Source organism: Chenopodium album, chromosome 8, assembly GCF_948465745.1.
Source record: "Chenopodium album chromosome 8, dcCheAlbu1.1, whole genome shotgun sequence".
Lineage (NCBI taxonomy): Eukaryota > Viridiplantae > Streptophyta > Magnoliopsida > Caryophyllales > Amaranthaceae > Chenopodium > Chenopodium album.
The window spans coordinates 90,765-157,756 of NC_137841.1; the positions used below are offsets into that span (position 1 = coordinate 90,765).

Here is a 66,992-nt window from a genome sequence, read left to right on the forward strand (position 1 = left end):
TATATTTGACGCCAAAATTCAAATATTATTTTGGCTCCAAATAATGATTTTACTAAAATACCCTTTTTATAAAATAATTCTTGATTAATTAATTAGAAAATACGTATGAAAATATGGGGTATTACAATTTCTAGGGTTTTTAATGTTATTTATATAGTGAGTATTGTTTTATCGAGGTTTTAGGGTTGCTTATGCGAAGTATTATATTGGGTTGAGATTTGATTATATTTGGGTATTAGTTTAATTTCCCTACAAGACACTACCACAAAATGAGGAATAAAGAACGCCTAATACACAATGGTTAATTATCGAATTGTTGTATTATTTGGGAACCTGTTGATGTGTCTATTTTAAATAGTATTTTACCCCCGTCCCTTGATCATAATTAGTAGTATTTTTGGCTCTTTAGAGCCACTTTTATTACTAATTGGTGTTTTCTAGTGTTTTCGTAGATTTGGTTGACTTTTGCAGGGATTTATACTTTTGGAGTATTTTTCCGAGATATTTTGGAGCAATCACGAACATTGGAGAAGCACGACCAGAGTTTATAGCCCAGGGCCGGTTAGAGCCATCAAACCGGTGATTAAGGGCTTGGTATGTGTGATACCGGGGCATTTGGACCGAGTATTCAAGACCCAAAGAGGAAACCCAGATTGGCCCGAAGAATTGGAGCTCAATCGTAGTCCAAATAGTGGCCCAAGAGAGCCGCCCGGCCGAAAAGGCTAGCGCCCGGAGGCGCGCCCGGCCGGGCGGGAGAAGCAAAGGTCGGCGCCCGACCAAAGATGCTGGCGCCCGGAGGCGCGCCTGGCCGGGCGAGGGAAGCAAAGGCTGGCGCCCGAAGGCGCGCCCGATCGGGCGGTGCCTCGCCCGATCGGGCGCGTGTTATTGTTAGGAGACGATTAGCATCGTTTAAGTTTGTTTTAGTTTAGGATTCTTAAGGAGTATAAATACTTCTCCGTAAAACGAATTTAGGACTTCTTTACCTTCTTTTTACTCTTTCTTAATTTTTCTGAGACTTTCTCTCTCTAACTCTTTTCTCTCTCCTCTTAAACTCTTAGTATTATTTTCTCTCTATATAACTCTTGGTTTAATTTCAGTAATTTATTCTCTTTCTTTGATCATGTCTCCTCTAATTGTCTTGATTAGTTTAGTTTTAATTATGTGTGAGTAGTTTTATTTCTAGGGTTTATGGGGATCTAATAAATAATATGAAGGGGTAAATTGTTGTTGTTAATTATCAATGCTAGATTAATTTCCTATTGATTGAAATAATGCTCTGTGACTAGATTTGCGCAGATCTTTTATGCATGAGTTTAACAATATTGATTCGAGATTCGAAAGATGAGAATTAATGTTTAGGTCTAGTTTCAATAGGCAGATTAATTTATAAATGGTTAAGTCGAGATTCGAGAGATGAGATTTAATACTGGTAAATTAATTGTGTGATTGTAATACGTAGCGAAAGCCCTTTACAATCTGGTTAATTGATGCATTGATGATTGACTATTATTGATTATTGGTATTGCATGATAATTTCTTATTGAATTGTTGTAACGTTTTACAATTGCGGCTTGTAAAAGTATAGCAATATTAAATTGATGAATCGAGCAGATGTTTATTTGATATTAAAGGCTATTTTCAATAAGAACTTAGATCTAGTAAATTGCGAGAGCCTGTTAGATCTATGGTGATTAGTAAATTGCGAGAGCCTGTTAATCGTGTTATTTATGCAATGTCAATGGTTGATTACTATGTTTTACCATGGAGTATTATTTATTCGTGAACCTATACCCTAGATCCTTTCATATATTGTTTTCTCCCTATTCTCAATCTTAGTAGTTTAGTTTATTACTCAAATATAAATATTGGTTACTTAGATAATTTACATTATAATAATTAATTAGGAGTAAAAAGACTTGTTTCCCTGTGGAGATCGACCCTACTTCCCTATCTACTTTAGTTAGAGGATTTAGGTATTTACTTTTGATTAGGGGATACGACTTTACCCTGTCACATGTGCCATTGTTGAGATATTATCTATTAGTTTGTGAATGATTATTTGATCGATATGTGAGATCAAAAGGTTGAACATTATTATTTTGTTCTTGGTTTGAGGATCGACGTTATATACCTTAGTCCTTGGCATGTGGTAAGAGGATGATAATCATGAGTTAAGAATGAGGTACAATCTTTATTATTTGTTTTTCAATGGTCCCCTCTAGTGGGAATTGACCCGTATGTGGTCTGGTTTAAGGTGTTTTCTGGTTTTTGAGAGTATTCAAGTTTTTGTTCGAATTACTCATGTCCAAGGCTAAGTATAAAACAAGAAGTGTGGCACATTTATGGGATGTATATATATGAATTAATTGAGTAAATGGTCGTATTATTATTCGAGGTTGAGTTGACAAAGGTTATTTCCAGAGTACAATGTGAAATGTAGTTTTGAACTACATTGTTTAATTGAAGTAATAGTGTTAATTATTATATTATTTTTGTATAATGATATGTGATGATTACTCAGTTTTTTGCTGACGTGTGTGTGTTTATTTGTTTGTTCTGCCATGTCTTTTTCTTATGGTGGCCCTGCGATGATATATTTTGGAATTTGTCCTTAATGGTGAGTAGTCAAGATTGTTTAAGCAGGTTAATCAACTAATCGTAGCTAAAGGAGCTCGGGTGTTTTGAACTTTCGATTAGCATGTTATAAAGATTTTGTAAAGCTGTATAAATAGCTCACTTATTTTTATTGGGTTTTAATTATTGGAATTTTTGTAAGCCTTAGCACTTGACAGTTTGTTAAGTGTCGCAGTAATACCTCCGATTTTCAATTTATTAGGTGTATGCTTCGGCAATTTTATTTAAAGATTGTTTATTTCCTTTAATTCTGATTTATTATTAATTTGTGAAACGGGGTGTTAAGACTGCCCCCAGCGTCGCCACCATAGAACAACCAACATACCCACCCCACTTAGAAGTCAGAATCCCCCCATCCGAATCTCAAATCAAACACTCCTATCCTCCCTCGAACAACCACCGTACCGTCCCCTATCTAATTCCCCATTTACAAAACCCCCAAACTGACATTAATGCTTCACCGCTTGCCTCACCAAACATCATAATCACCCCAGCCGCAACCACCGACGAAACCCCTCCCCTTGCTCTTCTTCCCCTCACTCTCTCTCATCCTCGCCAAAAACTCCGACGCCATCCCAAACCCCACCTAATTTGACCAATTTAAAACCACAAAAAGGCAGAAAAAAAAAATTACACAGGTAAGAGAAAGTGAAAGAAAAGAAAAAATTATGGAAAAGAGGAAGAAGGGTAGTGGTTTTGGTTTGCTCATCATCTTCTTCTTCTCTAGGATCCTTTTCCTTTGAGGAGGAGGTAAAATTTCCCAAAAATTACAAAGGAAATAGGTTATTAATTAATTTCCAAGGCTTTGATTTGATTGATTGGTCAAGCCGATGGGGCTTGGGCGGGGACGGAGGCTAAGAGTTATCGAAGAAGGGGAAGATGGATGGGAAAGAGGGCGGGGAATTGAAAAGGTAAAGAGAATTTCATTTTCATTTATTTTTAAAATTTTTAATAATATAAAAATAAAATAGCCCATTAAAAATTTGACACGTGGAAAATAGCCTAATATAACCGGTTACGAACTTTTTGAAAATAGGTTAGAGATTGTTAAAAGAAGATTCATGTAAAAGGTGGGAGTATTTTGGAATAAATAAAAGGTGGAATTGTTTTGAAAAGATGGGTTAAAGGTGAGATTACTTATTTCCATTTTTCCTTTAATATTTAGTATAGCCTAAATGGTTAAATAATAAGTTTTTTCTAAAAGGCTAAGTCAACTGTTCAAACCTTCTCATCCATATATTTGTTCAATATAGTTGAAACTTGAAACATGGAGTATTATTGATTGTGAGGGTGACATGGCATATTGAGGAGTTGAATGGGTGACGTGATATACTGAGAAGTTGAGTGAGTGACGTGATATAATGAGGAGTTGAGTAGATGACATGACGTATTGACAGAGTCTACGTGACGCATAGATGTTCTTAGAAACGCTTTTTAATCTATATTAGTACAGTTTTTTTTTTTGAGGAATATATTAGTATAGATTAGTATAAATGTAACCATTAATGAAATAAATATTTGTAATAACTAAAAAAAACACATGAAATCATTAGTTGAAAAGAATATTCATAATGATAGCAATATTAATATATTATACTACTACAAGATGATGATTGTAAGAATCATATGGAAAAAGGGTCACAAAGGAAGCTTTACGATGAAAACATAAAGCAAGTTAGTTACTATAAGACGATAATTGTAAGAATCATATGGAAAAAGGGTCACAAAGTAGGCTTTACGATGAAAACATAAAACCAGTTTTGAATTATAAAGCAAGTTAGTTCCTTCCACGCTTATAATTTTGCTTTAGATTCTTGTATTTATATTGCTATTAAATCATCATTAGAGATATCTATATTATATTTATTAGCTCGAGTCCATTAGAAAATAAATAAGAAGTCATACTACTTTGCTATCTAATACTTTTATTTATTTATGCTTCTTAAATATAGTTAATGTATGGCACGTGAATTTATTTATTTTTAGGATAATTTAACAAGAATAATCCAACCTTTGCCCATTCTCTCAAAATAATCTCACCTTTAGATTATTCCTGAATAATCCAACCTTTGCTATCCAAGTTCTCCTAACAAGCCTATGTGACCGGTTACCTGAAGATCAGGTAAGTTTTTTGTTTTTTTTTTCCCTGTTTTCCCCTTTATTCTCTTCTCCTCCTATCTCCTTACTGACATCAATGGATGGAACTCATGGCAGCCCCAACCATATCATTGGCTTCCCTCTCTCTCCTCCTCCTGCCTCTCTTCAATGCCTTTCTACCTTCAAACACAACCACCCATCTTCTTCCCTCAACCTCCTATCCAACTTTTCCTCCGACCACCTTAAGATACTGCAACCCACCCCCATTGTTGCCCTATTTGGCCTGAAACTAAAGGATGTATGTCTTCGTCAAGTGTAATTACTAGATATATAATGGATCAAATTATGGAGATAATTAAGTTCGTTCTTTTGGGTCGTCATTATCTATTGCTAGACGTGATCGATGATCTTTGGGCTAGTCAAATAGTCCAAATCCCAATAGAATGGATCCTATAAGTTAGAGGTGATCAACATTGGCTCGACCCGCTAGCCCGACCCGAAATAGGGCGGGTTTGGGCAAACATAAAAATGCATTTTTAGTTAAAAAGCCCGAACCCGGCCCGAAAAGCCCGTTTTTCCCGATAAGCCCGCTACTTTTTTTTACGGTTTTGGGCACGAGAAATTGTGTTAAGGCCCGGCCCGACTCGATTTTTGATCACTGATGTGTCTAATTTATATAGTATTTTACCTCCGTCCCTTGGTCATAATTAGTAGTGTTTTTGGCTCTTTAGAGCCACTTTTATTACTAATTGGTGTTTTCTAGTGTTTTTGTAGTTTTGCTTGAGTTTTGTAGGAAATTGCACTTTTGGAGCATTTTCCCGGGTTTTCATGGAGCAAATACGGACATTAGAAGAGCACGACCGTCTTTGAAGCCCAAGGCCGGTTAGAGTCATCAAGTCGGTGATTAAGGGCTCGGTATATGTGAAACCAGGGCATTTGGACCAATTATTCAAGACCCGAAGAGGAGATCCGGATTGGGCTAAAGAATCAAAGCCCAATCGAAGTCCAAGCCTCGAGGTGGAATCGGGCCCGATCGGACGGGCGCGCAACGAGTGCTGCTAGCAAGCCCGATCGGGCGCAGCTACTTAGAAGAGGGTGCGAAGAAAAAGGCGAGCCCGATCGGGCGGCCCGCCCGATCGGGCGCGTGTTTCTGGAGCACCCGATTTGCCGAATTCTTAGTTTCTAATTAGGAATGTTTTAGAGTTTGTTTAAGTACGTTTTAGTACTTGATTTTTGTTTACCTCTTTTTCTTAGACTTTATCTCTCTACTTAGATTTTTCTCTCTCTAGATTCCTCTCAACTTTTACTCTTGTTCTTGACTCAACTTTGTAGTTCCATTGATTTTGGTAACGATTTCTTCTCTACTAATTTCAGCAATTTTATTCCTTTATTCTCTTATGACTTATTTAATTGCTTTATTTAGTTTAGATTTAATTATGTTTGAGTAGTTTTATTTCTAGGGTTTGTGGGGATCCGTAAATAAAAAAGGGTGCTAGATTATTGAACAAAAGAAAGAAGCCCATTATTGGGCCTCATGGAGTGGCAGGCCATGTGGGATTAAAGAGAGAGTATTGTGGACTTGGTTTGGACTCTAATCATACATATGATGTATAAATAGAGGCCTTGCCTAGGGTTTGAGATAACACACTTAACCAGTCAATTGAGAATTGATAGTGAGCAACCAAACCCTAGCCTCACATAATCTCTCTCCTTATTCCCTTCCTCCCATTTGTACAACTGTACGGCCCCTAGTGCAAGTGGCGCACGGTGGTGGTGTGGTGGTTTTCGTGGTCAGTTTTCTCCTCCCCTCTCCGTAGAATGTGGTTCGAAGTGTTCGTGCCCAACTACCTAGCAGTAGTGGAGGTTCAATCATATCCCGTGGACTAAGTAGAGGAGCAACGCTTGGGGCTCTATTATCTCCCTAATTGTCAGTCAATCGCTTGTGGAAATCACGCGTCAAAAGTATGTATTATGTGATTCTTTATGTGTTATGCTTGTAGATCCTATTTAGGTGCAAACGAATATGATTCGTAAAATTCCGCATTAAAGTACCTAAAACCCTACAGAAACCACCTCAAAACCTCAATTAATTGCAATACTTATGATAGTAATGAAACACAAACCCCTACAATTTGAAAAATTTATATGAATTGAAAGTGAAAAATCCTAAATTGATTTCTAATTTTCTGGTTTTGTTTTAGAATTCTTTGTTGATTTTTTTTTATTGATTGATGTGATGAATGTTGGATTAAACTATTAGATTTTCTTTCTTATTTGAACAAAGTGGGTGATTGTTTGTGTTAATTGAGAAGTTGATGTTAGTGATTTGATGTTGGTGTGTGGTGCTAAGAAACGTGTTTGTGGATTGGTGGTGCAAGGATGCGGGGCGTAGGATTTGCCAATTTGGTGAGGTGGTGTGGTTGAGGTACTTGTGGCTTTGGTTTTTGTGGGGGTGGGTCATGGTTGTGGTTAGGTTCAGTGGCGGATCCAGGAATTCTAACTAGGGGTAGCATAGAATAATAAGGAAAAAAAATGAAAATTAAAAAAAGTTCTATGTTATATACTAGCATTATCATTAGCATTTAAATTTTAAAAATTCATTTTTGTTGACGAATTTTCATTTAGCGAATATGGAATAAATTATATTCTACTTATGAATATAATCAAATTAAAAAGTATTTCATAGGTTTAATAGTATATTTTTGTATGTATTCCTCTGAATTTACTATTCAAAAGTAAATATAAAACTATAAAATTATTTTATTTAATATAAATTATTGATTTACTCAAATGAAACTAAATAGTAAATACATTAATTACTTACCAAATAAATATGTGCATTGAAAAGTGCAACAAAAATGGGAAGAAATTTTATCAAAGAAGGAGTTTTAAGAATAGTATTTTATTTTTTTTGACAAGAAAAATAATATTGTATTATTATTATATTTGGTATTATGTACGGTGATTAAAATAATTTAAGTATAAGTATATATATTTTATAATTTAAAATCTTAAGATTCTAATAATATGTAAGTTTTTATAACTTAAATGAGAGTTTTTACAAAAATTATATTATGTACAAACATTTTTTTTTGTTGAAAGAAATATTATGTACATATATAACTATAGTTAATTTGTTTCAAAAAAGAAAAAAAAAACAATCTAAGAGACCTGTTTTATAAAAACAGGTCTCTTTTCTTTTAACAAGGAAATCATAAAAAGAAAAGGTTAGAACCTTGTGCTACCCTTGTGCCTTCATAGATCCGCCACTGGTTAGGGTGGTTTTTTTTTTTTCCTTTCCTGTGTGGGTGTTATGGATGGTGTTAATGGTGCAAGAAAGCAATTTGTTTGGTTTTGTTTTGTTTTGTTTTGGTTTTTTTTTTTTTTTTTTTTTTTTAATTTTTTTTTTAATTTTTAATTTTTAAATAGAATTAAAAGATTAAAATCTAAAATAAAAAATTTATCCAATAATGAAGTGACACGTTGATTGGCAACCGATTGTATGGGTAGGGTGACTTGCTAGGATTGTTATGAGAAAATGGGTAGCAAAGGCTGGATTATTCAAGAACAATCCAAAGGTAAGATTGTTTTGGGAGAATGGAGGAAAAGTTGGATTATTCTTGTTAAATTTTCCTTATTTTTATACAACTTATTTTCTTCAACCAAATCTATAATAAAAGCATTTAAGATTATTATAATACAAGAAAACTATAATTTGAAGTAATGAATATTTAACGTATGAACCCGGAGCATCGTCCGGGCTAAACACTAGTTAAACTTCCTCCGTTTTTAAATACTTGCTACTTTTTTTTCTCGGTCGTTTATAAATACTTGCTCCATTTCCTTAATATTTAATTCATTTCTCTCACCTAGTAAACCCAACCTAAATCATGCTTTATTAATTTCATATTCTCTCCTCCAATTTTCTCCACTATTTTTACATTTTACATTTTTTTTTATTCTTCCACCTACCCCACTGCCTCCATATTTTACTATTTTCTTCTATTTCTCCTAATACTCCGCGCATGGAGAAATTGAGCAAGAATTTAAAAACAGAGGGAGTAGTTAAAATGTGTATTGGCAAACATAATGTGCTTCGTATATGTAATTATATTAATAGATGCATTTACAAAAGTGATTAATTTTTACCAAATTATAAATACGTACATTTAATAATAAAATGGAGAGAGTGAGAGATAGCTCAAGTAGTTAAGAGCCTCCCGGTTCCAAGAGATCTTGAGATCAATTCTCACCCCGTCATTGGCTCTCTCTAATCACCAAAAAAAAAAAAAAGAAAAAAAAAAAGAAAAAAGAATGGAGGGTATAAATTTTACTTGCTAAGTTGCTTTCACGATTTCCTTAAGGTGTTGTACATACAAGATTTGCTACTTGCATGTATATTGGTTGTATATTTCCACATACAATTTAGTTAAGTACAAAAACATTAATCCATATGACCCTAAAATATACTTCATAGGAGTAAATCGATAAGCATGTACTCCTTTCTTTACCTGCATTGCATGACATCAAATTTACAAATTTACAAGTACCTGTAAATACAAGAGAACACACACACACACCCCTATGCCCAGTCTTCTGGCAATGGTAATCCAGCCTTTACTGCCGCTTACAATGGTTGTGAATTCTTGTAATACTGTTGCAACAAAAGCAGTATCAAACTTCCAGCACAAGCTGACTAAAATTGTTTAATTAAAAGCAGTGAGGACTAAGGAGAGTATGACCCTTTTCTCTTCACCTGATTGATATTTACTAAACTTAGATAATCTTTTTGCTGAAATTAATTTGTCTTTTGTAAAAAAAAAAAAGCAGTATCAAACTACCAGCACAAGGCGACTACAATTGTTTTATTAAAAGCTGTGAGGAACTGAGGACTAAGGAGAGTATGACCCTTTTCTCTTCACCAGATATTTACAAAAGCTTGGATAATCTTTTTGCTGAAATTAATTTGTCTTTTGTAAAATTAAATCTTTTTTTAGTGAACTAAGTATTTTTACCGATTCACCATGTATTTGTTTTTAAAGTTATTGAGAGGTAGAAACTATGCAAAATGATTCACCATGTATTTGTTTTTTGAAGTTATTGAGAGGCAGAAACTATGCAAAATTAGATGGTGCACATGAAAAAAAGAAAACTTGTGTTCTTTGGAATTGACATATATATTCTTTTACTTTATTTTCTACGTATTTGCTAATATAACACACGATGTTCCTTAATATTGTAGGAAAATTGCTTCATAACCTACACCTTAAACCCCAAAGTACATACTTTCCAACAAAGCTTAAAGTCTAGGCCTATTTGTCCTTAGTCTCCTTTTGTATATGGGTGACACCCTCTTTGTAACACCCTAGAAATTCCTTTCTTTTAAAATACCTGTTTTGCCATGTGTAAAACTTTAAATAGAAATATCTAAGACATTACCGCCACCGTGAAAACGGCTAAAGCAACGATCAAAGACACACAAGGGAAGACTATCTTTAAAAACATTCAAAACAAGTCAACTTTAAAAGTCAACCAAACGAAAGTAAAGTCAAAAACCAAAGTCAAACGAAGTAAAATAAAACCATCCTACAACTTGGAACCATTGTAGGCCCTTATTAAAACCAAACCAACTTCAAACTTTTGTGTTAGTCTCAAAAATAATAATATCATAAAATAATCAAAGCATTAACACATCATAAACTAATAAAATAAATGGGTATTACAATCTACCCTCCTTAAAACAAGTTTCGTCCCCAAAACTTAAAATAGAAAATTTTAGGGTATTACACCCTTGGTGTCTTTAAAATAACTCTCAAACAATTATTATAAAAAAAAAATCCAATATGTTTTTTTTTCTTTTTTTTCTGTTAAATTATGATTACGTTGAGAGTGATTTTGCCATTTAGGGCTTAGGCTTGGTACATGGGTATTCTGATACTTCATTTTGGGACAACTCATGGATATTTTTCACTACATAGCCAAGTTGAACACTTGAACTCCGCCTTTGAGTGTCACTTTGTGGCATATACTGTCGGTCTCAAGCCCGGATAAAGGAGGAGAGTTGCGGTAGGTTTGTGGCGCCCAGTGTAAAACATACATAGTCACATCATATGGACATGAATCGAAATTTAGATATCGTGGGGGAGTTCCCTACTCAGTGACACGCTGCACTTCATAGGCAAGGGTTGCTAGATCGTCACCCTGAACTCCTAAAGCGACACGCCATCTTGAAGCGTGGGGGTAGTGTCAAGTATACAAGGGTTCCCGCATGGCAGACGAATGCGGATAAGGGTAAAGAAGCTAGTCCATGGAAATAGTAAGGGTATTAGGATGCATTTTGGGACTTGGAATGTTGGCTCTTTGACCGCGAGGTTGGTTGAATTAGTAAAGGTTATGAAAAGGAGGAGAATTGACATAATGGGTTGGACACAAGGCAAAGGAAGGGTTTATAAAATTTGGTGCTTGGGTAAAGATAAGGGTAGGAATGGAGTAGGTATCCTCATTAATCAGAAATATATTGATGATGTGGTTAAGGTGTCTAAAAGGAGTGATAAAATTATGAGTGATAAACTTATGATTAGAGTTGGCAATGGATCCCGACCTGAACTGAATCCGTGGATCCATATTCGATTTTGGATATGGATCTTTAAATTTTGGACCCGACGGATCCGAGTTGGATTCGACCCGGATCCTATAGAGAAAAACGGATCTGGGTACGGGTCCAACAACAAGACTCGTACCTAGATCCGTTTACCCACTTTTTATACATAGAGTACTAAATATCTAAAATTTGAAATTGCAGATCTTAATATTTCGCTAGCCCAATGGTTCGAAGAGCCTAAACCTAAGTCAAACTAAACATATATTTATGTCTACCACAAACTGTCAAACCCTAACTATTTTCATTCACCAATCATTCTCATTTTTCTTTCTTCCTCTTTCCTCCCATGAAGGATAATCTCTACCTTTCACTTCTTTCTATGTTATCCCTTAAAATACACTCTTGAGTCTTATCAATTAATCTCCTTCATCAAAGCGCTTGATCTGAAATCTGTAATGAAGCATACTCGATATGAATTCTCTATTCATGCGCGTACTCGAGTTGAATTCTTTTTTCATTGAGTTTTTTTGAATTATCTTTTGATTATGTTTCTAATTTGATAGATTGAGATTTATTATTGGGATTGTTAATAAAGTTTTGAGTTTTATTTGTTCATGTAAGATTTGATTCTAGTAATGTGTACCAAACTAACAATTTAGAAAGCTTTAATTTTTTTTTTTTGTAGAATTGTTGTTGTATCCATTAGTTTTCATTGAATGATACAAAATAGTTGAAAGTATAAATTTGTTTTCGCTTAAATTATTGATCAAATTAATATATAAAAGTGATGGAAATAAAAGTGAACCATCAATTTTGATACTTAGATGATCTATAGAGTTGTGAATTTTATTTTTTACAATTTTTATTGACCTGTTATATACCCGTTTTGGACCCGAATGGATCATCATTTTTTATACCCGATGGTTCCAAGTCCACTTATAAAAATAGATCCGGATATGGGTCCATTAGGACCCAATCTACATCCGACCCATTGCCATCCCTACTTGTGATAGGTGATGATGTCATAACTATAATAAGTGCTTATGCACCACAAGTAGGATGGGAAGCCTCTATTAGACAAGTATTAGACAAGAACTTTGGGATGACTTCGAAGAATTGGTACAACAAAGGGTGAGAAAATGGTCATTAGGGGGATCTTAATAGACATGTGGGCACTATGAGGGATGACTTTGAAAGTATTCATGGAGGATTTGGTTATGGAGATATGAATGAAGAGAAAAATGATATTTTGGATTTTGCATTGGCATATGACTTTGAGTATCAATAACACATGGTTTGAAAAAAGGATCTCCCACCTAGTGACTTATAGGAGTGGGGGCAATGCAAGACAAATTGATTTCTTTATGGTAAGGAACGCTTGGGGGAAGAGTTACGTTGATTGTAAGATGATCCCCGGGGAGAGTACAGACTTGTAGTGCTTGATTTTCTTAGTTTAAAAAAGCGCCCAGGCCAAAACGCCTCGGTTTTCCAAGGCGCAAAGCTCAAGGCGCAACGCCATGTTTCAAAGCATGAGAAAAGCGGGATCTGGATTAATATTTGAAAAATAAACGTATTTTTGTTTCAAATTGAAGCTTACCAAGTGTTTAGAGTGATAATTCGAACAAAAGCCCCTTAATATTGAATGAAATCACTTCAATTTGACCCCCGATTTAAAAACACTAATTTCTAAAAAACCCTAATTTCCAAGTTGCTTTACAATTGAATAAATTTAGGGTTTGCTATGGCAGACATCACAGAAGATGACTTCCCGGCGGTTTCCGGCAGCATGTATACCGGCGGCCGGCGCTAGGTAAGTTTTCTTTGATCTGATTTTTTTTTTCTTTTTCTATTATCTCTTCGATCTCTGTTCTTCTCTACCTACTGACTATAACGTAAAAGAGATTATATTTTTGCGTCCTTCTAACTTTGTAAATCACGTGACCATCTTCCTTTTTTTTTTTTAAATATAAAAAAAGTAACATAAAATAATTTTCACATTAATTTAATTTTTTTGATTAATTTTAATGCAAAAAAAGAAGTAAAATAAAAATAAATAAAAAAATAAAAAATTTGCGCCTCGGGTGCGCTTTCGCTTTGCGGCTTACGCCTAGCCTCTAGGAACCCTTTTGTGCCTCGGTGCGCCTCGCGCTTTTTAAAACTAAGTTGATTTTCGAGGTCGTAGATATGCTAGGAGCCTAGGACGCAGAGACCACAAGTGGAGCCTAAGATCAAGTGGTGGAAACTTCAAGGGGAGAACCAACAAAAATTTGTAAGAAAGATGGGAGGATGTATGAATTTGTCTGGTAGCACTGATTTGAATGTAGATGCGATGTGGAGTAAAATGGAGCATAGCATAGAGGAAGTGGCAAAAGAAATTCTAGGAAAATCCAAAGGAAGCATGCCACCGAGTAAGGACACACATCTTGGTGAAATGAAGAAGTGAAAAAGGCGATCAAGAACAAACGAGATTGCTGTAAGATGTAAGAGAAATGCAGAAGTGATGAAAATTATGAGAAGTATAGAGCGAGAACAAAACTAAACCGAGACCTTTATGCAAGTTTGGATACAAAGGAAGGAGACAAAGGCATCTATAGGCTTGCTCGTATTAGAGATCGGAAGACGCGAAATATTGAAAAGGTCAAATGTGTGAAGGATATTGAGGAAAGAGTTCTTGTTGGAGACAAGGAGATTAAGGATAAATAGAGGTCTTTTTGATAGTCTATTCAATGGTGATCAAATTCAAGATATTGGTGATACAAGCGTAGTTTTAAAAGGCGCACCAAGGCGCAAATGGTCCTTACAGCCTGCAAGGCGAAGGCGCGCACCTTTTGTATGCAAGGCGCATGTATTTATATATTTGTTTCAAATTATTTTTTACTTGATTGTACTTAATACCAATTAAAAAGATTCATAATAAAGTAAATAATGAAATATGTAAAGCTTAGGTAATCTGAATTTGAAAAAATGTCCATCATTCTTCAATTATAAACTTAAATCTTAGTTATTTTCCTTGAGTTGCAAAGGCACTTTGAGGCGCACGAGGCGCGCGCCTAGGTGACTGAGCCTCGCCTAGCTAAAGCCCATTTCCCCTCGGCGAGCCCGAGGCGCACTTTTTAAAACCAAGGATACAAGTGTCCCTCATGATATGGTTAATCGCCAGTTTATGAGGATTCAAAAGGGAGAAGTCAAAATGGCATTAAAAAGATAGGATTGAAGAAAACGGTTGGACCAGATGACATTACTATTGAGGTTTGGAGATGCTAGGGAGAAAGAGGAATTGAGTGGTTGACAACTTTTTTCAACAAGATTGGGGGACGTAATAAGATGCCTTTTTACGGGAGGAAAAGTACTTTGATACCTTTGTATAAAAACAAAGGTGATTCTAAGATTGTGCTAACTATCCAGGGATTAAACTAATGAGTTATACTATGAAACTTTGGAGCAAGTGATAGAGCAAAGGTTAAGAAGAAGTGTGAAGATCTCAGAAAATCAATTCAATTTGGATTGGAGATCAACTATGGAAGCACATCTAATGAGACAACTAATGGAGATCTATCGGGATAAGAAAAAGGATTTACATCTGGTTTTTATTGATTTGGAAAAGGCTTATGATAAAGTACCAAAGGAGATTTTTGGGTAGGTTTTGACAAGGAAAGGCGTTTCGCGGATATATATTGACATCACTAAGGATATGTATGAAGGAGCTAGCACAAGTGTGCGGACCGCTGTTGGGAAGACGAAAGAGTTCCCAATTACAATTGGAGTTCATTAAGGTTTGCACTTAGTCCTTTTTCTTTTCTTTTATTTCTGAAGTCATGGACGAATTGACGAGTTTAATTCAAGATGATATACCATGGTGCGTGATGTTTGCCGATGATATTGTGTTGATTAATGAGACGAAAGAAGGCGTGGGAAGTAAGTTGGAATTGTGGAGACGCACTATGGAGTCCGTGGCTTGAAAGTGAGTAAAAGTAAGATGAAGTATTTAGAATGTAAGTTTAGCGGTGTGGGAAACAATGAGGCAGGATGATCACCTTGGATGGGAAGATTGTTCAAAGTTGTAAGGTCTTCCTGGAATCAATGAAAGGATGGAGATGTAGCTCATAGGATCAAAACGAGTTGGTTGAAGTGGAAGAGTGCGACGGGCTTTTTATGTGATCTATGCATACCCCGTAGATTAAAGGGGAAATTCTACTGAATGACAATAAGGCCTGCTTTGTTATATGGTAAAAAATGTCGGACCGTAAAGCACTACCACGTGCATAAGATGAATGTGGCGAAGTTGTGTATGTTGTGATAGATGTGTGGTCATATAAGAAGGATTGGTTGAGGATTGAGATAACAAGGAAGAAAGTAGGGGTTAATTCGATTGAGTACAAGATAAGGAAGAATCGCTTAAGATGGTTTGTCCATGTAAGAACGAGACCAAGTGACACTCTGGCAAGGAGGCTTGAAGAATTGTAAAATGTTGGGATCGCGAGAGGTAGGGGAAGACATAAGAAAACTAGGAAGAGGGTGATTGAGAGTGACATGAGTGCTTTGGGGATTATGGGGAATATGGTGTTGGATAGGGCGGTGTGTGAAGGGAGAAAATTCACGTTAACGACGTGTCGTGATTATATATACTTTCTAAATTTACTTTTGTATTTAATTTTATTTTTAGCCCACCAATGTTTTATAAATACTATATTGATTTCTTTTGCTAAAGTTTTCTCAAACCTTTATGTTTTCTACTTCAATTTTAACCACTTTTTAAAAACTTTCTTGAATTTATTCTTGGTTCACTTTTAAAATTCCCTTAATTTTTCTTAAATGCTCTTTCGTTTACTTACTTAACTCACCTTTGTTTTTTTTTTCAAACTCTTTAAATGATGATTTTGTTATTTCCTTTTCTTTGTATCATACGATTCCTTATAATGATCCATGTTAGCCGACCGCAAGTTATTTTGGGACTAAGGTTTTGTTGTTGTAGTTGTTGTTGTAGCCAAGTTGAACACTTGGACATGTATGATGTACCCGTGCGAATTTGAGTATCTGGATTTGAGAAGCATAGCTATTGAGTCATTATGGGGCACTGGTATGGTTTATATTCAAATGTTAAAATAGAGGGTCAATTCCATATATAGAAGTTTGCAAGTGAAGTAGAAAAAATGTAGAAAGCATTGCAAGTAAAATGGGATGGAGGGAGTAGTAAAAAACGAAAAAAACTTGAGAATAAACTAAAAAGTCTATCAAATTGATCGAGTCTCAATGAGTCCATGAGAAAATCCATAAATGACTAGCCTATCTATTTCACTCAGATCTGTAGCCCTTGATTGAAAGGTGAGTTTGGTCATCTAGTATGAACTGAATTATTCTGTGTCAAATTAACCCTTATGTAAGATATATTAGTAGAAAGCACACTAAAAAGCACAGATTATTGAGTGTAAGTTATTGTCTATGAACTTATCAGATTAATTATAGTGCTCCAAAATAAGAAAATTTAACTTCTAGCATTTTACCTGCAGTTATATGTTGCTTTCTTCTACACTTGAAGACTTGTAGTTGAGGTTGGGGCCTGTAAGACTTGCTGCAGAAAACGTGCTGCCAGACGCTGAGCTATGCCACCAAGAACACGGCCTCCAAGATCACGTGCTTCGCTTTGTTGAAGTACCTGCAAAAATGAATTTTACAAGTTATCAATGGACCATCATCAAATTCAACAATAACTGCACAGTAACCACAGACACTGACAACAAGACAAGAATAACAGCCAATGAAGGATTTTGGTATTCGTTCATAGAGTTCAATGAATAAAGTGCTTATGCATGGATCATATACACTGATTAATCAAGCAGTCCAGACAGCTTAATATGATCCACCCAGTAAAGCAGCCTTCTATTTTTACAGATCAACATTTCCTCAAGGCAAATCACATGCATAAAAAATGTAAAAACGTGAAATTAAAAGTTCGTTGTTAAATTAATTATTTAGACCTGTAATATAGGTTGTAGGAGGGAAGGTTCAAAGTTATTTGAAGACTGTAGAAGCCCCCAAACCTTTAGCACTTGTCCTCGAAGTTCCAACATACTTTGCTGTTCAGCTTCCTTTGGTAATAAGAAAGGTCCTGTCGAACTACCATTTGTTACTAGAGTCCTCATGAATTCAGGTAGAGAACTGTATGTATCCATCAAAGAACCCAGAATTACTGCTTCAGTAACTCGCACAGCTTCCTTTATAACTAGAATCCTTAGTTCTTCACCATCCGGCCCCAACAATAGCTTCAGAACAGGTTGTAAAGCGTCTTTTGCAGAAAAATCCCTGTCTTTACGCCCCTGAACAAGTAAATTTTCAAGTCTATTCCACCTGCAGTCAACCACCATAACATAAGAACTTTCATCTTTGGGTTTTGTGCAATCAGTTTCAGCAATGATTAAGACAGAGTAACCTGAATTTCCCATCCTTAAACAGCAACTCAATAAGAGCATCTCGCAGATATGGGTTAGGATCAGTAAGAAGTCTCTTAGCAAAATATGGATATGATGCAGCCAGAACCTTAAAATTTGGATCTGCATAAAGTGCTAAACCTTCCAGCACAGTAAGAGACCTCAGTATCAATGCATAATATGCCGGAACTGCCACATTAATTAAGAATAACATCAGATGTAGAACAGCTTCAATCTGAAGCAAATATTAAACCCACAAATTATCAGGTTAAGGACCTGCATAGACTCTGTTCCCTTATGGATGTATAACAGTGGAATGAGAAGTTTACCATTGAATGGATATTGATAAAAGACGGCTCCTAGACCATCTACAAGCGTTTTGAAGTTTAGTTCACTAACAGTTGAACTGAGTGCATCATCAAAGAAATCCCGAAGTACAGGCACAATTGGAGAAACATCCACATCAGGGGATAAAAAATTCAGAGCATAATAATCTTGAGCCATGGCTTCATAATCACGATTAACCATGTGGACAACATGGCCAATAATTGCAAACCTTGCTTGTTCTGGGGTTTCACTCATCATTCCAAAGTCGATGAATGCCAGCTTTCCCTCAGGAGTTGCCAGAAGATTGCCAGGATGTGGATCTGCATGAAAGTATCCGTACTCAAGTAATTGTCTAAGGCTACACTGGATACCAATGGTAACAAGATCCAACACCTTCAGCCCTTGTCTCTCAATTGTGATTTGTTCATTTAACTTGACTCCATCGACCCACTCCATCGTTAAAACTTTGGCACTGGTGTAATCCCAGAATATATCAGGAACAAAAACATCTTCCTTGTCAGCGTATAATTTCTTAAATCTTCTCGCATTCTTACCCTCCTGCAAATACCTGTCAAAATTAACATCCAAACCCAAAGAAAATATCATAAAAAGAAAACATGGGATGAATTTCAAGTTCCAAAACTTTCAAAACGAGCAGTTTGATCAGAGCAGCTTTACTGAAGGGAAAATTATAGCTTCCAAATTTACCACAGAATTGGCAATTATTGCTATAAACACTTGGGCATCAGATAATGCAAAGGCCTCTCTGACATCCGCAAGGAAGCTGCTCTCTTTGACATGGCTAATCCAGGTCAAGGGTGGGTGACTGTTGTTACCTCACAGAGTATCCTGTTAATAAAATGACAAAATAAATATTGAAGAGGGAGTCCTTGCCTGCACATAGTTAAGCTCTTGATAAACTCTTCTTGCAAATTCATCAACTAGGGCAACAACATCACTTGTGACAAAGTCAACATATTTATTTATAAAAAGGGCCAGTCCTCTTATCAGGTAGAAGTCAAGCCCTATGGCCTCTTCAATACCAGGCCTCTGTACTTTGACAGCAACCGTCTGACCAGAATACTTCAATTGAGCTTTATAAACCTGACCCAAACTAGCAGCTGCAATCGGATATGGAGATATAGTTGAGTATATGTCCTCAAGTGGAAACTCCAGCTCCTTCTCAATGCATGAGAATGCCTCCTTATTCGGGAACGTAGGCAAAGCATCCTAATCAATCAAACACAATCATAAGAATTCCCTACTTGACATGAGACCAAGACAAGAGAAAAACTAGAGCTGATATAAATTCAGAATACATTTGAGTAGGCACTTGTTATTTGGTTACCCCTGATGTAAGGCAATTTCTGGTAATATAACCCTTTGAAGTTAAGAGGAGTAAGTAATTAGCAAGTAGTTATAAGAAAATGGAGAGTGAACCTGTAGCTGAGAGAGTTCCTCAAGGTACTCAGGTGGGCACAAGTCAGGCCTTGTGGATAAACCCTGGCCAATTTTGACGAAAGTAGGGCCGAGAGCAGTAAAAATCTTGCGGAGCTGAACAGCTCTTAAGGATTTGTTTTGATTGAGCTGACCATTCCAATTATCAAGCAAGAGCTTGAAAGCAAAGGAACCCAAACCGAACAAAATATCAGAGGTCCTACGAAAAACCTAGAAAATATATATGGGGTGGGATGAGTTAGTCCTTAAATAATCATAATCATAATCATAATCATAATCATAATCATAATCATAAATAAATAATGAATGGAAGCAACCTTGATAGGGCGTGAGCCATATTTAGTAGCAATCATCTGAGGAGTGTAGACAGAAGCGGCGGCTGCTCTGGACATGGCCCTTGCCTCAGCTTGCATATCATCAGCAAGATTCTTCTTCCTCCTGTCAGATTGTGATAGTGATAGTGCTGCATCATCGGTTTTGGTAATGCTCCTACTATTACTATTACTATTACTATTACTATTGCTATTACGATTAGTATTAGGCCCCCCTTGAGAAGGAAAAGTACGGGCATCTGCCTCCACCAAGGCCGAAAGTGTTAATGGTCTAGACTTACGCCTCCGTCTGTGACTTATGCTAGGAATGTTGATGAATGATACTCCATTTTGATAACCGGAACTCAAGGGATGATGAGACAAGGACAACATCCCCGATGCCATGGATGGGACAATTATACTTGTGATTCCTGGAAAACCTAAATTAATTTTAAAAACTTCCACCATCATGAATTCATTCATACTGGATTGATACTTCCAAATTACAACTTAACAGTCAACAAATAATTATAGATAACCCAATAATTGAAATCAAATTGGTTATTAAAATAACAGATTAGAAAGAAGAGGTAAACTAACTAACCTTGGTTGGGAAATCGGAAAGCCGGCAGATGGAGGAGACCGGAGTAGGATGTGAGGTTACGAGAGAAACTTTGATATAGCCATCCAACCAACCATCCATCCGGTTATTGATTACAAATAAGACACGTGGCCAGTTAATCTCTGTATATTAATAAATAAATAAATCTCAAATGAGTGTAAGCAATTGTGTCCGCAAAGCTGGGTTGCCTTGGTGGAACGTTTAAGGCTTTAATTTTAGTTTGGTTGGGATGGACATGGGACTATGGGAGTACTCTTTATTTTATTTAGGGGAGTATTACAAGCTACTAACTCAAGTACTACTTGTTCTCCTACAGTACTAGTCTGCTACTGCTGCAATGGCATTGGCTTCACCAGCTGTTGCACATTTTACTGAATTCAGGAATACCACCTTCAACCGCCGAAATTTCACAATTCGCGCCACTGCTACAGCGCCTCCTCCGGGCCCTCGGAAAGACGTTGATTCCAATTCCGATGATTTCGCCTCTTTCGCCCGCAGAAGTAGGAGTGTCAGTGTCGGAGAGATGTCTGCCGATATCAAGCGTGTCAGAGCTCGCATGGAAGAGAATGAAGATTTGGCTATTCTTATGCGCGGTCTCAGGGGACAGAATCTCTCCGACTCCCAATTTGCTGCCGACGATGTCCAACTCCGTTTGGTTGAGGTTTCCATTTTTCCTTTACTTTCTTTTCCGATCATATTCTTAACTTCACTCACTAATTTCTTAGCCATTATGAAATCAATACCAACCACACCAAACATTTAGGAAATAGAAACACTGTTTATTGGAAGATAGAAATAATTTGCATAAAAACAAACTTGTTTTGTAATGTCTCTTGTTATAGAGATATAATTTTTCATAATCTAAAGCTTAATTAGCTGGGGAATATTTTGCATAAAAAAAAATTGTTTCGTGATGTTTCCTGTTTTTGTCTTCCTTCTCTTTCCTACTAAGAGAATTGTCAATCAGCTCATGCGTGCTATTGTCTAGGTTGATGAAAGCAGCGAGTTCCTTCCATTGGTATATGATCCGTCAAGCATATCCTCATACTGGGGCAAGCGGCCACGTGCTGTTGCAACACGTGTTGTGCAATTGCTTTCTGTCGCAGGAGGTTTTCTTTCTCGTCTTGGATGGGATGTGATCAATAAGAAAGTCAAGGAGGTACTATCATCTTTTCATTCTCGAATTTTATAGAATAATGTTAATAAATAATACATTAAGGACAATAATATAGTGTTACGCATCCATGCAAGGAGGCAATATATATTTTGCTCTTAAGCTATCTTGCATGAATGGGGAGTGATGATATATTTTCTGCTGCATGTTATGATTAAATTTCTGTGTAAATCATGCTGCTTTTTTATTTTTTCATTCTTATGATAACAATCTTTACTTGTTTTGTTTATATGCCAAAAACCATTGAATACAAACCTATAGCCTAAACATTTAGGGGCCGTTTGGTGGGGTATTCATCAAAGGGAAAAGGAATCATCCACACTGATTCCCTTTGTTGCTGTTTGGTAATCGTTTTTTTCCATTCCCTTTACCCCCTCCATTCCCCCAAATCCTTCTAAGCTCATTCCCCAACACCACCGTACCACCATCCTACTACCCACACAAACCACCGTAAAACTCAGCCACCCCACCGTCGATCGTCCCCCGCCCTTCGCTGCGCCTCCCCCGCGCCTTCGCTACTCCGGCGACGGTTTTCGGGGGGAGAGGGAGATCGGGGCTAGGGTTTTGCAGGGCTAGGGGTGGTTTTTTCGGGGGAGGGGAGGTTGGCAGGCGTGGGGAGCGGCGGCGAGAGGCGGGGGAGGCGCGGTGAAGGGCGGGGAGTTGTGGAGGAGGTGCGGCGAGTGGTGGAGTGGCTGGGTGGTGGCTAGAAATGGTGGAAAGTGAAGCAATGTGGTGGTGGTGTGGTGGTTGGACCGGTGGCATTCCATTCATTCTATTCCTTTGTTATTCAAAACAAACAACACCCCAAAATTGGGGGAGTTTCATTCCATTCGTTGTCTTTCCCTTTGTTCATTCCATTCCGATTATCCCGTGCGAACCAAACGGCCCCTTAGTGTTAAACATGTGGTCAAATCTCACTTTCATATATGTACATGTTAAGCTTAAGATCTAGCCTGATTTTTTTCTCAACAAGTCCGCTGGTAGATGTAATTGTAAGGCTGTTTATGTCTTGGACTCTTGGTGTGAGAAACCAACCTCCTTTCTATGTTTTAGAAGCTTTATAAGTCATTTACTTATCTTTTCTAGGCCATAGAAGAAATTATTATGACTTTTTCAATCCAAGGGGCATTTGGTATAGTAATTTTTGATGTAGGAAACAGATTCAATTAAGTGTTTCCATTTCTAATTCTTTGGTATGGGTAAAAAGTAACATATACAGTCTCCAAAGGGTAACAAAAACCCCCAATTTGAGTCAAATTGTTTCTATTTCATTAGGGGTACCAAACATATAATAAAGGTAACGTTTATTATTATCCTTTCCCTTACTTATTTGAATCATTTCCGTTTCATTTACTAGGTTTATACCAAACACTCCCCCAGTGTTTAATAGAGAATATTGTAATTCCATCAAGAAGCTCTTTAGGGAGCAGTGATTAATGAAATCCAAGCTTCCTACCCATTGTTGCCTATCGCTTTATTACTTGTGTGTGTTTTTGTAGGCCTCTATAGATATTATTTTGCCCATATTTTAAAGCACCCAAAAATAGTTAAAATCACAAGAAACCCTCAAACTTCATTGTCGGACCCGCTTGTGCCCGCCTCAATTTGCTCAGCTATCACAAACCCCAATAACCCTTGACTCCACTCTTGTCTCCGATCGGCAGGAGGACCTATCAAACCTATTTCCCGCTTGTGCTACTCCGTGCTTGCAAGCCCCCTTCGCACTTGGCTAGCACCCTCATTGCCAATAGATGAAAGCGCGTTGCATGGATCCAGTGTCAAAACATTCGGACTGTGACACTTGGTCTCTCCAAGCACTGGTGCACCCTTCTGTACTGGTATTGCAGCCAATATTGTAAACGTAATCTACATTCTGTAAGGAATTTATTAGCCAGTAATCTCTAAGCACAACATAAAAGTATAAAACTCACTAAAATAAATGTTAGTTATATGTATAACGACATTGGATGTTGCTCTATGCTCTTCATATTTAATCATATAAGGCCCAAGAACAGTATTTTTCCAGCCATTCTGCCAATTACACCTGTGGATTCCCCCAGATTGTTTAGTGTTGAAGCTGCTTTTAGATGGAAACCTTCTTAATGTGGCTTCAACTTTCCCCTTTACTTGCCAGTTTTGTTTAAAATGCTATGTACTTTTTTTCTATCTTATCTTGGGTGACATATGCTTTTTAAAATGTGTTACTAGAAGCTGTGGATCAATGCTTTGGAGTAGGATTGAACTGTTTCTTCTCTGCTGAAGATTAAACAGTTCTTTATTCCTAAAAAAAAATTCTCTATTATGATTATTCATGCTTAATTTTCAATCTTTACTACTGGATTGATTTCAATGACTCTAATGTTTACCAACTTTACTTACCCCACTTTTCAGAATGAAGTTGCACGAGCAATTGAATTAAGGGAGATTGTGACCTCTTTGGGACCTGCATACATCAAACTGGGGCAAGCTCTTAGCATTAGACCAGATATACTGTCACCATCTGCAATGACAGAACTCCAAAAACTATGTGACAAGGTAATGTTAGGTTTGTTTTAGTATATTTTGCTAATTGCTATGGCTGGAAATGTTGGCGATTGTCTGTCTCCTTGAGCAAATTAGCCTAAGTTTAAATTACTTGGATCATTGTAGTTTCTTACCTTCTACATGTCGTGATCTTTCATTCTCAAGCTAAGGTTAGCATTTACATTATATTTCTCATCCTGCTTGTCTTAAAGAGCATTCATATTACGTGATGAGTGAATTTTCATCTACCTTCCTAATCCTTCCAACAATAGAGGGGTTTAGTTTATTAAAAGGGAAAGGAAAATGGATCCCTCCAATGCCCTACCTTTTCTTTCCTCGTTTCATATTTAAATAAGTGAAAGATGATTTTCACTTATTTCCCCTCCATTTTCCTCCAATTCCACCATACAAACACGGTATTTTCTTAAGTAGCCGGCTATATGTATATATATACTGGTTTTTAGTGAATTATTTTTCTGTTTTGTTTAAATCCCAAATTGAGGCAACCAAACTACATGAATGTGCGACTTGTAGCATGATAATGAATTTAAGGGGCTGGCTTTGAAAAAGAAAGGGCTACTTCGAGATTTGGGTTAAGGGCACTCTGGTGGCTTTCGATTAGTGTATTTTATATAGATTTATCTCAACACTTGTTCTAAGTGAGTATGGCCACCTTCTACGGAAGATAAAATAAAATTTATGGTTAGTTAAATATAAAACCATCCTTCCTAATGGCTAGGTAGGCAGTGATATGTAAAAAGTGCTTTTGAAAAATAAACCTAAGTAAATAGATATCATTGGACAACAATTCTAACAACAATCCTGGTAATTATAGCAGTAAGAGGAGACAAATCATTTTTTATCAGCTAAGTGATGTATATCAGCTTTGAGGTATTATACAGTCCACATAGGCTTCATCTGCATATTACCATGGTTTATCTTAAAAACCTTTCTAATTGTTAGCATCACCAATACATATGCCTGTCTTTTCAGGTCTTACCCTTTCCTTTTATATGTTTGATGATGAGTTTTATTCCTCTTTGGCAATATATAAGGTTCCGTCGTTCCCTGATGATGTTGCAATGGCTCTAATAGAGGAGGAGCTTGGAAGTCCTTGGCCTGAAATTTATGATGAGCTTTCATCCTCTCCAATTGCTGCTGGTATGCACAGTAATTTATTGGTTGTTGGGAAAAAAAGTGGCTTTTGTTTTATTTTGAGACACAAAAAAAAAGGTGTCAGTTACTACACTGTTAAGGTAACTTATTATGTGCTTGCACATTCTGTTTCAGCATCTCTGGGACAGGTTTATAAAGGTCGATTAAAAGAAAATGGGGATTTGGTTGCTGTCAAAGTGCAGAGACCTTTTGTTCTGGAGACTGTAACAGTTGATCTGTTCATCATTCGTAACTTGGGATTGGTTCTTCGCAAATTCCCTCAGGTAATGTTTCCAAAATTCTGGTCATAAATTGTTAATTACTGCTTGGTCCGCATCCATCACCAAGAGAGAGAGTCTACTTCACAAGTTCAAGGAGTTTCCATTCCAAAACCATGTGGCAATAGGAGTAGCCCTGTAGCCTTACAAATTGGGACTCTTACATGTATTGTTTAGGAAGGTTATGCCTCAACACTCCCCCTCATATGTAAGGTCCCTTTTATAATCTGGTCACATGTGATGTTTCTTTGGTGTCATAATGCATTTTCACACTCCCCCTCACAGGACCCATTCAATTTGGCCCAAAGTACATTACATCCATTAAAGGTCCTAATCGTTGGCCTTGCTCTGATACAATGTTATATACGGGCCTGGCCGCACCCGTAAGCTAAGAGAGAGAACGCCCACTTCATAAGTCTAAGGGGGTTCCATCCCAAAACCGTATGGAAACGAGAGGATTAGCCCCTTAGCCTTATAAGTGGACACAACTTTCTCTCTTCCTCAGTGTAGGATACACATCCTATTACTCACCCTTACTTTTTATTCAATGTGGGACGACACTTCCGCTCACATGTGGGTTTGTTCATGGGCTCAACATTTCCTCTCACATGTGAGATGTCCATTATACTAGCCCAAATCACAACTCAACCCAAGATTTGATACCATGTTAAAAGGGTGTGGGGCGTAAAATGAAGTCCCTTTTGACAAATTTTCCTATTAAAAGATAAAAGGTGGTTAAATGGCGATAGGATGAAGAGAGGAAGAAAATCGAGGTTTTTGATGAGGGCATGTACTTTGCACGTGATAATCTACGCCGGAGTGTGGCGATCAATGGCCGGTATCTGAGTAAAGATCCTGGTGAACTAAATTTTTTTGTTTAAGGTCCCAAAAGCCACGTTTTTTTGTATATTTATATTTTTTATTTTACAAAAGGTCCTTTCTCACAAAATGACCAATATAAAAGGTCTCCTTCCTGACATATTTCCAAAATAATATTTTGGGCTAAACTTCCGTTTTCCAAGCTGTTGATTGTCTCATGAACCATGGCCTCGAAGGCTCGAACTAACATACTAATTATGTTTTTGTTTTTGGGCCTTGGATAGATTTTGTATAATTTATGCAGTTCTAGGTCCAAGGGTTGAACAAAGCTGCCAGAAATTTGCTTTTATTTATTTTTGATTTTTTTTGGTAGTCTGAAATCTCCAAATGAAAATGTCATCTCTTGCTAAGACACAATTAAAAAAAGTGAAAGTCATGTAGCTAGGATTAGGAAAGTTTGCACACTATCACTGGAACCAGGAGTCCTTTACTAGGATTTCTGTTCTTTGTAGTTGGAGCCCTATTGTAAGAATATATGGAGTATTAGGTTACTATTACAACTTTATGTTAAAGGGTGATTAATAACCCTTTTATACATCTCCCTATTGTCATCATTTCATTTTGTTCTGAGCTCACAAATCATACACAGCTTCTGGATATAGGATGTACTTTCTCAGGACAATTCTCTTTTTAAGGGCCTCTTCATTAGTCTGTGTGCACACTTCAAGCTCTTCTTCCCTTATTTGCTTCAATGTCATATTTTCGAATCACAAACCTGGAATTCCTTGATCGGCAACGACCACCTGTTGATATGGTGTCAAACCACCAGAATCAATTTGCCTATTGCTTACCAACCGCAAATTGGGCTTCTAATAACTAATATTGACAATAAAAGCAAGTAAATTCATGCAATTAATAGAGAGCATGTCTTTAATTTTACCCAACTCATGTTTTGCAAACTTTACTAAAATTTTCTCAATCCTTTATGGTTTTTCTTTTCGACTCACATGTTCTCTCTCTCCTTTTTCTCCTTACCTCTCTTTTAAAACTCTCTTATGTTTCTCACTTTACACACTTTTTTTTTTCTTTCTAATCTTGCTATGCCCCTTTTCCTTTTCAGACGGTTCCTAATGATGATTCTGTTAGCCGACCCCAAATCATTTTGGGAGTTGGGACTAAGGCGTTGTTGTAGTAGTTATAGATCATGTGTACAGATTTGTCTATTGAAGACCAGATGCAAGTTAATTTGATAATTTTTTGGTATTCTGTAAACTTCGGATCTCCCTCCTCAGGGTCTTTACCTCTCACAATGCATTGCACCTAGGTGGGAGAGGTGCGTTGACACACCTTGCTCCTGGATGCAAGTTATAACTAAAGACTAGATGTGCAGTTTCTTTTTTTTCTTTTTTTTTTTAATTTAATTTTTTGGTAGAAAAATCAATAAAGAAGTCAATACCTATGTAATGTCCATGCTCCGTAAACTGCATTACATGTTGTGTTCAATGCCTCTTTACTGAGAAATTATGTTTGATAATGCTCAATGTGACCTGCTTTCCTGGTCTGTAACGAGGACCTTCCTCTGAGTTGATATATAGTTTTCATCTGACGTCAACCTCTTCCTTATCATATATGTCCGCAGATCTCAGTTGATGTGGTTGGCTTGGTCGATGAATGGGCAGCACGTTTCTTTGAAGAGCTTGATTATGTAAATGAGGGTGAAAATGGTACAATATTTGCAGAAATGATGCGAAAGGACCTTCCACAGGTTATTACTCTGTCCTGCTTTTTTAACATTATATAATAAGTAATATATAGATGTATTATAAAGCCTTGAAGGGGGTGTCACCCATGTACAAAAGAGGGGCTGTGAACAAAAAAAAAACCCCGTGCCTTCAGTATCATGAAGCATACTATCTAAGAAATTGAGAATTCAGAATTGTATCACCCAGAATCTAATACTTAACTCCAGCTAAACAAAAGGGAACTTGAAACCTTGACCCACGAGGGTTATGCCCTCAGAATTCCATTATGGGTTTTTTTTTCCCCTTTCCAAGCTAACCACCAAATTGCCAATGAAATTATTCCCACACTTCAGCAAGTCAAATATCATCCTTCTTGGGTTTGCTTAGAGCATATGTTTGTGTGCCTACATCTTCCATGAGCATCTCTTACTGTCCAATTGTACTTCTGATCTTTATTTTTTGTTTTTTCTCTATTTTGTGTATTTTCAATTTTGCCTAGCTGATACTGGCACTTTCAGGTGGTTGTACCAAAAACCTACACTAAGTATACTTCAAGAAAGGTTCTTACTACTCAATGGATTGATGGTGAGAAACTATCGCAAAGCACAGAGAGTGATGTTGGTGAGCTGGTTAATGTTGGGGTTATATGCTATCTGAAGCAGGTATAAAATGCATAATGGATCATCATTCATCTATTAAATGATAAAGTAATTTTTGAATTGTTTATTCTGCATAGTTGATAAACACAACAAATATATAAATACATATAGACTGTATTCCTATTTGGATACCTGGGGGCATCTGCTCCTTTGGGGGTTGACATTGAAAAGTGATGGAAAACTAGAAGTACAACTTCCTGTGAAACAGAAAAGTGGAGAGTTGTTTGTTTGACATATATGCAACTTTCTGGGAAGTTTTACTTCCCACAGTATGCTAGAAATTACTTACTGCATTGCTTTGGATACTTGGATTGTCAGTATTCCTTAGACAGTTTACCTTTCTTCATCTGACTGAAGAACTACTTATTTAGTGTGTCCTTAATTTTCAAGTGAATGATTCTTCCATGTCAGACTTCTGAGCCCATGATTGAGTAGTGCACTTTTTGGTCGCATATATGAGTCGGAGCATATTAAGCATCCTGGAAAATTGTATGAATAAGAAATGAAAGATCCATACCTGGATTTCCAAGTTGGACAATGTGAGGTTTGATTCTTTTTATTTTTCATAGTGTTCAATTGCTATCACTATGAAAATAGCGCTTTTCACCTATGCTACAAAAAAATTTGTTGAGCCTCATGTAGTCTTTAACGATCGTATTAGATGTAGCTAAACGCTTAATCTCTCTTCCCATTCCCAGATATTTACAGTGATCTTTTTGGTAAAATTGTATGCAGTTGCTTGATACTGGTTTCTTCCATGCTGATCCGCACCCAGGAAATCTAATCCGAACTCCTGATGGGAAGTTGGCGATACTTGATTTTGGTAATAATTTAATTTATTACATCCTCATACGCATTTGTATGGCCATAATTTTATAAGGGGAAATTTTTTATTTAGAAAAATAAATAGATGAGCAAGTAGCAGCAAGCACAATAGCAGAGGAATTTGAATATATTAATTATTAATTACAGTTCATTGCCCTTCAGACCCCCCCCCCCCCCCCAACACACACACATTTTTATAATTACAAATTAAAATTCATCCCCCCACCCCCAAATATCAAGAATGCAGTGCTTTACTAGTCCTACTGCAGCTTCAGACAAGAAATTTGATCCCTTGACACCTATAAACACTGACCTTTAAGATTCTTGTCCTATATCATACCATGTAAAACATCAGATTGTAAGATTGTAATGTATCATACATACCCTTGTCTAGGATTACAGCAAAATCGCTTGAGATCAAAATATAAGTTGTTCTCCAAAAGGGTTGGCTCATGTTCTTATTATATCAAAAGCCGATGTGATTTTTGACCCAAAAAAATAAAGGAGAACAACACCCATTTTATTAAAATTGACTTGAACTTGACCAAGTTTTTTCAAACAAAAGAATAGTTGCATAATGCACAGGATTGAATCTATATATTATACTAAAAGACAAGCGCCTCAATGTGAGGATGACAAATGTCACTCTCTCATTGGCTTATCTTAAGTATTAAATATATCTATATAATTACTGTTTACATATTCAAGCATAGTTATTTTTGTTAAACTTCAAATAATAAAAGTAAGTTTCAATACATGCATAAGATTTTCATGATTTCCTAACATAAATATTGATTTAATTTTTTTATAATAAATATATACTTTCCAATACTACAAATAATCCATAAAGTCTTTTTAATCTTTATTTATAGTCAAGTTAAAGAATAATAACTAATTTGAAGCAATATGATTAAAGTGGCATAATTAAGGAAAATATAATTATAACATTTGTAAATTTTTGTTAATATGAAAGATATAAACCTATCAAAATGTATATATAGTTAAATTGTTTAATAACTTAAATCAAATGTGTAGTTTTATTAAAATTATTTGCATGTAATCATTAAATGTGTTGGATGTTGTGTAGCTATGCAATGTCCAAATCTTTAGTTGAGCGACTTTGATTTAGTGATTGTATGGTAAAAAGATATTGACTTCGATCTTGAAACCTAATAGTCTAATAAATTCTAAATAGAAAACTTAAAACAAAAGAAAATGAAAATAGTAAATGGCTTTAAATATTGAAATAAACATAACCTTTTAAATCAATATAGCGAATTCAAGAGACAATTTTAAGGCTTTTAAAATTAAATGGGGGAAAATATATGTAAAAAGAATATTTTTAGATATATAAATGTCCATGCACTATTATAAGAGTTTTGTTAACCATTTTATAATTAAGGTAGGGATAAATCTTAGTAATATATACTCCGTATATTTTATTTATATAAAATTATCAGTATCCATACCTATATACGAAGTATTTGTGTTGTATACTATATTTAATCAGCTGTTGGTTATATATATGACTATTATATAATATATAGTTTTTGGCACAATGCTTAACTTAGGAAAATATATGTTCTGGTAGGTCAAATATAAGATTATTATTATGTCTATAGATTTAATGAGTGCGACGGGTAAATAAAACATGTATATATTAGATTGATTGTAGCTACTGATGCGGATGGTATGATAATAAAATTTTAGTTTTTTCTCAACGGGAGATATAAATAAATTAGTTCACTTCTTATATAGCTATGTGGAGCATTATTCAATTATTTTTCAATTAATAAAATAACATTATAAAAAATTAAAAGAAATTCAAATAACATAAAATACTATTCAAATAACGTTCCTTTAATTTTTTTTTTTTATTGACCATTAGTAACCAAGTCCTTTAATAGTAAATGAATTACCTTTGTTTTTATTTTTATTTTCCCTATGGGTTTAATAGTTTGATTTATAAACCGTGCATCGCACGGGCACTATGCTAGTTTATTAATATTTCTTTAGTTTCACTATATCTCAGAAGAACCGAGTGCCTATGAGAAACTCATTATTCAGAGGACCACGAAAAGAAAATAATACTGGATCTGCAATCTTAGTTATGCTCTTCTTTGTAGGCTTGAGTCTCTTCATATTCTTGTGCAAAGACCTTAAATTTTCCTGATCCTTGACTTCCCCAAGGACCGAAATAGTATACGTTGGAAGAAGAATATTAATCTAGATAAAGTGTAGTCACATAATCTTCCCATTTACAATAAGTGGATAACATACATGCACCAATGTTACAGCTTTTTCTTTTCCATTTTACGAATAGGCTATTTACTGTTTAAGAACATTATGCTTTCTTTTATTCTGGAGTACTAAATCTTTTGAGGTAAAATTCTGCTCCAACAGGCTTGGTTACAAAATTAACTGATGATCAAAAGTATGGGATGATTGAAGCAATTGCTCACCTAATTCATAGAGATTATGAAGCTATAGTCAAAGATTTTGTCAAATTGGATTTTATACCGGAGGGGGTTAATTTGGACCCCATTTTACCTGTTCTCGCAAAAGTTTTTGACCAAGCACTTGAAGGAGGGGGAGCGAAGAACATTAACTTTCAAGAGCTTGCATCAGATCTAGCACAGATAACTTTTGATTATCCATTCCGTATACCCCCTTATTTTGCTTTAATAATTCGAGCAATAGGGGTGTTAGAAGGCATAGCTTTGGTCGGAAATCCTGAATTTGCTATTGTGGATGAAGCCTACCCATATATTGCGCAGGTACCTGCTTTATGCTGGGGAATTTTTCAGTGAAAATGACTTCATTTTTATCGTTCTTCTGCAAGTAGCTTGCATAACTTTATTTTAAAGGTTATTCTACCACTTATATTAGCTACTTTAATTCTGTGGTTCATGAAATGGCTGCAATACAATCCACAGCTGGCTGACTGCAGAAGAATTAGATCCATTACCATGTTAATTTTTATCCTTTAATGTTGTTCCTGACTTGCCCGTACTTTTTTAGAACAATATTTGGACTCCCAATTGAAATCTATATATACAGGCCATGTGGCTAAACAAACTATCTCACGAGATTGATATTGTGAATTCGCAGTACATGAAGTCATGTAGACGCATGATACAATCACCCGCCACCCTTATTTTCTGGTGTTGTACAGCTTGTATTCCAATTTAATTACTTCCTCATTTGTTGTCGAGATGCATGATATTTGTATCTTAAATTTTACAACGAGAGGATTAAAATTATTGGCATAGAAGTTAAAGTTTAAAAATCTACAATAGCTGCACTGTTTTTCTTAGCCAATTGATTGGAGTTTCTTAGATTCACACAAGTTATTAACATTCTAGCCATTGGGAAATCACTGGGAATCTTGTCTCTTGATTCATATATTCTTAGTCCCCAAGTGGGATTTAGCATTTAGTTGTGGGCTGTTGTGTGGCAAGGGGTTCATGATGGCAGCTTTGGGGTGGTAAGGTTGAAAGTGTAATTAATACTTCCAACCTTGAGGTTGGGGGCTCAATGCCTATTATGTGCACTTTAAGGATGGGAATCTCTTACCATGTCCCTTCATTCTCTTAGTGTCTGGCTTTTTAGTCGGGGTCAGGTTGACCTCTGTGGGGTTTGTCCTGACTCCCTGTCTCCCAAAGATTGCCCCTTGCCCAACTTTTACTTTATTAAAGATTGGGCAAGGTTGTGAACATGGCTTGGCTAAGTTGTGCACATGAGGAGAGAGGGCAAGTGGGAAAACTTTACCAAAAGTGGTATGGGGAAAAATCAAAGGGACACCTAAAAATAGTGTACGAGGAAATTTTAAGTGACGGAGGGAGTAAATTTCACCTTTAGGGTACAATATAAGTTGATGATGATCAAGTAGATCTGCCCCCTTATCCTACTATCTAGGCCGGTAAAACTGTTACTGAACAAATTGATTTTGTGAATTACACTTTTGGGTTGTCTTCATTTCTTTCTCACCTTTGCAGTGCCAGTATTTTGTAATTCATTCTTTTTATAAATATCCAGAGGCTCTTGACTGATGATTCCTCACGTTTAAGGAAAGCTCTTCGATATACCATATACGGAAGATCTGGAGTTTTTGATGCTGAGAGATTTATCGATGTGATGCAAGCTTTTGAAAATTTCATTGTGGCAGCTAAAAGTGGAGGAGGAGAGGATTTGAATGGTAGAATGGCAGAACTTGGGATTCTCCAGAGTGAACAGAATAGTGATTTTGCTGGTTTCTCAATAAATTCATCAACGAATCAGCAGATTCAGACAAGAGCAGCTTTGTCATTTTTGTTATCTGACAAAGGAAACTTTTTCCGGGAATTTCTTTTGGATGAGGTATGTCTTATCTATTAATTTACTATTATGGATAGATTTGTTGATTTAAATGCTTTATGGGTGTTGTTCCTCAATCCAATAAAGCATGTACATGTGAAATAAAAAGTTTTAATAATGTGGTAATTAATTTTATGCTGGAAATGCTATGTAAAAGCACATTCTTGTATAAACTTAGTGGATAGACATTCATTTCTCTACCCTAGTCATCAATACCCCTTCTTTTTATCTTTTGGGAGTTGGTGGATTGGCCATAGGGATTAGGGACAAAATTCATCTGTTTAAAAGATTGCAGTAGGTTGAGCTGTGATATCAAATTATCAACTTTTAATGATCTAAATTAATAGACTATTAAAGATATTTATGATCAAAATTGTGCCTTGGCAAGCATGAAATTCTAGTTGCTGCAGTTTATCTGTAATACTCCATGTGTCCCTATTTAGTTATATTATGCAATATTTGTTTTTATTTTATTGTGCAATATTTGTTTTTTTTTTTTATTTTATATTATTTATTTATTTATTTTATATTATAGTTATTAAGTAGTGGTGTATAAGCACTACCTCCGTCCCTTAAAGATGTGATTGTTTTTCTTAAAAGGAGTCCCAAAATGATGTGTCTGTTTCTATTTCATTCCATTTATAGATTGTACTTTCCTCACTATTATTCCCCAATCTCTCCCTTTATTTTTGTTGAAAAATGCAATAAAGTACACCTTAAATAAAGTTGACAATGGCATGCCATTAAAAAGTTTGAATTTTTTTTTTAATTAAAGCAATAAAGTACACCCACACACATGCACCGATTCTATTTTCTTTACTTCTCATTATTGTCAATTCTAGAAGCTCCCAATTCCTTAATTCTCGTGAAATATTAGAAACGGACACATCAATAAGGGACGGAGATAGATAGTGGGTAAAAAGTAAGGTGAAAGTAGTAAAAAAAAAAAAAAAAAAAAAAAAAAAAAAAAAAAAAAAAATTGGGATAGAGGGAGTGTTTCCTTGGGCAGAAAGTAGTCACTTTATAAAGTGTAAACTAATTACGGATGGTTTTATAAGTAAAGTGTCTCAACTAAATAGGGATAGAGGGAGTGTTTCCTTGGGCAGAAAGTAGTCACTTTATAAAATTTGCTGCAATAGGATCGACTCTTGTAGGGGGAGTACTTCCTTCTTTAATGTCTCCTTTTCACTGTAGTGTAGGCTGTAAGCCATGGATGAAACCCAAATTAATTATTGCATGCACAATGTGATAATCCCTCTTCATCACATAACTACCTGCCTTATTTTTCGTTTGTTGCCCAATTTGAATATTAAGTAAGACTTGCTGTAAAATTTTTAAAGATTTTTCTATAAGAATCTTAGATATCTATTTTGTAGTCATTTCCAAGATGATTATGCCAAATCATATGGAAATCAGTGTAGGATGAAGAAATTAATAAATCGGGATACTAGTAATATTTAGTTTCACTATGAAAGAGATTGACACACCTATGCAAGCAACGCCAGTGTCACCTAATTTGCTTAATTGCTCACCCCCTCCCTGCTTCTCCCAAACCACTTAAAATACAAGGAAAGCAATATGGATAAAAACCTGATCCTAGAACCAAGAAGGACCATATCTTTTTATAGAAATTCTTTGGGTCAAACAAGATTTGAAAGGATTTGCTTGATGGCATCACGCAATTGCAACCAGCTAGTATCATCATTTCTATTGTTTTGTTTCTTCTGTAAAATTATTTTAGACATTCGATTCTTCTCCCATTCTCATGTCCTCATCCCCATCAAGAGGGGTAAATTGTTTAGTTACGTGTTTTTTAATCGTGACATGTCAAATTCTTATTTATAGCAGCTTCAAGTGCAATATGAAGTTAGTTTCTGAATATCAAGAAAATGTTTCATTGGAGTATGGCATAGCAAGTGTGGGCACAAATATGAATTTTCAACTGGATTGTGATTTACAGGATTCTTGCATCTTACTCTGATATTTCAAATTTCTAATTGTTGTATAACTTCCTATGTTTCTGTCTGTTAAATCCAGATTGTAAAAGGCATTGATGCAGTGACAAGGGAGCAGCTGGTAAAAATTACATCTTCCCTTGGTATTGCTCCTGTAATCAGTGTATTTCCTGCCTTTGGGCCCATTAAACCTGTATCACTTCTACCCACTATCAATGAGGAGGACAAAATCATTCTAAACAATGTCCAAAGAGTAGTTGAGTTTCTTATAGCTGGAAGTTCATTGACAAGAAAATCAAATGAGGTATGGGATGCTTTTCAACTTCCACTCAAATTATTTTAACCTTAACGTATGCCTATTAATTAGAAATTTGCTTTTATCTATTTATGTTGAATAATTGGAAAAAAGAATTTATCTGTTAAGGAAATCCTTTATGTGGTGTTCTCTTGATGAACTCCCTTGATGGTTTGATATCTTTACCTGTGTAACTACTTGTGTGGTTATGGCTACTATTTTAATTATAACGTTGAAATTGATCTTTGATATGCAAAGTGTCAATTGTGTGCCCATTTACTCCCTGTGTTTCAAAATTTTAACACTTTCCTAAAACATGGTGTCACATACTTTAATCATGCTCTATAAGGTTCAACCCAAAATAACTAAAAAGAAGACTTGCGATGTTGTCCTATTCAACCATCTAGATTTATTAATTGTTCACCATTTCCCATTTTTTTACTTCCCTTCTCTATTCTGATTAGGGATGTCAATTCGAGTGTCCGGATCGGGTTCGGTGAAGTCAGGTCGAATCTATTTTAAACTTAAGTCATGCTAAATTATTGTATCCACGTCTGTCGAAATCTAAATCGGATATTTTTTCGAATTGGGCCGAGTCGGGTCAGGTGTGGTTTTGACATCTCTAATTCTGAGTTCTCACCCACCTGATATCACAAAGACCACCATGGAACCATAAGCCTCATCCCACATGAACCGCCACTAAACTTCAAACAACACCAGCACCACCATCAACCCCACACCAGCAACGAAGAGCAGTAGCCCCGACTGTTGGGTAGGGGCAAATTTGTATGATTGGGCTGCTGGTGTTCATGGTAGAAAGAAAGGTAGGGGTAGAAGAGTTGTTAATAAAGTGGTCTATATGCTCTTCAAACATTTTCTTTTTCTTTTTCTTTTAATTGAGTGATCTAGATGCTCTTCGAACATTTTCTTTTAATTGAGTGGTCTAGATGTTCTTTGAACATTAAATATCCTCTTAATGTATCAACCCACTTAGTTGCAAGTGTTTAAGAAAAGAGGAAGTATATGTTATAGGAGCTAATACCTCACCTCAAGCCACCAAACATTTGTCAATAATCAACGTTTTTGCTATTTAGTTAAGGTGGGAGAGCATCATGAAAAATGAAAGAATAAAGAGGGGGGAAAAAGTATGAAACCATTGTTGTTAGCATCACAATCCAGATCGTAGTGCAATCCTATGATCCAATTTTGGGAAAACCTTCCATATTAGATGCAGAATCGCATAGCAATCTCATTGAGTATAAAACATTTCCTTGACCTGGTTGAGATGGTCCCTTATCATGGTATCGGAGCCAACGTGACATAAAGGTCACGGGTTCAAATCTCATCCACCCCCTCTGTAACACCCCAATAATTCTCTCTTTAAACCTGTGAGGATCCTGAACAATATTCAAGAGAATTACTGGCGTGCTACCGCCACGTGTTCAAACGTTAAGGCTTTATCAGAAAATAGCAGCGGAAAAACTAAATCAGTTATAAATAAGTTTCAAAACCAACGAATGAAACCAAATTAAGTCATACAACTTAGAACCATTAAGGCCCTTATTCAAAACCCAATAAAAGTAGTAAGTGATTAAATTCAGTGTTCAAATAAATTCAAACCCAAAAGAAATAGTGTCGAATAAAATCGAATTAAAATAAATTCAAACTTGCAAAAGAAATAAAATGCAAACAACCAACTCTTTACTCAAGATCCCACAACCCTGATGAATGTTGCATGTGTAAGAACCTGTGGTAATTCTGCTCCCCAATATTACAAGTGTAAAAATTGGATCGTCACAGGGTCATTGAAAGGCGAAGGCCATGACCAAAGAAAGACACACAAAGCACGCAATCAGCAAAGCTGAGTACATACAAGCTGCAAAATAAATTAAGAAATCCATAACATGCTACTAATAATCAATCATCATGCATCATTAAATTATAGACTCAACACACGACTCAACTATTTATATTACTAAGACTCCATTAATTAATAATAGGTAAATCATTATTTTTACTCATTGGATTACACAATAGATAAGGTTGTCCAACCCATGCTCCATTTGGAACATCAATAAAAGAAAAACCCCATGCCTCCTTTCGGAAACATCAATAAACATCCAACGACTACGGGTGCGACTCCGTGACCGTAGTTAGTATGAGATCTCACCTAACTCCTAGTTTTGAAAAATATTTGAAATAAGAGACTCGTACATCAGATGGCCTCGAGAAAAGTACACGACTAATACCCCATGTACCCCAACCCCTGATTGTCATTACTCCAGAAGTGCACCAATCCAGAGTTTTATTGCTCATCCATCTTGCACTTTACGTGATTTACAGGTTTAGACTTGGTGATGACTCATATGCATAACAATACAATCAATCCAATATCAATTCAATCAAGTAAAACAACTTTTCAATTTCAATTCTTGATTTATTAGTGGCAAGCAACATTTATTATTTATTCCTTTACTACCTCAGTGTATAAACACCTTGAGTGCATAAGGCACCCCAAAACCTCAACCTCGTCTTAGAAGACTTAAATTCTTCCTTTACTCATCTTGCTGGTATAATCATGAATGAGTAATAAATTAATCATTACACCAATCATATACATTTGCCTCTAAGCGCACCTTGCATAATTAGAGCACAAATAATACTTGCAATATAAAATAGTGCACGTCATACGAAATTCACAATGTATAACCAAACAATTTAACTCAGTCATCCCTATACATGATACTAAGTTCTCGATCCGTCGTCCTTAAACATGCACCTAAAAGAAAGGTTTCGTAACTTGTACGTACCTTGAGCAAACGAATTGGTATGCCACTTTACTAACTAGAAATCACCTTCAATAAACTCCTCTCCTAAGCCAAATAATAACATCTCAATCAATACCCAATCAATCAAATTTACAGCAATACTAACTTACTTTAAAACCTTCAAAATCCAAATCAAACAACACTTTAAAACCTTCCCTTTAGTTAAAATTAAAGGCTTATATATAGTTCTTTAAATTTTCTTCATAAAAACCTTAAAATACACTCTTATACATGAAATTACAGCAAGTTCAAAGTCTAATAAAAATCTGAAAATTATATAAAAACCCCTAAATATCTCCCTTTTTAATGGGTGATTAAACCCTCTTTATAAAACATCAAAAGTAGTACTTAGAAACTATTTCCAACACTTAAAACTTCAATAAAAAACATATACTTATGCTTAATTAACATTAAACATAATTAATTTTATCAATCAAGCTCAAGGATAATGTTTTAAGTATAAAAAAACTTCGTTAAAATCAAAAACTGCCCGAAAATCATATTTAGAGGCTGAATTTGGCTACGAGAGGGTGGTGCTCACTACCAAAGTAGTGAGTCTTTCTTAAAACGTTGTTTTCACATGGAAAACACTACTTTTTCATCAAAATCACATGAGTTCAGAATCTGATCGGGATTAAAACGGGATTAATATTAACGAACGAAAATCTAAAAATTAAAACACGAATCTACCTGTTCAAAATAATCTGCAATTAAGTTAAACTAATCAGTAGTTATAATCACCAAAATTTCAAAACATCATTACTATAAAAGCCCTAAATCAATTGTTCATAAAAACCCTAAAATCATGATTTTCAATAAATTGAAACCCTAGGTTTATAATTCATAAAATATGAAATTTATAACATAAATATAATCTGAAATTTATAATCTTTATACCATTAAAATATAATTTGATACTAAAAATATAATCTTTATACTAAAATCAAATCCCAAAACAATTAAATTAACATTAAGCAAAATAATGAAACAAAGGAGGATGAAAATAAGACTAACCTTTTTGTGTGGGAAATTTTTTGGAGATTATTTATAGGAGAGAATTATTGTAGGGTAAAAAGAAAGATTGGGCCTCATAAAAATAATGGGTCGATTAAGTAAACAAATGGGTTAGGCTTGTGTGATTGGACATAAATTGTAGAATAAAGGTGCATAAAATAATTTGTTCAAATAATTTTCGACCCAGATTAATAATTTGAAACTTTTGAAATTAAATTATGAAAAATAAAAATAAATATTATAAATAAAATAAATTTTCATTTATAAAATATTTAAAAATACGGGGGATTACACCCTCACTTTCAAGTGGAATATTAAACGTTGGATATTTGAAGGGATCGTGCTTCATTCATACTTCAAGCCCAACGGGCTCTCGTGTGAGGGGGCGTGGTAAAGTATAAAACCATCAGCTTAAACTTTTGGTTGAATTGGTCATTTGACACAATCGCTATAGGATCGGATGATCTTTTTTTTTACTTGGATTTTTATTAAATTGTACAAGATCGGACATAATCTTGTGGGATAAGACATAATTGCATGGAATCTGTTAGAATCGAGTAGGATCCGTCGGGATCATCTGATCCCACTTTTTACTTATTAAAATGAGCCTAAAGCAATCAACCTTTTCTCTAAGCCTAGAAAATTATTATATAACTACTTAAACTATAAATTTTAGCATTTTTACAGCTTAAAAAAAGTGTACTTAGTTCTCTAGAAACCTTTTTACTACTCCTTTTATCAATTTTGTAGGATCTTACGATTCTACGATTCGATTCTAGCGATTTAATCCTACTTCTCTCACTAATCCAGGGTGGGGACAACCTTGGACGAACTTTATGTTTAGACTATGGTACGTGACTGGTTGGGGTAGGAGATGAAGTTAATAAAATTTGGGGTTTTACTATTTTAGAAGTGTAAAATACTCCCTCTCGTTTTCTTTTGTTTGTCTTATTCATTGAATCTAAAACATTATCATGATAATATATAATTCAAAACGTTATGTGAGATCATCAATGTTTAGTTACCATAAATATGCGAGATCATCGATGTTTAGTTACCATAAATATGCGAGATCATCGATGTTTAGTTACCATAAATGACTTGGTTGGAAGGACCGAAGGAGTTAGGAAGGATATGAAGTATTTGGATTTGCATGAGAATGAGGTATTTGGTCGTAAGGGATTGAGGAGGAAGATTTTGTCGATGACTACACGGAATAATTACTTTTGGTTCATGTAGCCGACCCCACTTATGGGATTAAGACTTTGATTGATTGATTGTAAAATATTACAATATTGCATTGGGAAATGTGCTTAATGCAAATACAAGAAGTAAACGGAGAGAGTAAAAGCATGTAAATTGGGGTTCTTAAACTAACTCTCCAATGGACTTTTAGAGGAGAGAGAATTGAAAATATTTATATGCCAACAATGGGGCTTTTAACCGGCTCTTGGGTGGCTCTCCATCATGAGAATGACTCTTTCCTAAGAGCCACTAATATCGAAGCACAAGACAAGAACCACTAAGATCGAAGCACAAGACAATATTCAATGTATATACTTTGATATTATTGATCAGTTTTTGCAAGGTATTCCTCTAATATTTATGTAGTTATATGCTTAGCAAGTGTAACTAGCACTTGAATCTTTTTTGGGATTAAGAGAGCTCTTTGGGTCTTTTTGAATATGGCTTTTAAGTTTCACTTATCAAGAGAGGTAGAGAGAGAAGATTAGAGCTAGTTGAAAAATGACATCAATGTCCAATTGTACATACTTAAATACACTTCTTATTCTATCAGGCTATCAGCCAATCATTTGATTATGTGACTAGAAGTGGAACATAAGGCATCTGACTAATTAGGGTTTGGCATCACTAAATTTGTGACTTAATTTGGATATCTAGTTTCTATATGACATTTGTTCTTTGTGATCTGTAAGGATATATTTCCTTATTAATGTTTAGAAGCTAATTGCTATGCTATTTTAGTCCTCTGACTCCTATCACTGAAGAAAACTTGTTTCATGGCTAATGAGTTTGGCTTTGCTTTTACATGCCTAAGTTGCTGGGAAATGGAAGTTGGTTGCTCTTGTGACTTTGTGAGTACCCCTCAATTGAGCAAGAAGTGTCATACTATTTGCTTTGTTAATGTTGACAGGCCATAAATGCTGATCAGGCCATGAGGGAGCTCCTTCCACTGTTGCCAGGCTTGTCTGCTAAAGTGTTGCCTGAAGTCATGAGTCGGCTGGGTTCAAGAGTGGCAGCACGTTTCATTCGTGATACATTGATGTAAGTAGTCACAGGTTCACAGTTCGTTGATGCGAAGTGTACAGTCTCACATACTGCCTGGCCTTATGCTCTGATAGGATTCATCAACTGAGTATATTATATCTTCTGCCACACTTATATTATACTCTGACAGAATAATTTCTGTGAGACCAGGTGAAAACTAATTAGCAATGGAGCAGTTGTTGAGTATACATGTTTAGTTATTTGTCATTAACCTTCCCACAAAATTCAGTGAGATAAAAGTCCCCAAAAGTTACTCTAATTTATTTTTTGTTATATATATATATCAATGAATTGTAATATGGAGTCTATCAGGAATTTTGGGAGGAAGGATGAAGATGAAAGCATTCATTAATTGCCATGCTTTGTCATTTTTCTATTGCAGTCTCAGTTGTTTATAGTGTTATACTGTTATTAATGCCATAGTGTCCTTTATAGCAATCTGACCTATAAAGTGATAAACATTGTTGCTAATCTATGTTACCAGTAATGTCTATTCTTCAAGGATTGAATTGCAAGTGGTCCAGGTTCTCCAAATTGAAGGTATGAGGCTAAGTTCACCAAGTTGTCAATTGTATAAATGCTTAAACTTTAAGTGCATCCATGTATTTATGCATGCTTAATATTAAACATAGTAATGGATGATTGGTCATCAGTCGTCACTGGTCATTGGTGTGCATATGCTGATTGCTGCAAGTACAGACAGGAAAAGTCCCAGCTTGCTTAAATATACGAGGAAAACTTAGAACTACTCTTTACTCTTCAGTCGAGGAAAACCACCCACGTGACCCATGTGAGCTGTGACGCCAATATCAGCTATCTGTATTCTGTAGGCAACAGTATCAACTACTGTACAGTACTGTATCAACCCAATCACATGAGTTCTTTTTGACGTCAGAAAATTTAATCTCATTCCCTAAACATCAAGATTTTAGTACCATTAATATAGGTGTCAAAAGCACACCCGACCCGATCCGAAACTGATCAGAAAAATATCCGATTTAGATTTGGACTCGCATGAACATAACAATTTAGTATGACTTAAATTTATCCGACCCGATCCGATCATCCGAATTAACATCCCTAACCTTTACCTTAATAAACAATTGCAACTCCAATTAACAGCTGGACTACTATTACACCCACTCCTTTTTTACAATTAAATTAAATAATGTAAAAGTGACTTAAAAAATAAAGTAGTTTAAACTTTTTTATGTTTATATTTTTTCACACATAATAGGGGGATCTCTCCCTTCTTCTCTCCTACTTTAAATACTCCACCACAAGTTAATTATAACACAATGACAATAACAAATCCTAGCATTGACAATAATGGAAACAAATTTCATCTACTATCATTAATTAATACAATACTACACATACAGTAATTGAAAAACAATGACAATACATGGAAAAAATTATCCATAACATTGACAATAATAAACATGAATGTCTCGTAAATCAATACAACACAGTGATAGTAATAAAAAAAATGATAGTAAGTGAAAAAATTAATAGAGTAATAAACCTTAACATTCACAATAATAATAAAAATTACAATTAGGTCATGTTCTCTTCACCTTAAAAAAAAATAATAAGTAAAAGGAAAATTTGCCAGGAATAATACCACCTTTCACTTGTCTTCCAATAATGGAACAACATTTAATTTATTTCAAAATGGAACCACCTTTGACCCCTATTTTCTATAAATGGAACAGGTTACGGGTAACCGGCTAATAAATGAGGTTGCAGGTGGAAGTCAAGCCTTGACTTCCATTCCCTCCCTAAGAAGCCAACGTGGCATTAATGACTTCCAACAACCTTCTTTTTCCCTCTTCAATTTCATTTCCCTCCCTTTCACACTCTCTCTCCTCTGTTTACTCCATTAAAGAAGACACTCACTTTACCACAATTGAACAGCGGAATTGAATGCGGTGAGCCGTCCCTATCAACTGGAGAAGGAAGCTACAGTCTATGGAAGTACGAAAGTGACGATTTTTCCCCTAATTGCGCGTTTAAAGGTAAGATTTTTTGCCCCAACTTATTGACAAAATGTGAAATTGCAATGACATGTATTGAATTGTGAAATGTGGCCTAGTCACGTATGATTTTGAGTGTATTTTGATGCAATTGAAGTGTTGTTTGGTGTTAATTATGAATTTAGAAAGAATTTCATGTGAGTAATTAGTACACATTTTCGAATGATGCTAATTCCTGTGAATGTTGTGATAATCTTGTTAGTTGGGTTACTGATGGAGTGTGCTAGTTAATTGATGTATTTAGCTAATGCTGCTGATGTTGTTGCTTGTGATAGTATGCTTGTGATGGTATTGATAGTAGACTTTGATGTTGACTTTGTAATTGTAATTCTAGGTTTGCAATGAGCAGTTTCTTTGATAGTGTTACAATAAGGTTTTGGCATGGTGGTGAGTTCAAACATCAACATAATGGTGAATTGGTGTATGTGGGTGGTAAGGGTAGGAATTTCAAGGTGGACACTGATTTGTTGCGTTATTCGGAATTACTTGAATATGCAAATAAATGTGGGTACATTGCTGTGGCTGGGATATATTACCTAGTTCCTGGGATGAGTTTGGAGGATGGATTGAGGAAAATAGATGGAGATGAAGAAGTATTGGAGTTGATTAAAATTGCAAATACACATAAGCGTGCTGATGTGTATTTCCTGCACCATGAGGAGCCATCTGAGCGTAGACATGCTGTACAAAGTGAGGAGGGAGCTGTTAGCAATCCTGCTGTACAAAGTGAGGAGGGAGTTATTGTTGGCAATAGGGCAGAATCTTCACCTAAATCTCAAACAACATTCAAAGATGTTGAGAATCCCACAAGCAAAGTAAACAAGAGAAAAAAAATGACCCCAAAGAAGGGACCACAAACAAAGCTGGCCACACCTATTAGGATAAGCCCTAGGAGACAAAAAGATGCTGCCACATCATCACAAAAAGAATCTATTAGAGCACCCTATTCTCTATCTTACCAACAGTTGACTGCCCCAACAACCTCAGTTCCACCCTTGAAACCAAATCTGAAAGAAAAACAAGCAGCTTCCCCCAGCAAACCTCCTTCTGTAGTTCCAGATTTAGATAAAGAAACTGAAAACCCCTTTCCAAACCTTTCTCAATTTCCAAGTTGTGAATTTGTATCCACTGCTGAGCTTCCTAGTGTTAACACAACCTTTCTTGATTATGATTGAGTGGACAACAGGGGAGATAGCCCTTTGAGGTGGAGTGAGCTTATAGGTGATGATGATGTATTCAGTGATGACAGTGATCCAACTTATGAACCAGGCCCAGAATACAAGAAGTTTTGTGAGGGGGGTGAGTTAGAGGAGGATGAAATTGATGATGAATATGAGGTAGATGGTAATAGAGACACTGAACAGGCTGATGATTTCAGTCTAGATGACATAGATCTGGAAGTTGAGGAGGTTGCAGAGCTTGAGGGTACTGATTTTATTGACCCTGAGTCTGATGTCAGTGATGATGAGGTCATTGAAGCTAGGGCTAGAGTGAAGAATTGCAATTCAAAGGTAATTGAAATAGCTTTGCAGCTGCAGAAAGAAGTTTGTCAGGGGAAGCTTGGTGAAAACCAACTAGAGAAGGAAGATCAGACATCTGGTGCAACTACAACCCAGCAAGGTGGTGTATGCACTGATAATGAGCAGAGTGATGATGATATTCATACACCAACCTGCAAGTGAGGATGAATTAGAGGGAGTTACCAAGGGTAAAAAGGGTGTGTTAGTGAAGGGAGACACTGACTTCACAAAGTTCAACTGGAAAGTGGGTCTAAGGTTTGCAAACAGAGCTGATTTCAAGGAGGCTGTTAGCAAATATGCAGTCATGCAAGGGAGAGATCTTAGGTATGTCATAAGCAACAAAGACAAGCAAAAATTGGGAGTTAAATGTGTAGAGAACTGCCCTTTCTATCTATACTGTTCTATGCATTCCAGAGATGCAACTTGGTTGGTGAAGAGTGTTGTAGATAGCCACACATGTCTTAGAAACATGAACAAGAACAGACAACTGAAGAGCACTTGGGTGGCAAAGCAACTTCTTGAGTTGTTCAAAGCAAGGCCACATTGGCCAGCTAAGGAGATAGTGGAAACAATAAGAAGAGGGTACAAGGTAATTGTGACTAGAAATTTTGCATACAAGGTCAAATATCATGCTCATAGGATGTTACATGGATCAATGAAAGAGCATTATATGAAAGTTGAGAGGTACTTCAAGGCAATTCAGGAAGCTAGCCCAGAAACTGTATTTAAGTTGGTTGTTGATCCACAGCCTAACACATCAACCCCAGTCTTCAAGAGGTTTTTCACTTGTTTTGATGGAGTCAAAGAGGGTATTGGAAGATGGCTTGCAGAAGAGTGACTTGTGTAGATGCTGCATTTCTGAAGACATTCCTTGGGGGGTCAGATTATGATAGCAGTGTCTAGGGATCCAAATGAGCAGATGTGCCCAATCTGTTGGGCTGTGGTTGAGGGAGAGAACAACCTGTCATGGGTATGGTTCTTTACCCATCTACAGTCCTGCCTTGATTTGGGAGATGGAAGTGGGATTGCTATAATTTCAGATGAGCACCAGGTATAAATGTGTCCATTCTCCATTATTCACTTGTTAATGCATCTACAGTCCTGCCTTTATTCACTTGTTAATGCATGTGTTGATCCAATAGTCTGTTTGTGTGGTTTTATGTTGGGTGTAGGCTATATTGAATGCTGTTGCTTCTGTGCTTCCAAAAGCTGAACACAGACACTGTGCCAGGCATATCTTTGCCCATTGGCACAGGACATACAAAGGGGATGAGATGAAGATGCAGTTTTGGAAGATAGCCAAGTGCTATAACTTGGCAGACTACAATGAAGCACTGGATGAGTTAAGTGAAATGAATGCAGAGGCAGCCTTGGCATTTAAGAGGTACAATCCTGATGTCTTTTGTAGAGCACACCTAGATCCATCTATTAAAACTGATGCCATAACTAACAATATGGCAGAAACATTCAATGCTTATATAATCAATGCTAGGACTAGGCACCTAATCTTCATGTTATAGGATATTAGGGTTGCATTAATGCAAAGGTTAGTGAGCAAAAGAAAAGAAATGGGAAAGTGGAGTTCTATCTTATGCCCTAGGATACACTCTAGGTTAGACAAAGAAAAGGAGAAGGCAGCATACTGTACTGTAATGCCATCCTCAGATAGCTTGTTTAATGTCAGACATATCCTAGATCAAGTGAATGTAGACTTAGTGGCTAAGACTTGTAGTTGCAGGAAGTGGAATATGGTTGGCATTCCTTGCTGCCATGCCATAGCTTGTATTTACTTTCAGAACAAGGTAGCAGAGGATTATGTTGATGTGTGCTACAAGGTGGAGACTTATGTGAAGGCTTACAGTGGCTCAATACCACCATTGGAAGGAGAAAGGTATTGGCCAAGGGTGCCCTGCAATTTGGATCCCCCTCCAATCAAAATTGGCCCTGGAAGGCCCAGGAAGAACAGAATCAAACACCCACTTGAGAATCCTAAGAAGACAGGCTCATTGACTAGATCAGGGATTGAGATGACCTGCAGCATTTGTAATTCAAAGGGTCACAATAAGAGGGGGTTCCCAGACAAGGGATCTGCAGCAGCTACTGAACCACGACCTAAAAAACCAAGAGGCAGGCCAAGAGCTGAACCAACACCAACTCCAACTCCAACAGACCACCCTTCACAGATGGATTCTGCAGCAACTACTGCAACACCTGCAACTGCAACACCTTCCTCAGCCCATCACAGTGCTCCTGTACTACCAACTCTTATTGGCAGGGGTGGTAGAATGATTCTGGGAGGTGAAGGTGCTAGGTCAACTGGAAGAAGTAGGGGAAGCCAAGCTGGGAGAGGTACTCAGGTTGCTGCAGCTAGTACAAGACAAGGAAGAGGGAGAGCAAGAGGAATGGGGAGTCAAGTTGATGCTGCTGTAAGTACTTCAGGAAATGGAAGAGGGAGAGCAAGAGGAAGGGGTAGGGGAAGAAACAACACACCTGTTGGTATTGGTGTGTTGTTTGGTGCTGATGGAAACCCACAAGTATGTTGTCTGACATTGTTTTGTTTTTTAATCTGATTTTTTTTTATTAATTTTTCCTGACATCATTTTTTTTTGGCATGTACACACAATAGGTTTCAAGTTCAAGGGCAAGGACTAGGTCAGCAACTCAGTCAAGCCAGACCTCCACCATTGACCAGCAACCACAATGATGTTGTAACAACTTGAACTACAAATGTTTTCAGACTAGGGATATCTTTTGAACTTTGTTAAAGTTGTGTAATTTTGGCAAGCTAAACTGTGATCAGGGTATTGTAATCTTTTGCAACTTAAAAAACTATGTTTTTACTTCATGGTGGTGCTTAAATATGGGCACCATTTGGATGATAATTAATTAAGTAATGTAAGGTTTTTTAGCTCATTATAGCTTTTTGGTAAAGTTATGCTGCCAAATTTAGAGGTGTTTTTTTTTCCAATTGCAATCACATATAGAACTTGTAAAACACTTTGTACAAAATAGACCTTAGTCATTCTCATTCCATTGAAACCATCCCATTACAAACTCAATCATGTCAAGCCAACAGTACATACCTAAGATAAATACACAACAACAAACAAAAGCCATGAAATAAACAAAGCCATGTACAGATTTTTCTCATTCCTTGAACAATCCATTATCTCAGATTTCATTTGAAACACCTCATTCTTCATGTCTTTAAGTTCCTCCTCCAAATTACCTTTCTTTAATTGCAACTTCTTAATCTTCTCATCTCTGATCTTTTGTTCAACCTCCATCTCTAATATTATAGTATCCTTCTCTAACAATTTCATCTGCTGCTCCTCCAAATCAGTGTGCTCATTCACCCATTTAAAAAATTCACATTGTGTATCCTACACAAAACGCAACACAACACAACAAATCAAATCCAATTAGCCTATCAAATTGTTCAATTAGCCTATCAAATAACTAATTAACCTTAAATTAAGTAAATTACAAAACTTACTGGCCACAGAGGACAACCATAGAACTTCATCCCCATATTAGGCCCATTCCTCACAGTCTTGATAAGGGCTTCCCTTCCACAGTCACACCGAATTTTTGCATTCACAACCCTTTTGTTGGTAGAAGAAGAACCAGAAGTGTATGAATTTCCCTTTCTTGAAGCCATTGTCAAAGGATTTCCTTCGCAAAATGAAAGATGAAGTATGGAAAGAACAGGGGAAGGAGAAGAATAGAGAGAACATAGATCAAGGGGCCTAATTTATAAGAAAAGGCAACATAACTTAACGGTAATATGCCAATTCACCAATTTAACCTTCAAATTTAAGGCCACGTCACCAGTTTACCTTCACAAACCGGTTAACAATTAACCTGTTCCATTTATAGAAAATAGGGGTCAAAGGTGGTTCCATTTAGAAATAAATTAAAGGTCGTTCCATTATTGGAAGACAAGTGAAAGGTGGTATTATTCCTGGCAAATTTTCCTAAGTAAAAATAATTTCAATTTAGGAAAAATAAGTTTAGTTCAGTAAAATTAATTTCAGCTCAATAAAAATAATTTTAGTTTAGTAAAAATAAGTTTAGTTCAGTAAAATTCAGTTTTCTTAAAGAAGACTTATAATAGAAAATCAGTAAAAATATTTAAGTTAAGCAAAAGTAAGGGTTGTTCTCATACGTTGAAATTCAGTTCAGTTCAGCTCCTAATTTCCTTCTCTTATAAAATATTCATTTCAGTTCAGTTTAGCTCAGCTCAGTTCAATTCAGTTCAGCTGAGTTCAGTTAATGAGAACATGCCCTAATTTCAGTTCAATAAAGTTAATTTAAGTTAAAAATAATAATTTAAATTTAACAAAAATAATTTGAATCAAAGAGAAACTACTTTGGAGGAGAGAGTGAGTGAAGGAAGGAAAGATATATCCTCCCCAATGTGTGCGCTATTAGGAATGGAAGTAGGAGCTAGGAGCATTGTTAAAAATACCAATGTTTAATTTAATCTTTATGATGTTGGATTATTTTAATGTAAATATATATTTTCTATATATAACCTTTGCAGTCAAAATTAATACACCGTATTTATGAAATGCTTCATGATTGAGCTACATCCGTAAATAGCAATAACTCAACTATTTTGTTTGCTAAACACACAATGTGTTGCTGTAAATTTGAAGATTTCCCTTACTAAATGCAATTAGATTAAAGGCCATAGTTAGTGATTTAATATAGTCCCGTAAATAACATTATTGGTGATGAAGGAAAGAAATAAAAGGAAGAGATGATATACATACAACCATTTTGTTGTTCCTACCTATAATATCATTAAAAGTTTGACACGTTATCAAAGGGAAATTCCCTGTTTCTCACGGTGAGAAACGAAATTTGTTTCTCATGGTGGCATTTTCGTGAATAAATCAACAACTTTTTCAGTATTGTGGGCTCCACAGTTAAAAAAGTTGAATAAAGTTGTTGGTTTATTTACGAAAATGCCATGTGGGAAACAAAATTTGTTTCTTATCACGAGAAACTGGGGCATCCTCGTTATCAAAAGAGGGGAGAAAATTAGAAGTTAAATATAATGAAACTTAAATTCATTATTCTAATTAATAAAAACATAAGAATTTAAAATTGTATGTAGTGTAGCCTTTATCTAAGGGGTGTCGAGAAATTTACGGTAAGAATGAGAGTGTGAAGGTGCACAAAGCACAAGGTACTGGGTATACTGTTGAAGCCTTGAAAAAATGATTTTTATCTATAAATATTAAAGGGAATATCATAGGCTCATTCATTCTGTTTTGCAGTATAACTCATATCCTTGTCTGTCTCTCCTTTATTTGTTTAAGGTGTTTCAACTTTCTTTCTTTCTTTCTTTCAAACAACGACCAACGTGTTTCTTGAGGTATCATATTCATTCATTCTAATTTTGAATTTTTTACATACAGTATGAGTGAGGTAGTAATAAGCTACGGGGTACTTGGGTTAGTTTATAGCTCTAAAACAGAGAGCTGAGCTTACCTCACCTAATGAGCACTGTGACGTGCTCGATCTACTTTCCTTACCTATTACGGAGTACTTTGTTATTTCTATTATTCAATCAACAATATAAGTGGGTTTGTTTTGTGTTGTAATTGTAGGAAGAATAGAAGAAGATGGGATTTATTGACAAGGAGAAGAAGCTAGTTGTAATGCTGCTGTTTTTGGCGATTAATGGAGCACTGGCTGCAGCTCCAAGAAAGGCCATTGATGTGCCATTCGGAAGAAACTATGTACCAACTTGGGCTTTTGACCACATCAAGTACTTTAATGGAGGCAATCAGATTCAGCTTCTACTTGATAATTATACTGGTACAAACTCTTACTAATTATTATTTACAGTTTACACTATTATAGTTTATAGATTAGAGTGATGGAGTATACTAAATAAATAAATAATGCAGGTACTGGGTTCCAATCCAAAGGATCATACTTGTTCGGACACTTCAGCATGCATATCAAACTGGTTGGAGGAGATTCTGCTGGAACCGTCACTGCCTTTTATGTCTGTCTTACTTTCCTCTTTTACATTCTCTATTCTATACTCTTTTTTATTACCGTAGACCGTACTACATTTCTTTGCTTTCACTCTAATTTTTTTGCAGTACTTTATACAACTGCCTTGCTAACTCTTTATCTTAAATAATGGATCCGAGGTAACAATAGTAGTTGAATCAGTAATGCTAGCTACGAAACAACCAACTAACAATAACACCAATTTTACAATTTTTATCTTCATATGTCCAATATCTTGATTCTCGCCAAAATTTACGCAAATTTATAAAAGACAATTTTTGTGAAACTCACTTTCTAATGTCATTTTTGCAATTTTTTTTTTTTTTTAATTTGTTTTGTTAAGACAACTTTAATCCCATTCTAAATAAAGTCTTCTTTATGGCCTTTTATACAGTAATTTTGATTATGTTTTGCTCTTTAATATTTCTTGTCGCTTTGTTGCTTTTCTTTTTATCATCTTCAAGAGTCAAAGCCCCTTTATCTGCTACTGTAATACATTTGAATTTATGCGAGTGTACTGTTTTAACTGCCTTAATTAATTACGGAGTACTATACTTTGTATAACAAAAGGCTTTTCTAGATTACACTTTTCATGCATACAGATTAAGAGCATGTATAGACATGATTTTTGTTAATCTGTATAGAATGATGTATTAGCTCGCTTAATAAATGAATACTTGTTTGTTAGCTTTCATCACAAAATTCGGAGCACGACGAGGTAGACTTTGAGTTCCTGGGAAACCGGACGGGGCAACCGTATATTCTACAGACTAATGTATTCACCGGAGGAAAGGGAGACAGAGAGCAAAGAATATATCTGTGGTTTGATCCAACCAAAGACTTCCATAGATACTCAATTCTATGGAATCTTTATCAGATTGTGTAAGTAACTTATTTTACATTAGTTGGATATTACTCTACTACGTATTGATTTACTTAAAAAAATTGGACCCGTATGTAGGTTCTTTGTGGATGACACGCCAATTAGAGTGTTCAAAAATTGCAAAGACTTGGGAGTGAAATTCCCGTTCAACCAACCAATGAAAATGTACTCGAGCTTGTGGAATGCAGATGATTGGGCTACCAGAGGGGGATTAGAGAAGACAGATTGGTCAAAGGCTCCATTCGTGGCAGCTTATAAAGGATTCCATATTGACGGTTGTGAAGCATCCGTTGAGGCCAAGTTTTGTGCAACTCAAGGAAAGAGATGGTGGGATCAAAAAGAATTCAGAGACCTTGATTCTTTTCAATTTAGGAGATTGAGGTGGGTTCGCTCCAAATTCACCATCTACAATTACTGCAAGGATCGAGTTAGATATCCAACCATTCCTCCTGAATGCTCCAGAGACAGAGACTTGTATTGATCTCATTCATCTATGTTAACTAATATTATTTTGGGTGTTTCCTTTCTTTTCTGTAATATCATTCATCCTTCTTCTTTTGAATGATACTAATCACCATATTGCGCTATCATTTACTATGAAATTTCTATCAGCGGTAATTCAAATTATGAGTATATTCTAATTTATTCACACATTACATTTAACTTTTTTAAAAATCGACCCCTTAGTATCAGGGCATTCCCAATTCAATGATACACAAAAAGGATTCTACTTGCAAATTAAATAAAATTGCAAGTATGTAGCTTATCATTGAAAATGTTCTTATATTATTGGAGATGCAACGAGTTCCGGCAAGGAGTGAGGGAGGTGCAATGAGGGGCAACGAGTTCCAACTAGGTGACTGGGTGGTGGGGGTAAGGTAGAAGGGTGGTTGGGGAAGGTTTTTGATAAATTGAAGCGAAATAGAAAATAATTAGAGTAGAATAGCTTGCTTTCTCATTGATTATGATTCGAAATATATAGATTTACAAAGACCTAGTCCTCGTATCAAAAGATATCGTAGGATCTTAGGAATTAACATAAATATAGGAGATAAATATATGGAAATATTTTATCAAATATTTTAATATACGATAATATTTCAATACCCCCCTCAAGTTGGAGCATGCAGATCAAAAATGCCCAACTTGGAAAGAAGATAATCAAACTGTGCTTTCCCGAGAGCCTTTGTAAAAATATCAGCAAGTTGCGAAGATGTCGAAACATGAGATGTAGATAACCATCCCTCAGTAATAGCATCACGAACAAAGTGATAATCAATCTCAATGTGCTTTGTCCGTTCATGAAAAACTGGATTCTTTGCTATGTGCAAAGCCGCCTCATTATCACAAAACAACTTAATCGCCTTTGGATGCTGTACTCCAAGACTGAACAACAAGCCCTTAACCCACTTTAGCTCTTTAGAACACGAAGACATGGACTTATACTCGGCCTCTGAAGAAGAGAAAGAAACAGTTGGTTGTTTCTTAGTTTTCCATGAAATAGGAGATTTTCCAAGAAAAACTAGTCAACCTGATAAAGATCGTCGAGTCAGAGGACAAGCGGCCCAATCTGAATCACACCAACCCTGCAGATTTAGATCACAATCAGAGCTTTATAAAATACCTTGTTCGGGAGTCCCTTTCAAGTATCGAACCACCCTCATTGCTGCATCCCAGTGTTCACTACGAGGTTGCTGCATAAACTGAGACATAATATGAACTGAATACGCCAAGTCAGGGCGCGTCACAGTAAGATAGATCAAACGACCAACAAGTCGTCTATAGGACTCTGGATCAGAAAGAACATCGCCTGTAGCCAAACCCAATTTGTGGTTTTGCTCCATGGGAAAACCACTAGGCTTGGAGCCTAATAAACCTCTCTCAGAAATAATATCCAGAGTATATTTGCGCTGACATAAGAATAAACCTGCAGAGCTACGAGCCACTTCAATCCCCAAAAAATATTTTAAAGGACCTAGATCCTTCATCTTAAAACAGTCACACAAATAGGCCTTAAAGACAATCAATGCAGCGGAATCGTTACCAGAAATAATCAAATCATCAACATACACTAAAACTGTAATCTGAGTATCATGAGTAGTTTTAGCGAATAAGGAATAATCAGAGTAAGATTGTTTGAAACCATATTGTTTTAAGGCCGTGGTAAGTTTAGCAAACCAACATCTAGGTGCTTGCTTCAAACCATAAAGAGACTTCCTTAATCTGCAAACCAAAGAGGGATCCGAACTCTGAAAACCAGATGGGAGCTTCATATAGACTTCCTCATCTAAGTCACCATGAAGAAAAGCATTGTGAACATCCATTTGGTGAATTTCCCAATTCTTCGCAGCCGCAATGGCAAGAACATTGCGAACCGTTGTCATTTTAGCTACCGGAGCAAATGTCTCATCATAATCTACACCTGCTCTCTGATGATTCCCAAAGACCACAAAACGAGATTTGAGGCGTTCAACCTTGCCATTAGAAAGAAACTTGGTCTTATAGACCCATTGACTACCAAAATCCTTCTTACCCGGAGGGAGAGGCTCAAAAGTCCACGTGCCATTGTTCTCTAATGCCCGTATTTCTTCATCCATGGACTTACGCCATCCTTCAGATTGCATAACTTCTTTGAAACTTGTCGGATCTTTTGTCTGAACAACTGCTGAAATAAACTTCCGATAACTCATAGAAAAATTGTCACAATGTATATAATGTGCTAAGGGATACGGAGTACCTGAAGACTGATTGGAAGGCGGAGATGGACTATTGGCAAAAACCGAGTGACTAACATAATCACGAAGAAAAACAGACAGGAATTTATCCCGGAAACCGCGGCCCATAGGAGCCTCCTGTACGGATAAGGTGGTGTGTGTGGTGTCACTGTGTTACTGCTGCCGAGTACATGTGCTGCTGCTATTTTGCGGAGTCAGCCCACACCCATCCCCCGCATCGGTTCCAGAAGACTGGGCAGTGCTGGAAACCGACGAGGCCGAGCCCAGGCCATCACCCGCAGCAGTTCCAGCAGGCAGCTCAGAGCTGGAATGTTGCTGGTGTATCGGGGTACTTGCGGCAGGTTGCTGGGGATCTTCAATTGCCCCCCCTGTCGTGGGTACCTCCCCATTATTAACCTCAAGATCATCATATGCATCACTAATATCATACTCAGCAAAATCCAAATGTATATCATCTGACACATCATGCACTCCAAATCAATATGGACATCATCCGGAGAAGCAAAAGGAAATATTTCTTCCACAAATTTAACATCCCGAGACACAAAAAATTCGTTTGTGTCTAGATCATACAACCTCCACCCCCTTTTCCCAAACGAATACCCCAAAAACACACACTTGCGACTCCTACTAGCAAACTTATCCCTTTTAGTCTTTTGATTATGAGCAAAACACAAGCATCCAAAAGTACGAATAGCATCAAAAGTGGGGGGTTTATTAAAAAGAATGTCAAATGGGGTTTTTTTTTGTAGAAGGGGTGTTGGAGTTCGGTTTATTAAGTGAGCAGCAGCCAAAACACATTCACCCCAAAAATAAATAGGCAACTTAGCTTGGAATCTCAAGGCTCTCCCAACATTAAGAATATGTTTGTGTTTTCGTTCTACTCTCCCATTTTGTTGAGGGGTTCCCACACATAAGGTTTGGAACAAAATACCAGTAGCTGTAACACCCCAATAATTCTCTCTTTAAACTTGTGAGGACCCTGAACAATATTCAAAAGAATTACTGGCGTGCTACCGCCACGTGTTCAAACGTTAAGGCTATATCAGAAATTAGCAGCAGAAAAACTAACTCAGTTATAAATAAGTTTCAAAACCAATAACCAAAACCAAACTAAATCATACAACTTGGAACCAATAAGGCCCTTATTCAAAACCCCAAAAAAGTAGTGACAGGGTAAAGTCGTATCCCCAAATCAAAAGTAATTCCTAAATCCTCTAACTAATGCAGATAGGGAAGTAGGGTCGAATCCACAGAGAAACGGATCTTTCTATTCCTAATTAACTAATATAATCTAGATTATGAGGTAACCAATATTTATATTTGAATAATGAACTAACTACAGAGATCAAGAATAAGGAGAAAAACAATAATAAGAAGGCCTAGGGTCACAGCTTCACCAATAATTAATATTCCAGGATAAGACATAATCATTAATAATTAACATTGCACAAATAACATGATTAACAGGCTCTCGCAATTTATTAATCAACATAGATCTAACAGGCTCTCGCAATTTACTAGATCTAAGTTCCTATTAAAAACAACCTTTAATATTAAATTAACATCTGCTCGATTCATCAATTCAATATTGCTAAACATTCACAATCAAATTACATCTGCTCGATTCATAATCTAATTGCAAAGAATTAAAACAATTCAATAAGAAATTATCATGCAATACCAATGATATGTCCATTTTATATAATGTTTTACCCCCGTCCCTTGGTCGTTATTAGTAGTGTTTTTGTCTCTTTCGGGCCACTTTTATTACTAATTTGTGTTTTCTAGTGTTTTCGTAATTTTAGTTGTATTTTACAGGAAATTGCACTCTTGGAGCATTTTCCCGGGCTTTATGGATCAACTACGGAAGCTAGAAGGACACGACCACTTTTGGAGCCCAGGATCGGTGAGAGTCGGTGATTAAGGGCTCGGTAATTGGGATCCCGAGGTATTCGGACCGAGTGTTCAAGACTCGAAGAGGAAATCCGGATTGGGCCGAGAAATCAAGCCCAATCAAAGTCCGAGCCTCAAAATGGAGCAAGGGCCCGATCGGGCAACCTCTAGCACGATCGGGCGCGGCGCTCTAAGTGTTGTGCGTGGCTTATGGCGCGCCCGATCGTGCGAGCCTCTAGCACGATCGGGCGACGCTGATGGGAATGAACGCGAAGAAAAAGGCGGGCCCGATCGGGCGGCCCTTCGCGCGATCGGGCGCGCGTTTTTAAAAGACCTGATTAGTTTAGCCTTAATTTTTGTTTTAGAAAAACGTTTAAGTAGATTTTTGTACGGATTTTAGATACCTTCTTTCTTAGACTTTCTCTCTCTACTTAGAATTTTTCTCTCTCTTAAATTCTCTCTCAACTTTTGTTCTTAATTCTTCCATTAATTCCAGATTTCTTTTTGGTAACAATTTCTTCTCTTTTAATTTCAGCTATTTTATTTACTTCTTTGATTATGCTATTATTTATTTATTTGATTAGTTTAGTTATGACGATGCGTGAGTAGTTTAATTTCTAGGGTTTATGGGGATCTAATAAATGATATGAAGGGGTAATTTTGTGATTGTTAATTATCAATGCTTGGTTGATTTCCTATTGATTGTTTTAATGCTATGCAATTAGGTTTGGCCAGATTTAATTGTATGAGTTTAGTAATATTAATTCGAGATTCGACAGATGAGAATTGATGTTTAGGCTTAGTTTCAATAGGCGGATTAATTTATAAATGGTTAAGTCGAGATTCGACAGATGAGATTTAATACCGGTAAATTAACTCTGTGATTATAATACGTAGCGAAAGCCCTTTATAATCTGATTAACCAATGCTTGATGATTGCTTATTATGAATTGCCCTGGAATATTGTTTATTAGTGAACCTATGCCCTAGGCTTTTTAATATTTGATTTTCTCCCTACTTTATTCCTTTCGACTTTATTCTCTGTAGTTTAGATTTTATTCATAAAAATATTGGTTACTTAGATAATTTAGACTATAATAATTAATTAGGAGTAAAAAGACATGTTTCCCCGTGGAGTTCGACCCTACTTCCCTATCTACTTAGTTAGAGGACTTAGGTAATTATTTTTGATTAGGGGATACGACTTTACCCTGTCAACCAATAATCAATAATAACAAATTATCCCTTCATATTAATTATGGATCCCCATAAACCCTAGGATTAAACTACTCAGACATATTCATAACTAAACTAATCAAATAAATAAAACAAAACATAATCAAATAAGTAAATAAAATAGCTGGAATTAAAGGAGAAGAAATTGTTACCAAAGGAAATCTGAATTAATGGAAGTAATTAAGAACAAGAGTTGAGAGAGAATTTAAGAGAGGGAAAATATCCTAAGTAGAGAGAGAAAATCTAAAAAAGAAGGTAATCCAAAATTACGTACATAATTCGTACTTAAACATTCCTCAAAACAAAAATTAAAACTAAACTAATCAGGTCTGAGAAAAGAACGCGCCCGATCGGGCGCGCCTTTTTCTTCGTGCCCCTTCTCAGCAGCGCCGCCCGATCGAGCTAGATGCTCGCACGATCGGGCGCGCCTTAGGCCACGCACCAGCACCATGCATGCCGCGCCCGATCGGGCTAGCTTGCCCGATCGGGCCCTTGCTTCTCTTCGAGGCTTGGACTTCGATTGGGCTTGATTTCTCGGCCCAATCCAGATTTCCTATTCGAGTCTTGAATACTCGGTCCAAGTACCTCGGTATCCCGATTACGGAGCCCTTAATCACCGGCTCGATGACTCTAACCGGCCTTGGGCTTCAAAGATGGTTGTGGTCTTCTAATTCCCGTAGTCGCTCCATGAAAAACCCGAGAAAATGCTCCAAAGGTGCAATTTCCCTACAAAACTCAACAAAGACTACGAAAACACCAGAAAACACCAATTAGTAATAAAAGTGGCTCGAAAGAGCCAAAAACACTACTAATTATGACCAAGGGACGGGGGTAAATTACTATATAAAATGGACATATCAAGTAGTAAATAAATAAAACCAGAGTTTCAATAAATTCAAACTTATGAAAAGAAATAATCTGCGAATAATAACCAACTCTCTACTCAAAATCCCACAACCCTGATGCGAATGCTGCGTATGTAAGAACCTGTGGTTAATCTGCTCCCCAATATTACAAGTGTAAAAATTGGATCGTCACAGGGTCATTGAAAGGCACGCAAAGGCCATGACCAAAGAAAGACACACATTAAAGCACGCAATCAGCAAAGCTGAGTACATACAAGTTGCGAAACAAATAAGAAATCCATAACATGCTACTAATAATCAATCATCATGCATCATTAAATTATAGACTCAACACACGACTCAACTATTTATATTACTAAGACTCCATTAATTAATAATAGGTAAATCATTATTTTTTTATTCATTGGATTACGCAATAGACAAGGTTGTCCAACCCATGCTCCATTTGGAACATCAATAAACGAAAAACCCCATGTCTCCTTTCGAAAACATCAATAAACATCCAACGACCACGGGCACGACTCCGTGACCGTAGTTAGTATGAGATCTCACCTAACTCCTAGTTTTAAAAAAATATATTTCAAATAAGAGACTCGTAGATCAGACGGCCTCGAGAAAAGTACACGGCTAATACCCCATGTACCCCAACCCCTGATTGTCATTACTCCAGATGTGCACCAATCTAGAGTTTTATTGCTCATTCATCTTAAATTTTACGTGATTTACAGGTTTAGACTTAGTGATGACACATATGCTTAACAATACAAACATTCCAAACACAATTCGATCAAACAAGGCAAGTTTCCAATTTCAATTATTGATTAACTAGTGACAAACAACATTTATTATTTATTCCTTTACTACCTCGGTGTATAAACACCTTGAGTGCATAAGGCACCCCAAAACCTTAACCTCGTCTTATAAGACTTGAATTCTTCCTTTACTCATATTTTAAGTATAAAAAACTTGTTAAAATAAAAAACTGCCCGAAAATCATATTTAGAGGCTGAATTTGGCCACGAGAGGTGGTGCACACTACTAAAGTAGTGATTCTTTCTTAAAACTTTGTTTCCACATAAAAAACAATACTTTTTCATCAAAAATCGGATGAGTTCAGAACCTGATCGGGATTACAACGGGATTAATATTAACAAACGGAAATCTAAAAATTAAAACACGAATTTAAGTGTTCAAAATAATCTGGAATTAAGTTAAACTAATCATTGGTTATAATCACCAAAATTTCAAAACATCATTACTATAAAAGCCCTAAATCAATTGTTCATAAAAACCCTAAAATCATGATTTTCAATAATTAAAAACCCTAGGTTATAAAATTTACAAAATCTGAAAATTATGACATTTATAAAATCTGAAATTATCAAATTTATTCATAAATATACAATTTGATACTAATTAAATTAATTTCAAACAATAAAATCAAAACTCATAAATCAATAATAATAATTATACAAATTAATAAAACAAATGAGAAAATAAGACTAACCTTTTTGTGTGGGAAAATTTTGGAGATTAATGGGGTATTTATAGGAGAGAATTGTAGGGTAAATAGGAAGATTGGGCCTCATAAAAATAATGGATCAATTGAGTAAACAAATGGGTTAGGCTTGTGTGATTGGACATAAATTGTATATTAAAGGTGCATAAAATAATTTGTTCAAATAATTTTCGACCCAGATTAATAATTTGAAACTTTTGAAATTAAATTATGAAAAATAACAAATAAATATTATAAATAAAATAAATTTTCATTTATAAAATATTTAAAAATACGGGGGATTACAGTAGCAGTGAAAAAATCATTCAAACAATTAAATTCGGTTCCATTATCACTTTGAACAATTTTAATTGTTTGATTAAATTGTCGTTCAACCATAGCAACAAAAGCCATAAACATCTGAAAAACTTCGGTTTTATCAATCAACAAATAAATCCAAACAGCTCTTGAATAATCATCAACGATGGTAAAAAAATAACGAGCCCCACACGACGAAACATGTCGACATGGACCCCATAAATCACAATGTATTTTTTCAAAAATTCTAGATGTCTTATTTTCACTCAAAGGGAATGTGTCTCTAGGATGCTTAGCACGAAAACATACTTCAAAACCTTTATGTAAACTACTTTTATTATTGCTAATATGCGGAAGTAACTTAACTACTTTCTCCGAAGGATGCCCCTTTCTTCTATGCCAAAGCTCCAAATCTGACATTGCTTCAACCACAGACACACGCTGCACCACATCCGGTTTACTAAAGAAATAATATAGTTCATCTCGCCTAATTCCCGTTCCAATCAATTGCTTCAGACGGTCCTGTATAGCACACATATAAGAATTAAATTGGACAACAACATTTAATTGATCACTGAGTTGAGTAACGGAAATTAAATTGCAATTAAGATGAGGCACAAAAAGAACTCCAGTGATAGTAATTTGATCGGATAATTTGACCAATCCTTCCAAAGTAGCAAGCACGCTTTCACCATTCGGCAAATCAACGGGACATTCAATATAACAAGTGTTGAATAACCAAGAATGATTTCCGGTAACGTGATGAGTCGCTCCGGTATCAATAATCCAACAAGAATCATCAAACTTACCATGAAGGTGATTTTCAGGAATATATTTGTTACCAATAAAACCCGAAAGAGCCTTCCATTGCTCCGTTGTGAAGGCCGAGACTAAGGAAGGAGACTCACCCCCAGCTGCGGCAGCGTTAGCTCTCGGCCCTCCTCTTCCTTGGCCTGCACTTTTGTCTCGTGGCCTAGGACTCCAACCCAGAGGATAGCCCGTAACCTCATAGCAATGGCGAGGGTCATGACCCTTTTTGTTGCATTGGGGACACGGAGACTTGAACCAACAACTAGACACATCGTGCCTCGGCTTCTTGCAATGAGAACACGTCTGATCAAAGATGCCACGCCCACTAGGGGTGTCCATAATTCGGATAACAACCGAAATCCAATCCAATCCAAACCGAATTATCAATTCGGATCGGATCCGAACTTTAAATCGGATCGGATCGGATTGAGATTTTTTTGAAATTCGGATTTTCGGATTGGATCGGATTGACCCTAATTGGATCCAATCCAAACCAAAAACCGAATTGTAAAATTAAGCTTGTATATTATGTATATTTTGAAGTTTAGCTCAAATACATAATACTACGTAAAATAAATTAGAGAGACTTTGTATTAATTAATTAATGACTTAACGTTGAACTGTGTATTTTAATCATGATTTTGAAGACTTTTATTTATAGTAAAGCTTTATTTTTATAATTGTATTAGGCGCTAAAAAAATAATGTATTATAATTCGGATTTTTGGATCGGATCCAAATAACCGAATTTTAATTCGAATTGGATCAAGAGAGAAATTCGGATCGGAATGGATTGGAAAATTGAAAACCGAATTATATTTCGGATTGGATCGGATTTGGACTAAATCCAAACCGAAAACCGAACGGACACCCCTAACGCCCACTGCCTGGGCTAGTTTTGACAGCGAAACCAATAGCCTCTGTGGGTGCAGGCTCGGCTTCCTTTCGAGCGGAACGAACACGCTCGTCCTGCACCACAAGTTGATATGCCCTATAAAGACTAGGCAAGGGATCCTGCGACAAAATGTTAGTTCGAAGAGATGAATAAATTAAAAATCATAGTACAATCCCATTAGAAAATCATGGAGACGCGATTGCTCTCTTCTTTGTTCATGGAGACGCCCTGATGTACAGGAAGAACAACACGCACAAGAAATTAAAGGCTCGTGGTGATCAAGTTCCTGCCGAATTGCGTGTAATTTGCCGTAGTAAACAGAGACCAGCATCGACTTGGTCTGCTCGCACTTGGCAAGAGATGAACGGAGCTGTTGGATACGAGGCCCATTGGTTTGAGCGTAGCGATTCTTTAGATGATCCCAAAAGGGTTAATTTCTCTGAATTTTGAAATAGAGGACTTAACCTCCGGATCGATGGTGTTAGACACCCAAGAAATTAGCATAGCATTGAGAGCAGTCCAATCGGACTTAGTACAGGGGGGCTGCGGTTCAGTGATCGTTCCATCAAGGAACTCAAATTTTATCCTAGCTTCCAAGGCTGTCTGTATATCCGTCGCCCATTCGTCATAGTTATCTCCTTTAAGCCGAGTGGGGGTAATGTAATCGCTGGGACGAACTTGAGGACCAAGATAATATGGTGAATTTGGCTCGATTTTATTCGGTGGTGGCGGTGGTGGAACATCATCACCAACCATCATTGATTAAAAAAAAATTGATTTTAAAGCAAACCCGCCCTTGATACCATGATAAATTGAAGAGAAATAGAAAATAATTAGAGTTACAAAGACCTAGTCCTCGTATCAAAAGATATCTGATGTGTCTATTTTATATATTATTTTACCCCCGTCCCTTGGTCATAATTAGTAGTGTTTTTGGCTCTTTAGAGCCACTTTTATTACTAATTGGTGTTTTCTAGTGTTTTCGTAGATTTGGTTGGCTTTTGCAGGGATTTATGCTTTTGGAGTATTTTCCCGAGATATTTTGGAGCAATCACGAGCATTGGAGAAACACGACCAGATTTTATAGCCCAGGGCCGGTTAGAGCCATCGAACCGGTGATTAAGGGCTCGGTATAGGTGATACCGGGGCATTTGGACCGAGTATTTAAGACCCAAAGAGGAAACCCAGATTGGCCCGAAGAATTGGAGCCCAATCGAAGTCCAAATAGTGGCCCAAATAAGCCGCCCGGCTAAAGAGGCTGGCGCCCGGAGGCGCGCCCGGCCGGGCGGGAGAAGCTTAGGCTGGCGCCCGGTGACGCGCCCGGGCGGGCGCGAGATTGCTATTAGAAACAAAAAAGGCGCGCCCGATCGGGTAGTGCCTCGCCCGATCGGGCGCGTGTTTTATTAGTTGATGTTTAACGTAGTTTTAATTTGTTTTAGCTTAGGATTTTTGTACGGAGTATAAATACTCCTCCGTAATACGATTTTAGTATCACTTCTTCTTCTTCTCTTCCTCTCCTCTTTACTCTTTCTTTACTCTCTTAATTATTCTCTTAGAATTCTTTCTCTAAACTTTTGTCCTTAATTCTTCCATTAATTCCAGATTACTTTTTGGTAACATTTTCTTCCCCCTTAATTTCAGTTATTTTATTTACTCCCTTGATTATGCTTTTATTTATTTATTTGATTAGTTTAGTCATGATGATTTGTGAGTAGTTTGATTTCTAGGGTTTATGGGGATCTAATAAATAATATGAAGGGGTAAATTATTGTTGTTGATTATCAATGCTAGATTAATTTCTTATTGATTGATTTAATGCTCTGTGACTAGATTAGGCCTATCTTTTATGCATGAGTTTGACAATATTGATTCAAGAATCGAGAGATGAGAATTAATGTTTAGGTCTAGTTTCAATAGGCAAATTAATTTATAAATGGTTAAGTCAAGATTCGAGAGATGAGATTTAATACCGGTAAATTAATTGTGTGATTGTAATACGTAGCGAGAGCCCTTTACAATCTGGTTAATTGATGCATTGATGATTGACTATTATTGATTATTGGTATTGCATGATAATTTCTTATTAAATTGTTTTAATGTTTTACAATTGCGGCTTGTAAAAGTATAGCAATATTAAATTGATGAATCGAGCAGATGTTAATTTGATATTAAAGGCTATTTTCAATAAGAACTTAGATCTAGTAAATTGCGAGAGCCTGTTAGATCTATGTTGATTAATAAATTGCGAGAGCCTGTTAATCATGTTATTTATGCAATGTCAATGATTGATTACTATGTTTTACCCTGGAGTATTATTTATTGGTGAACCTATGCCCTAGATCCTTTTATATATTGTTTTCTCCCTATTCCTATTCTTTGTAGTTTAGTTTCATACTCAATTATAAATATTGGTTACTTAGATAATTTAGATTATAATAATTAATTAGGAGTAAAAAGACTTGTTTCCCTGTGGAGATCGACCCTACTTCCGTATCTACTTTAGTTAGAGGACTTAGGTATTTACTTTTGATTAGGGGATACGAATTTACCCTGTCAATATCGTAGGATCTTAAGAATTAACATAAATATAGGAGATAAATATATGGAAATATTTTATCAAATCTTCCTAATATACGATAATCTCAATAGTTTTTAAGTAAAGGGAGGGCTAATTGGGGGTTGTGGATGGGGGAGGGGCGGCGATAAGGGTAGCGTGAAAGGATTGTTATATACACACTTGGGTGCACCGTACACTCATGAGTATTTTGTTTTTATTTTGATGATTGTTTTTCATTTCATCATTAAATGAAGAGTAAAAACTAACTTTGGGTTAGTTGGATATACGGTACACCCAAGTGTATATAATAAATTCCAAAGTGTGGTGAGTATGTTGGTGTAGTGGTGGCTAAATAAGGAAAGGGGATGGAAAAGACCAGGGGTGGGGAATCAATATAGAATAATTTTGGGTGAACTCAAAAATGAAAATGGGTAAAGGGAGTGAAAAAATTGACAAATAAAACAAACAGCAACAAAGGGAATTAGGCATGTTCATTCCCTTTTCCTTTGATTATTAGCCCTAACCAAATGGTCCCTTAGTATCTTACAGGGTAACTAGACTAGTAATCTGTGTATTATGAATTTGTTCAGATTTTTAAAAATGTATTACAATAGACACATATAATATGCAATTCTCTAATGAGTAGAGAAGAGAATAGGCGTAATAACATGTAGGATAAGGAGAAACGATTATTGAATATTGGTGAGAAAGTGGAGCCACATTAGATTTTAAGGGTATGTTCTCTTCGACTTAGTTTCAGTTAAATTCAACTCAGCTCAGCTCCAATCAGTTCAATTCATTTCAGTTCCTAATTTCCTTATCTCATAAACAGTTTAATTCAGCTCAGTTCAATTCAGCTCTAATCAATTCAGTTCAGTTTAGCTCCAATTAGTGTAGTTCAGTCCAACTCAATTTTTAGGCGCTAAATCTAGATATTAACAGAATTAAAGGTCTTACTTTAAAAAAATCATACAAAAATTTGTGCCAAGGATTTTTTATATTATGTTGTTTTTGATCAATTTTACATTTTATTAAGCCGTATTAACTTTATTTTCATGATAATCTAAAAGATGTTAAAATTTTCTAACTTCACCGTTTATTGACATAATTTCTCATCTACCGTCAAGATCAACATCTACCATTGTCAATTATATTAATATCAATCTATATACATACTAAAATAACAACCGCTGATGTCATAATTGCCTACGTGTTACGGAGTACTTTTTTATTTAATTTTTTTTTTCTCTAAAATTCAAGGATGGTGTCATTTTTTTTCCCTTTTAAAGCTACCCTATTTAACATAGCTTTAAAAATGTA

At 36.1% G+C, this 66,992-nt stretch overlaps 4 protein-coding genes across 5 annotated transcripts; 2 read left to right on the forward strand and 2 right to left on the reverse strand.

Annotated features, from left to right (window-relative positions):
• Positions 1–9,059: 9,059 nt before the first annotated feature.
• LOC145641475 (protein ACTIVITY OF BC1 COMPLEX KINASE 3, chloroplastic-like) lies at positions 9,060–20,611 on the reverse strand. Of its 2 annotated transcripts, none has more exons than XM_081692284.1 (9): positions 20,458–20,611; positions 19,860–20,293; positions 19,525–19,752; positions 18,979–19,314; positions 18,087–18,642; positions 17,760–17,946; positions 17,308–17,677; positions 16,834–16,985; positions 9,060–9,385 (listed from the first exon to the last, which is right to left on the reverse strand). In XM_081692284.1, exons 2-8 carry the CDS (start codon positions 20,256–20,258, stop codon positions 16,857–16,859), a joined length of 2,205 nt encoding a protein of 734 aa, XP_081548410.1. In that variant the 5' UTR covers positions 20,259–20,293; positions 20,458–20,611; the 3' UTR covers positions 9,060–9,385; positions 16,834–16,856. The 2 variants fall into 2 exon arrangements, with proteins under 2 accessions (XP_081548410.1, XP_081548411.1); XM_081692285.1 differs by having other exon boundaries at positions 19,860–20,284; positions 20,458–20,610.
• Positions 20,612–20,694: 83 nt separating this feature from the next.
• LOC145641474 (uncharacterized) lies at positions 20,695–42,763 on the forward strand. Its single transcript, XM_081692283.1, has 12 exons — positions 20,695–21,136; positions 21,464–21,634; positions 24,041–24,184; positions 25,228–25,333; positions 25,463–25,611; positions 28,064–28,189; positions 28,685–28,828; positions 29,561–29,648; positions 32,054–32,427; positions 33,689–34,009; positions 36,044–36,265; positions 42,254–42,763. Exons 1-12 carry the CDS (start codon positions 20,813–20,815, stop codon positions 42,386–42,388), a joined length of 2,304 nt encoding a protein of 767 aa, XP_081548409.1. The 5' UTR covers positions 20,695–20,812; the 3' UTR covers positions 42,389–42,763.
• A 6,146-nt stretch (positions 42,764–48,909) lies between these two features.
• LOC145555549 (uncharacterized) lies at positions 48,910–49,671 on the reverse strand. Its single transcript, XM_081617287.1, has 2 exons — positions 49,440–49,671; positions 48,910–49,326 (listed from the first exon to the last, which is right to left on the reverse strand). The coding sequence occupies exons 1-2, from the start codon at positions 49,602–49,604 to the stop codon at positions 49,027–49,029; spliced, it is 465 nt and encodes a 154-aa protein (XP_081473413.1). The 5' UTR covers positions 49,605–49,671; the 3' UTR covers positions 48,910–49,026.
• A 1,559-nt stretch (positions 49,672–51,230) lies between these two features.
• On the forward strand, positions 51,231–53,343 carry LOC145555548 (xyloglucan endotransglucosylase protein 34-like). The gene is made up of 5 exons (XM_081617285.1): positions 51,231–51,329; positions 51,565–51,775; positions 51,868–51,968; positions 52,668–52,861; positions 52,941–53,343. The coding sequence occupies exons 2-5, from the start codon at positions 51,580–51,582 to the stop codon at positions 53,341–53,343; spliced, it is 894 nt and encodes a 297-aa protein (XP_081473411.1). The 5' UTR covers positions 51,231–51,329; positions 51,565–51,579.
• Positions 53,344–66,992: the final 13,649 nt, after the last annotated feature.

What these genes read in the sequence shown, in the direction of transcription:
- LOC145641475 (XM_081692284.1), bottom strand. Translation starts at nt 20,258, where the DNA reads ATGGCATCGGGGATGTTGTCCTTGTCTCATCATCCCTTGAGTTCCGGT. An exon ending in TTTAAGGATGGGAAATTCAG is followed by an intron (nt 17,678 to 17,759) that starts GTTACTCTGTCT and finishes GGTTGACTGCAG; the next exon opens with GTGGAATAGACTTGAAAATT. An exon ending in TCCTACAACCTATATTACAG is followed by an intron (nt 16,986 to 17,307) that starts GTCTAAATAATT and finishes TCATTTTTGCAG; the next exon opens with GTACTTCAACAAAGCGAAGC.
- LOC145641474 (XM_081692283.1), top strand. Translation starts at nt 20,813, where the DNA reads ATGGCATTGGCTTCACCAGCTGTTGCACATTTTACTGAATTCAGGAAT. An exon ending in TCCAAAAACTATGTGACAAG is followed by an intron (nt 24,185 to 25,227) that starts GTAATGTTAGGT and finishes GCAATATATAAG; the next exon opens with GTTCCGTCGTTCCCTGATGA. An exon ending in CCTACCCATATATTGCGCAG is followed by an intron (nt 32,428 to 33,688) that starts GTACCTGCTTTA and finishes ATAAATATCCAG; the next exon opens with AGGCTCTTGACTGATGATTC.
- LOC145555549 (XM_081617287.1), bottom strand. Translation starts at nt 49,604, where the DNA reads ATGGCTTCAAGAAAGGGAAATTCATACACTTCTGGTTCTTCTTCTACC. An exon ending in ATGGTTGTCCTCTGTGGCCA is followed by an intron (nt 49,327 to 49,439) that starts GTAAGTTTTGTA and finishes CGTTTTGTGTAG; the next exon opens with GATACACAATGTGAATTTTT.
- LOC145555548 (XM_081617285.1), top strand. Translation starts at nt 51,580, where the DNA reads ATGGGATTTATTGACAAGGAGAAGAAGCTAGTTGTAATGCTGCTGTTT. An exon ending in GAACCGTCACTGCCTTTTAT is followed by an intron (nt 51,969 to 52,667) that starts GTCTGTCTTACT and finishes CTTGTTTGTTAG; the next exon opens with CTTTCATCACAAAATTCGGA. An exon ending in TGGAATCTTTATCAGATTGT is followed by an intron (nt 52,862 to 52,940) that starts GTAAGTAACTTA and finishes ACCCGTATGTAG; the next exon opens with GTTCTTTGTGGATGACACGC.